Source organism: Dama dama, unplaced genomic scaffold (assembly GCF_033118175.1).
Source record: "Dama dama isolate Ldn47 unplaced genomic scaffold, ASM3311817v1 ptg000082l, whole genome shotgun sequence".
Classification (NCBI taxonomy): Eukaryota; Metazoa; Chordata; class Mammalia; order Artiodactyla; family Cervidae; genus Dama; species Dama dama.
The window spans coordinates 250718-322806 of record NW_026870900.1 but is presented as its reverse complement, the minus strand read 5'-3'; positions in this window follow the sequence as shown (position 1 = coordinate 322806).

Below are 72089 nucleotides of genomic sequence, written 5' to 3'. Positions count from 1 at the left end.
GCATGAAGCGGCGTTCAATAACATGAAGAGCCTGAAAAGCTGTGAAAAATATGAAGAGCTTCAAAAGGTGTGAAATATATGAAGAGCTTCAAAATGTGTGAAAAATATGAAGAGCTTCAAAAGATGTCAAAAATGAGATGAGCATGAAACGGTCTGAAAAATCGGAGGAGCATGAAGTGGTGTTGAAAAATATGAAGAGCCTGAAAAAGTGTGAAATATATGAAGGGCTTCAAAGGGTATGAAAAATATGAGGAGCTTCAAAATTTGTCAAAAATATGAGGAGCATGAAACGGTCTGAAAAATTTGAGGAGCATGAAGCGATGTTGAAAAACATGAAGAGCGTGAAAAGGTGTGAAATATATGAAGAGCTTCAAAAGCTGTAAAAAATATGAGGGACATGAAAGAGTCTGAAAAATAGGATGAGAATGAAACGGTTTTGAAAAAAGATGAAGATCCTGAAAATGTTTGAAATATATGAAGAGCTTCAAAAGGTGTCAAAAATATGAGCAGCATGAAATGGTCTGAAAAATAGGAGGAGCATGAAGCAGTCCTCAAAAAAATGAAGAGCCTGAAAAGGTGTGAGAAATATGAAGAGCTTCAAAAGGTGTGAAAAATATGAGGAGCATGAAATGGTCTAAAAAATAGGAGGAGCATGAAGCGGTGTTCAAGAACATAAAGAGCCTGAAAAGGTGTGAAAAATATGAAGAGCTTCAAAAGGTGTGAAATACATGAGGAGCATGAAACGGTCTGAAAAAAATGAGGAGCATGAAGCGTTGTTCAAAAACATGAAGAGCCTCAAAACTTGTCAAAAATATGAGGAGCATGAAACGGTCTGAAAAATAGGAGGAACATGAACTGGTGTTGAAAAACATGAAGAGCCTGAAAAGGTGTGAAATATATGAAGAGCTTCAAAAAATGTCAAAAATATGAGGAGCAAGAAACGGTCTGAAATATAGGAGGAGCATGAAGCTGTGTTCCAAAACATGAAGAGCCTGAAAAGTTGTGGAAAATATGAAGAGCTTCAAAAGCTGTCAAATATATGAGGAGCATGAAACGGTCTGAAACTTAGGAGGAGCATGAAACGGTCTGAAAAATAGGAGGAACATGAAACTGTGTTCAAAAACATGAAGAGCCTGACAAGGTGTGAAATATATGAAGAGCTTCAAAAGGTGTCAAAAATATGAGGCATCTGAAAGGGTCTGAAAAATAGGAGGTGCATGAAGCGGTGTTCAAAAATATGAAGAGCCTGAAAAATTGTGAAAAATATGAAGAGCTTCAAAAAGTGTCAAAAATGGGAGGAGAATGAAAAGCTCTGAAAAATAGGAAGAGCATGAAGCGGTGTTTAAAAACATGAAGATCCTGAAAAGGTGTGAAAAATATGAAGAGCTTCAAAAGGTGACAAAATATGTGGAGCATGAAACGGTCGGAAAATAGGAGGAGAATGAAACGGTTCTGAAAAAGATGAAGATCCTGAAATTGTTTGAAATATGTGAAGAGCTTCAAAAGGTGTCAAATATATGAGGAGCATGAAACAGTCTGAAAAATAGGAGGAGCATGAAGTCGTGTTGAAAATCATGAAGAACCTGAAAACTTGTGAAAAATACGAAGAGCTTCAAAAGGTGTCAAAAATATGAGGAGCATGAAACGGTCTGAAAAATAGGAGGAGCATGAAGCGGTGGTCAAATACATGAAGAGCATGAAAAGGTGTGAAAAATATGAAGAACTTCAAAAGGTGTCAAAAATATGAGAAGCATGTAATGATTGAAAAATAGGAGGAGCATGAAGCGGTGCTGAAAAACATGAAGAGCCTGAAAAGGTGTGAAAAATATGAAGAGCTTCAAAAGGTGTCAAAAATATGAGGAGCATGAAACAGTCTGAAAAATAGGAGGAGCAAGAAGCAGTGTTTAAAAACATGAAGATCCTGAAAATTTTGAAAAATATGAAGAGCTTCAAACGGTGTCAAAAATATGAGGCGCATGAAAAGGTCGGAAAAATAGGAGAGGCATGAAGCGGTGGTTAAAAGATGAAGACCTTAAAAGGTGTAAATAATATGAAGAGATTCAAAAGTTGTCAAAAATATGAGGAGCATGAAACATTCTGAAAAATAGGATGAGAATGAAGCGGTGCTGAAAAACATGAGGAGCCTGAAAAGGTGTGAAAAATATGAAGAGCTTCAAAAGGTGTCAAAACATGAGGAGCATGAAACGGTCTGAAAAGTAGGAAGAGCATGAAGCGTTCGTCAAAATCATGAAGAGAATGAAAAGGTGTGAAAAATATGAAGAGGTTCAAAAGGTGTAAAAAATATGAGGAGCACGAAACGGTTTGAAAAATAGGATGAGCATGAAGCGGTCGTCAAAATCATGAAGAGAATGAAAAGGTGTGAAAAATATGAAGAGGTTCAAAAGGTGTGAAAAATATGAGGAGCATGAAACGGTCTGAAAAATAGGAGTAGCATGAAGCTGTGTTTAAAAACAGGAAGAGCATAAAAAGGTGTGAAAAATATGAAGAGCTTCAAAAGTTGTCAAAAATATGAGAAGCATGAAACAGTCTGAAAAATAGGAGGAGCATGAAGTGGTGTTGAAAAACATGAGGAGCCTCAAAAGGTGTGAAAAATATGAAGAGCTTCAAAAGGTGTCAAAATATGAGGAGCATGAAACGGTCTGAAAAATAGGAAGAACATGAAGCGGTCGTCAAAATCATGAAGAGAATGAAAAGGTGTGAAAAATATGAAGAGGTTCAAAAGGTGTGAAAAATATGAGGAGCACGAAACGGTTTGAAAAATAGGATGAGCATGAAGCGGTCGTCAAAATCATGAAGAGAATGAAAAGGTGTGAAAAATATGAAGAGGTTCAAAAGGTGTGAAAAATATGAGGAGCATGAAACGGTCTTAAAAATAGGAGTAGCATGAAGCTGTGTTGAAAAACATGAGGAGCCTGAAAAGGTGTGAAAAATATGAAGAGCTTCAAAAGGTGTGAAAAATATGAGGAGCATGAAACGGACTGAAAAATAGGATGAGCATGAAGCGGTCGTCAAAATCATGAAGAGAATGAAAAGGTGTGAAAAATATGAAGAGGTTCAAAAGGTGTGAAAAATATGAGGAGCATGAAACGGTCTGAAAAATAGGAGTAGCATGAAGCTGTGTTTAAAAACATGAAGAGCCTGAAAAGGTGTGAAAAATATGAAGAGTTTCTAAAGATGTCAAAAATATAAGGAGCATGAAACGGTCTGAAAAATAGGAGGAGCATGAAGCGGTCGTCAAAAACATGAAGAGCCTGAAAAGGTGTGAAAAATATGAAGAGCTTCAAAAGGTGTGAAAAATATGAGGAGCATGAAACGGTCTAAAAAATAGGAGGAGCATGAAGCGGTGTTCAAAAACATGAAGAGCCTGAAAAGGTGTGAAAAATATGAAGAGCTTCAAGAGGTGTCAAAAATATGAGGAGCATGAAACGGTCTGAAAAATAGGAGGAGCATGAAGCGGCATTCAATAACATGAAGAGCCTGAAAAGCTGTGAAAAATATGAAGAGCTTCAAAATGTGTGAAAAATATGAAGAGCTTCAAAAGATGTCAAAAATGAGATGAGCATGAAACGGTCTGAAAAATCGGAGGAGCATGAAGTGGTGTTGAAAAATATGAAGAGCCTGAAAAAGTGTGAAATATATGAAGGGCTTCAAAGGGTATGAAAAATATGAGGAGCTTCAAAATTTGTCAAAAATATGAGGAGCATGAAACGGTCTGAAAAATTTGAGGAGCATGAAGCGATGTTGAAAAACATGAAGAGCGTGAAAAGGTGTGAAATATATGAAGAGCTTCAAAAGCTGTAAAAAATATGAGGGACATGAAACAGTCTGAAAAATAGGATGAGAATGAAACGGTTTTGAAAAAAGATGAAGATCCTGAAAATGTTTGAAATATATGAAGAGCTTCAAAAGGTGTTAAATATATGAGCAGCATGAAACGGTCTGAAAAATACGAGGAGCATGAAGCGGTGTTGAAAACCATGAAGAGCCTGAAAAGGTGTGAAAAATATGAAGAGCTTCAAAAGGTGTGAGAAATATGAGGGGCATGAAATGGTCTAAAAAATAGGAGGAGCATGAAGCGGTGTTCAAGAACATAAAGAGCCTGAAAAGGTGTGAAAAATATGAAGAGCTTCAAACGGTGTGAAATACATGAGGAGCATGAAACGGTCTGAAAAAAATGAGGAGCATGAAGCGTTGTTCAAAAACATGAAGAGCCTCAAAAGGTGTCAAAAATATGAGCAGCATGAAACGGTCTGAAAAATAGGAGGAACATGAAGCAGTCCTCAAAAACATGAAGAGCCTGAAAATGTGTGAGAAATATGAAGAGCTTCAAAAGGTGTGAAAAATATGAGGAGCATGAAATGGTCTAAAAAATAGGAGGAGCATGAAGCGGTGTTCAAGAACATAAAGAGCCTGAAAAGGTGTGAAAAATATGAAGAGCTTCAAAAGGTGTGAAATACATGAGGAGCATGAAACGGTCTGAAAAAAATGAGGAGCATGAAGCGTTGTTCAAAAACATGAAGAGCCTCAAAACTTGTCAAAAATATGAGGAGCATGAAACGGTCTGAAAAATAGGAGGAACATGAACTGGTGTTGAAAAACATGAAGAGCCTGAAAAGGTGTGAAATATATGAAGAGCTTCAAAAAATGTCAAAAATATGAGGAGCAAGAAACGGTCTGAAAAATAGGAGGAGCATGAAGCTGTGTTCCAAAACATGAAGAGCCTGAAAAGTTGTGGAAAATATGAAGAGCTTCAAAAGCTGTCAAATATATGAGGAGCATGAAACGGTCTGAAAATTAGGAGGAGCATGAAACGGTCTGAAAAATAGGAGGAGCATGAAGCTGTGTTCAAAAACATGAAGAGCCTGACAAGGTGTGAAATATATGAAGAGCTTCAAAAGGTGTCAAAAATATGAGGAATCTGAAAGGGTCTGAAAAATAGGAGGTGCATGAAGCGGTGTTCAAAAATAGGAAGAGCCTGAAAAATTGTGAAAAATATGAAGAGCTTCAAAAAGTGTCAAAAATGGGAGGAGAATGAAAAGCTCTGAAAAATAGGAAGAGCATGAAGCGGTGTTTAAAAACATGAAGATCCTGAAAAGGTGTGAAAAATATGAAGAGCTTCAAAAGGTGACAAAAATATATGGAGCATGAAATGGTCGGAAAATAGGAGGAGAATGAAACGGTTCTGAAAAAGATGAAGGTCCTGAAATTGTTTGAAATATGTGAAGAGCTTCAAAAGGTGTCAAATATATGAGGAGCATGAAACAGTCTGAAAAATAGGAGGAGCATGAAGTCGTGTTGAAAATCATGAAGAACCTGAAAACTTGTGAAAAATACGAAGAGCTTCAAAAGGTGTCAAAAATATGAGGAGCATGAAACGGTCTGAAAAATAGGAGGAGCATGAAGCGGTGGTCAAATACATGAAGAGCATGAAAAGGTGTGAAAAATATGAAGAACTTCAAAAGGTGTCAAAAATATGAGAAGCATGAAATGATTGAAAAATAGGAGGAGCATGAAGCGGTGCTGAAAAATATGAAGAGCCTGAAAAGGTGTGAAAAATATGAAGAGCTTCAAAAGGTGTCAAAAATATGAGGAGCATGAAACAGTCTGAAAAATAGGAGGAGCAAGAAGCAGTGTTTAAAAACATGAAGATCCTGAAAATTTTGAAAAATATGAAGAGCTTCAAACGGTGTCAAAAATATGAGGCGCATGAAAACGTCAGAAAAATAGGAGAGGCATGAAGCGGTGGTTAAAAGATGAAGACCTTAAAAGGTGTAAATAATATGAAGAGATTCAAAAGTTGTCAAAAATATGAGGAGCATGAAACATTCTGAAAAATAGGATGAGAATGAAGCGGTGTTGAAAAACATGAGGAGCCTGAAAAGGTGTGAAAAATATGAAGAGCTTCAAAAGGTGTCAAAACATGAGGAGCATGAAACGGTCTGAAAAGTAGGAAGAGCATGAAGCGTTCGTCAAAATCATGAAGAGAATGAAAAGGTGTGAAAAATATGAAGAGGTTCAAAAGGTGTGAAAAGTATGAGGAGCACGAAACGGTTTGAAAAATAGGATGAGCATGAAGCGGCCGTCAAAATCATGAAGAGAATGAAAAGGTGTGAAAAATATGAAGAGGTTCAAAAGGTGTGAAAAATATGAGGAGCATGAAACGGTCTGAAAAATAGGAGTAGCATGAAGCTGTGTTTAAAAACAGGAAGAGCATAAAAAGGTGTGAAAAATATGAAGAGCTTCAAAAGTTGTCAAAAATATGAGGAGCATGAAACAGTCTGAAAATTAGGAGGAGCATGAAGTGGTGTTGAAAAACATAAGGAGCCTGAAAAGGTGTGAAAAATAGAAGAGCTTCAAAAGGTGTCAAAATATGAGGAGCATGAAACGGTCTGAAAAATAGGAAGAACATGAAGCGGTCGTCAAAATCATGAAGAGAATGAAAAGGTGTGAAAAATATGAAGAGGTTCAAAAGGTGTGAAAAATATGAGGAGCACGAAACGGTTTGAAAAATAGGATGAGCATGAAGCGGTCGTCAAAATCATGAAGAGAATGAAAAGGTGTGAAAAATATGAAGAGGTTCAAAAGGTGTGAAAAATATGAGGAGCATGAAACGGTCTGAAAAATAGGAGTAGCATGAAGCTGTGTTGAAAAACATGAGGAGCCTGAAAAGGTGTGAAAAATATGAAGAGCTTCAAAAGGTGTGAAAAATATGAGGAGCATGAAACGGACTGAAAAATAGGATGAGCATGAAGCGGTCGTCAAAATCATGAAGAGAATGAAAAGGTGTGAAAAATATGAAGAGGTTCAAAAGGTGTGAAAAATATGAGGAGCATGAAACGGTCTGAAAAATAGGAGTAGCATGAAGCTGTGTTTAAAAACATGAAGAGCCTGAAAAGGTGTGAAAAATATGAAGAGTTTCTAAAGATGTCAAAAATATAAGGAGCATGAAACGGTCTGAAAAATAGGAGGAGCATGAAGCGGTGGTCAAATACATGAAGAGCCTGAAAAGCTGTGAAAAATATGAAGAGCTTGAAAAGGTGTCAAAAATATGAGGAGCATGAAATGGTCTGAAAAATAGGAGGAGCATGAAGCGGTCGTCAAAAACATGAAGAGCCTGAAAAGGTGTGAAAAATATGAAGAGCTTCAAAAGGTGTGAAAAATATGAGGAGCATGAAACGGTCTAAAAAATAGGAGGAGCATGAAGCGGTGTTCAAAAACATGAAGAGCCTGAAAAGGTGTGAAAAATATGAAGAGCTTCAAGAGGTGTCAAAAATATGAGGAGCATGAAATGGTCTGAAAAATAGGAGGAGCATGAAGCGGCGTTCAATAACATGAAGAGCCTGAAAAGCTGTGAAAAATATGAAGAGCTTCAAAATGTGTGAAAAATATGAAGAGCTTCAAAATGTGTGAAAAATATGAAGAGCTTCAAAAGATGTCAAAAATGAGATGAGCATGAAACGGTCTGAAAAATCGGAGGAGCATGAAGTGGTGTTGAAAAATATGAAGAGCCTGAAAAAGTGTGAAATATATGAAGGGCTTCAAAGGGTATGAAAAATATGAGGAGCTTCAAAATTTGTCAAAAATATGAGGAGCATGAAACGGTCTGAAAAATAGGAGGAGCATGAAGCAATGTTGAAAAACATGAAGAGCCTGAAAATGTGTGAAATATATGAAGAGCTTCAAAAAATGTCAAAAATATGAGGAGCAAGAAACGGTCTGAAAAATAGGAGGAGCATGAAGCTGTGTTCAAAAACATGAAGAGCCTGAAAAGGTGTGAGAAATATGAAGAGCTTCAAAAGGTGTGAAAAATATGAGGAGCATGAAATGGTCTAAAAAATAGGAGGAGCATGAAGCGGTGTTCAAGAACATAAAGAGCCTGAAAAGGTGTGAAAAATATGAAGAGCTTCAAACGGTGTGAAATACATGAGGAGCATGAAACGGTCTGAAAAAAATGAGGAGCATGAAGCGTTGTTCAAAAACATGAAGAGCCTCAAAAGGTGTCAAAAATATGAGCAGCATGAAACGGTCTGAAAAATAGGAGGAGCATGAAGCAGTCCTCAAAAACATGAAGAGCCTGAAAAGGTGTGAGAAATATGAAGAGCTTCAAAAGGTGTGAAAAATATGAGGAGCATGAAATGGTCTAAAAAATAGGAGGAGCATGAAGCGGTGTTCAAGAACATAAAGAGCCTGAAAAGGTGTGAAAAATATGAAGAGCTTCAAAAGGTGTGAAATACATGAGGAGCATGAAACGGTCTGAAAAAAATGAGGAGCATGAAGCGTTGTTCAAAAACATGAAGAGCCTCAAAACTTGTCAAAAATATGAGGAGCATGAAACGGTCTGAAAAATAGGAGGAACATGAACTGGTGTTGAAAAACATGAAGAGCCTGAAAAGGTGTGAAATATATGAAGAGCTTCAAAAAATGTCAAAAATATGAGGAGCAAGAAACGGTCTGAAAAATAGGAGGAGCATGAAGCTGTGTTCCAAAACATGAAGAGCCTGAAAAGTTGTGGAAAATATGAAGAGCTTCAAAAGCTGTCAAATATATGAGGAGCATGAAACGGTCTGAAAATTAGGAGGAGCATGAAACGGTCTGAAAAATAGGAGGAGCATGAAGCTGTGTTCAAAAACATGAAGAGCCTGACAAGGTGTGAAATATATGAAGAGCTTTAAAAGGTGTCAAAAATATGAGGAATCTGAAAGGGTCTGAAAATAGGAGGTGCATGAAGCGGTGTTCAAAAATATGAAGAGCCTGAAAAATTGTGAAAAATATGAAGAGCTTCAAAAAGTGTCAAAAATGGGAGGAGAATGAAAAGCTCTGAAAAATAGGAAGAGCATGAAGCGGTGTTTAAAAACATGAAGATCCTGAAAAGGTGTGAAAAATATGAAGAGCTTCAAAAGGTGACAAAAATATGTGGAGCATGAAACGGTCTGAAAAATCGGAGGAGCATGAAGCGATGTTGAAAAACATGAAGAGCGTGAAAAGGTGTGAAATATATGAAGAGCTTCAAAAGCTGTAAAAAATATGAGGGACATGAAACAGTCTGAAAAATAGGATGAGAATGAAACGGTTTTGAAAAAAGATGAAGATTCTGAAAATGTTTGAAATATATGAAGAGCTTCAAAAGGTGTCAAAAATATGAGCAGCATGAAACGGTCTGAAAAATACGAGGAGCATGAAGCGGTGTTGAAAACCATGAAGAGCCTGAAAAGGTGTGAAAAATATGAAGAGCTTCAAAAGGTGTGAGAAATATGAGGGGCATGAAATGGTCTAAAAAATAGGAGGAGCATGAAGCGGTGTTCAAGAACATAAAGAGCCTGAAAAGGTGTGAAAAATATGAAGAGCTTCAAAAGGTGTGAAATACATGAGGAGCATGAAACGGTCTGAAAAATATGAGGAGCATGAAGCGTTGTTCAAAAACATGAAGAGCCTCAAAACTTGTCAAAAATATGAGGAGCATGAAACGGTCTGAAAAATAGGAGGAACATGAACTGGTGTTGAAAAACATGAAGAGCCTGAAAAGGTGTGAAATATATGAAGAGCTTCAAAAAATGTCAAAAATATGAGGAGCAGGAAACGGTCTGAAAATTAGGAGGAGCATGAAAGGGTCTGAAAAATAGGAGGAGCATGAAGTGGTGTTGAAAAATATGAAGAGCCTGAAAAAGTGTGAAATATATGAAGAGCTTCAAAGGGTATGAAAAACATGAGGAGCTTCAAAAGGTGTCAAAAATATGAGGAGCATGAAACGGTCGGAAAAATAGGAGGAGCATGAAGCGATGTTGAAAAACATGAAGAGCCTGAAATGGTGTGAAAAATATGAAGAGTTTCTAAAGATGTCAAAAATATAAGGAGCATGAAACGGTCTGAAAAATAGGAGGAGCATGAAGCGGTGGTCAAATACATGAAGAACATGAAAAGCTGTGAAAAATATGAAGAGCTTGAAAAGGTGTCAAAAATATGAGGAGCATGAAGTGGTCTGAAAAATAGGAGGAGCATGAAGCGGTCGTCAAAAACACGAAGAGCCTGTAAAGGTGTGAAAAATATGAAGAGCTTCAAAAGGTGTCAAAAATATGAGGAGCATGAAACGGTCTGAAAAATAGGAGGAGCATGAAGCAGTGTTCAAAAACATGAAGATCCTGAAAAGGTGTGAATAATATGAAGAGCTTCAAAAGGTGTCAAATATATGAGGAGCATGAAACGGTCTGAAAAATAAGAGGAGCATGAAGCGGTGTTCAAAAACATGAGGAGCCTGAAAAGGTGTGAAAAATATGAAGAGCTTCAAAAGGTGTCAAAATATGAGGAGCATGAAACGGTCTGAAAAATAGGAAGAGCATGAAGCGGTCGTCAAAATCATGAAGAGAATGAAAAGGTGTGAAAAATATGAAGAGGTTCAAAAGGTGTGAAAAATATGAGGAGCACGAAACGGTTTGAAAAATAGGATCAGCATGAAGCGGTCGTCAAAATCATGAAGAGAATGAAAAGGTGTGAAAAATATGAAGAGGTTCAAAAGGTGTGAAAAATATGAGGAGCATGAAACGGTCTGAAAAATAGGAGTAGCATGAAGCTGTGTTTAAAACCATGAAGAGCCTGAAAAGGTGTGAAAAATATGAAGAGTTTCTAAAGATGTCAAAAATATAAGGAGCATGACACGGTCTGAAAAATAGGAGGAGCATGAAGCGGTGGTCAAATACATGAAGAGCCTGAAAAGCTGTGAAAAATATGAAGAGCTTGAAAAGGTGTCAAAAATATGAGGAGCATGAAATGGTCTGAAAAATAGGAGGAGCATGAAGCGGTCGTCAAAAACATGAAGAGCCTGAAAAGGTGTGAAAAATATGAAGAGCTTCAAAAGGTGTGAAAAATATGAGGAGCATGAAACGGTCTAAAAAATAGGAGGAGCATGAAGCGGTGTTCAAAAACATGAAGAGCCTGAAAAGGTGTGAAAAATATGAAGAGCTTCAAGAGGTGTCAAAAATATGAGGAGCATGAAACGGTCTGAAAAATAGGAGGAGCATGAAGCAATCCTCAAAAACAGGAAGAGCCTGAAAAGGTGTGAAAAATATGAAGAGCTTCAAAAGGTGTGAGAAATATGAGGAGCATGAAATGGTCTAAAAAATAGGAGGAGCATGAAGCGGTGTTCAAGAACATAAAGAGCCTGAAAAGGTGTGAAAAATATGAAGAGCTTCAAAAGGTGTGAAATACATGAGGAGCATGAAACGGTCTGAAAAATATGAGGAGCATGAAGCGTTGTTCAAAAACATGAAGAGCCTCAAAACTTGTCAAAAATATGAGGAGCATGAAACGGTCTGAAAAATAGGAGGAACATGAACTGGTGTTGAAAAACATGAAGAGCCTGAAAAGGTGTGAAATATATGAAGAGCTTCAAAAAATGTCAAAAATATGAGGAGCAAGAAACGGTCTGAAAAATAGGAGGAGCATGAAGCTGTGTTCAAAAACATGAAGAGCCTGAAAAGTTGTGGAAAATATGAAGAGCTTCAAAAGCTGTCAAATATATGAGGAGGATGAAACGGTCTGAAAATTAGGAGGAGCATGAAACGGTCTGAAAAATAGGAGGAGCATGAAGTGGTGTTGAAAAATATGAAGAGCCTGAAAAAGTGTGAAATATATGAAGAGCTTCAAAGGGTATGAAAAACATGAGGAGCTTCAAAAGGTGTCAAAAATATGAGGAGCATGAAACAGTCGGAAAAATAGGAGGAGCACGAAGCGATGTTGAAAAACACGAAGAGCATGAAAAGGTGTGAAAAATATGAAGAGCTTCAAGAGGTGTCAAAATTATGAGGAGCATGAAACGGTCTGAAAAATAGGAGGAGCATGAAGCGGCGTTCAATAACATGAAGAGCCTGAAAAGCTGTGAAAAATATGAAGAGCTTCGAAAGGTGTGAAATATATGAAGAGCTTCAAAATGTGTGAAAAATATGAAGAGCTTCAAAAGATGTCAAAAATGAGATGAGCATGAAACGGTCTGAAAAATCGGAGGAGGATGAAGTGGTGTTGAAAAATATGAAGAGCCTGAAAAAGTGTGAAATATATGAAGGGCTTCAAAGTGTATGAGAAATATGAGGAGCTTCAAAATTTGTCAAAAATATGAGGAGCATGAAACGGTCTGAAAAATTTGAGGAGCATGAAGCGATGTTGAAAAACATGAAGAGCCTGAAAAGGTGTGAAATATATGAAGAGCTTCAAAAGCTGTAAAAAATATGAGGGACATGAAACAGTCTGAAAAATAGGATGAGAATGAAACGGTTTTGAAAAAAGATGAAGATCCTGAAAATGTTTGAAATATATGAAGAGCTTCAAAAGGTGTAAAAAATATGAGCCTCATGAAACGGTCTGAAAAATAGGAGGAGCATGAAGCAGTCCTCAAAAACATGAAGAGCCTGAAAAGGTGTGAAAAATATGAAGAGCTTCAAAAGGTGTGAAAAATATGAGGAGCATGTAATGGTCTAAAAAATAGGAGGAGCATGAAGCGGTGTTCAAGAACATAAAGAGCCTGAAAAGGTGTGAAAAATATGAATAGCTTCAAAAGGTGTGAAATACATGAGGAGCATGAAACGGTCTGAAAAATATGAGGAGAATGAAGCGTTGTTCAAAAACATGAAGAGCCTCAAAACTTGTCAAAAATATGAGGAGCATGAAACGGTCTGAAAAATAGGAGGAACATGAACTGGTGTTGAAAAACATGAAGAGCCTGAAAAGGTGTGAAATATATGAAGAGCTTCAAAAGCTGTCAAATATATGAGGAGCATGAAACAGTCTGAAAATTAGGAGGAGCATGAAACGGTCTGAAAAATAGGAGGAGCATGAAGCTGTGTTCAAAAACATGAAGAGCCTGAAAAGATGTGGAAAATATGAAGAGCTTCAAAAGCTGTCAAATATATGAGGAGCATGAAACGGTCTGAAAATTAGGAGGAGCATGAAACGGTCTGAAAAATAGGAGGAGCATGAAACTGTGTTCAAAAACATGAAGAGCCTGACAAGGTGTGAAATATATGAAGAGCTTCAAAAGGTGTCAAAATATGAGGAATCTGAAAGGGTCTGAAAAATAGAGGTGCATGAAGCGGTGTTCAAAAATATGAAGAGCCTGAAAAATTGTGAAAAATATGAAGAGCTTCAAAAAGTATCAAAAATGGGAGGAGAATGAAAAGCTCTGAAAAATAGGAAGAGCATGAAGCGGTGTTTAAAAACATGAAGATCCTGAAAAGGTGTGAAAAATATGAAGAGCTTCAAAAGGTGACAAAAATATGTGGAGCATGAAACGGTCTGAAAAATAGGAGGAGAATGAAACGGTTCTGAAAAAGATGAAGATCCTGAAATTGTTTGAAATATGTGAAGAGCTTCAAAAGGTGTCAAATATATGAGGAGCATGAAACAGTCTGAAAAATGGAGGAGCATGAAGTCGTGTTGAAAATCATGAAGAACCTGAAAACTTGTGAAAAATACGAAGAGCTTCAAAAGGTGTCAAAAATATGAGGAGCATGAAACGGTCTGAAAAATAGGAGGAGCATGAAGCGGTGGTCAAATACATGAAGAGCATGAAAAGGTGTGAAAAATATGAAGAACTTCAAAAGGTGTCAAAAATATGAGAAGCATGAAATGATTGAAAAATAGGAGGAGCATGAAGCGGTGCTGAAAAACATGAAGAGCCTGAAAAGGTGTGAAAAATATGAAGAGCTTCAAAAGGTGTCAAAAATATGAGGAGCATGAAACAGTCTGAAAAATAGGAGGAGCAAGAAGCAGTGTTTAAAAACATGAAGATCCTGAAAATTTTGAAAAATATGAAGAGCTTCAAACGGTGTCAAAAATATGAGGCGCATGAAAAGGTCGGAAAAATAGGAGAGGCATGAAGCGGTGGTTAAAAGATGAAGACCTTAAAAGGTGTAAATAATATGAAGAGATTCAAAAGTTGTCAAAAATATGAGGAGCATGAAACATTCTGAATAATAGGATGAGAATGAAACGGTCCTGAAAAACAGGAAGAGCATAAAAAGGTGTGAAAAATATGAAGAGCTTCAAAAGTTGTCAAAAATATGAGGAGCATGAAACAGTCTGAAAAATAGGAGGAGCATGAAGCGGTGTTGAAAAACAAGAGGAGCCTGAAAAGGTGTGAAAAATATGCAGAGCTTCAAAAGGTGTCAAAATATGAGGAGCATAAAACGGTCTGAAAAATAGGAAGAGCATGAAGCGGTCTTCAAAATCAAGAAGAGAATGAAAGGTGTGAAAAATATGAAGAGGTTCAAAAGGTGTAAAAATATGAGGAGCACGAAACGGTTTGAAAAATAGGATGAGCATGAAGCGGTTGTCAAAATCATGAAGAGAATGAAAAGGTGTGAAAAATATGAAGAGGTTCAAAAGGTGTGAAAAATATGAGGAGCATGAAACGGTCTGAAAAATAGGAGTAGCATGAAGCTGTGTTTAAAAACATGAAGAGCCTGAAAATGTGTGAAAAATATGAAGAGTTTCTAAAGATGTCAAAAATATAAGGAGCATGACACGGTCTGAAATATAGGAGGAGCATGAAGCGGTGGTCAAATACATGAAGAACCTGAAAAGCTGTGAAAAATATGAAGAGCTTCAAAAGGTGTGAAAAATATGAAGAGCTTCAAAATGTGTGAAAAATATGAAGAACTTCAAAAGATGTCAAAAATGAGATGAGCATGAAACGGTCTGAAAAATCGGAGGAGCATGAAGTGGTGTTGAAAAATATGAAGAGACTGAAAAAGTGTGAAATATATGAAGGGCTTAAAAGGGTATGAAAAATATGAGGAGCTTCAAAATTTGTCAAAAATATGAGGAGCATGAAACGGTCTGAAAAATTTGAGGAGCATGAAGCGATGTTGAAAAACATGAAGAGCCTGAAAAGGTGTGAAATATATGAAGAGCTTCAAAAGCTGTAAAAAATATGAGGGACATGAAACAGTCTGAAAAACAGGATGAGAATGAAACGGTTTTGAAAAAAGAAGAACATCCTGAAAATGTTTGAAATATATGAAGAGCTTCAAAAGGTGTCAAAAATATGAGCAGCATAAAACGGTCTGAAAAATACGAGGAGCATGAAGCGGTGTTGAAAACCATGAAGAGCCTGAAAAGGTGTGAAAAACATGAAGAGCTTCAAAAGGTGTCAAAAATATGTGGAGCATGTAACGGTCTGAAAAATAGGAGGAGCATGAAGCAGTCTTCAAAAACATGAAGAGCCTGAAAAGGTGTGAAAAATATGAAGAGCTTCAAAATGTGTGAAAAATATAAGGAGCATGAAATGGTCTAAAAAATAGGAGGAGCATGAAGCGGTGTTCAAGAACATAAAGAGCCTGAAAAGGTGTGAAAAATATGAAGAGCTTCAAAAGGTGTGAAATACATGAGGAGCATGAAACGGTCTGAAAAATATGAGGAGCATGAAGCGTTGTTCAAAAACATGAAGAGCCTCAAAACTTGTCAAAAATATGAGGAGCATGAAACGGTCTGAAAAATAGGAGGAACATGAACTGGTGTTGAAAAACATGAAGAGCCTGAAAAGGTGTGAAATATATGAAGAGCTTCAAAAAATGTCAAAAATATGAGGAGCAAGAAACGGTCTGAAAAATAGGAGGAGCATGAAGCTGTGTTCAAAAACATGAAGAGCCTGAAAAGTTGTGGAAAATATGAAGAGCTTCAAAAGCTGTCAAATATATGAGGAGCATGAAACGGTCTGAAAATTAGGAGGAGCATGAAACGGTCTGAAAAATAGGAGGAGCATGAAGTGGTGTTGAAAAATATGAAGAGCCTGAAAAAGTGTGAAATATATGAAGAGCATCAAAGGGTATGAAAAACATGAGGAGCTTCAAAAGGTGTCAAAAATATGAGGAGCATGAAACGGTCGGAAAAATAGGAGGAGCATGAAGCGATGTTGAAAAACATGAAGAGCCTGAAAAGGTGTGAAAAATAGGAAGAGCTTCAAAAGGTGTCAAAAATATGAGGAGCATGAAACGGTCTGAAAAATAAGAGTAGCATGAAGCTGTGTTTAAAAACATGAAGAGCCTGAAAAGGTGTGAAAAATATGAAGAGTTTCTAAAGATGTCAAAAATATAAGGAGCATGAAACGGTCTGAAAAATAGGAGGAGCATGAAGCGGTGGTCAAATACATGAAGAGCCTGAAAAGCTGTGAAAAATATGAAGAGCTTGAAAAGGTGTCAAAAATATGAGGAGCATGAAGTGGTCTGAAAAATAAAAGGAGCATGAAGCGGTCGTCAAAAACACGAAGAGCCTGAAAAGGTGTGAAAAATATGAAGAGCTTCAAAAGGTGTCAAATATATGAGGAGCATGAAACGGTCTGAAAAATAAGAGAAGCATGAAGCTGTGTTGTAAAACATGAAGAGTGTGAAAAGGTGTGAAAAATATGAAGAGCTTCAAAAGGTGTCAAAAATATGAGGAGCATGAAACAGTCTAAAAAATAGGAGGAGCATGAAGCGATGTTCAAAAACATGAAGAGCCTGAAAAGGTGTGAAAAATATGAAGAGCTTCAAGAGGTGTCAAAATTATGAGGAGCATGAAACGGTCTGAAAAATAGGAGGAGCATGAAGCGGCGTTCAATAACATGAAGAGCCTGAAAAGCTGTGAAAAATATGAAGAGCTTCAAAAGGTGTGAAATATATGAAGAGCTTCAAAATGTGTGAAAAATATGAAGAGCTTCAAAAGATGTCAAAAATGAGATGAGCATGAAACGGTCTGAAAAATCGGAGGAGCATGAAGTGGTGTTGAAAAATATGAAGAGCCTGAAAAAGTGTGAAATATATGAAGGGCTTCAAAGGGTATGAGAAATATGAGGAGCTTCAAAATTTGTCAAATATATGAGGAGCATGAAACGGTCTGAAAAATTTGAGGAGCATGAAGCGATGTTGAAAAACATGAAGAGCCTGAAAAGGTGTGAAATATATGAAGAGCTTCAAAAGCTGTAAAAAATATGAGGGACATGAAACAGTCTGAAAAACAGGATGAGAATGAAACGGTTTTGAAAAAAGAAGAACATCCTGAAAATGTTTGAAATATATGAAGAGCTTCAAAAGGTGTCAAAAATATGAGCAGCATAAAACGGTCTGAAAAATACGAGGAGCATGAAGCGGTGTTGAAAACCATGAAGAGCCTGAAAAGGTGTGAAAAACATGAAGAGCTTCAAAAGGTGTCAAAAATATGTGGAGCATGTAACGGTCTGAAAAATAGGAGGAGCATGAAGCAGTCTTCAAAAACATGAAGAGCCTGAAAAGGTGTGAAAAATATGAAGAGCTTCAAAATGTGTGAAAAATATAAGGAGCATGAAATGGTCTAAAAAATAGGAGGAGCATGAAGCGGTGTTCAAGAACATAAAGAGCCTGAAAAGGTGTGAAAAATATGAAGAGCTTCAAAAGGTGTGAAATACATGAGGAGCATGAAACGGTCTGAAAAATATGAGGAGCATGAAGCGTTGTTCAAAAACATGAAGAGCCTCAAAACTTGTCAAAAATATGAGGAGCATGAAACGGTCTGAAAAATAGGAGGAACATGAACTGGTGTTGAAAAACATGAAGAGCCTGAAAAGGTGTGAAATATATGAAGAGCTTCAAAAAATGTCAAAAATATGAGGAGCAAGAAACGGTCTGAAAAATAGGAGGAGCATGAAGCTGTGTTCAAAAACATGAAGAGCCTGAAAAGTTGTGGAAAATATGAAGAGCTTCAAAAGCTGTCAAATATATGAGGAGCATGAAACGGTCTGAAAATTAGGAGGAGCATGAAACGGTCTGAAAAATAGGAGGAGCATGAAGTGGTGTTGAAAAATATGAAGAGCCTGAAAAAGTGTGAAATATATGAAGAGCATCAAAGGGTATGAAAAACATGAGGAGCTTCAAAAGGTGTCAAAAATATGAGGAGCATGAAACGGTCGGAAAAATAGGAGGAGAATGAAGCGATGTTGAAAAACATGAAGAGCCTGAAAAGGTGTGAAAAATAGGAAGAGCTTCAAAAGGTGTCAAAAATATGAGGAGCATGAAACGGTCTGAAAAATAAGAGTAGCATGAAGCTGTGTTTAAAAACATGAAGAGCCTGAAAAGGTGTGAAAAATATGAAGAGTTTCTAAAGATGTCAAAAATATAAGGAGCATGAAACGGTCTGAAAAATAGGAGGAGCATGAAGCGGTGGTCAAATACATGAAGAGCCTGAAAAGCTGTGAAAAATATGAAGAGCTTGAAAAGGTGTCAAAAATATGAGGAGCATGAAGTGGTCTGAAAAATAAAAGGAGCATGAAGCGGTCGTCAAAAACACGAAGAGCCTGAAAAGGTGTGAAAAATATGAAGAGCTTCAAAAGGTGTCAAATATATGAGGAGCATGAAACGGTCTGAAAAATAAGAGAAGCATGAAGCTGTGTTGTAAAACATGAAGAGTGTGAAAAGGTGTGAAAAATATGAAGAGCTTCAAAAGGTGTCAAAAATATGAGGAGCATGAAACAGTCTAAAAAATAGGAGGAGCATGAAGCGATGTTCAAAAACATGAAGAGCCTGAAAAGGTGTGAAAAATATGAAGAGCTTCAAGAGGTGTCAAAATTATGAGGAGCATGAAACGGTCTGAAAAATAGGAGGAGCATGAAGCGGCGTTCAATAACATGAAGAGCCTGAAAAGCTGTGAAAAATATGAAGAGCTTCAAAAGGTGTGAAATATATGAAGAGCTTCAAAATGTGTGAAAAATATGAAGAGCTTCAAAAGATGTCAAAAATGAGATGAGCATGAAACGGTCTGAAAAATCGGAGGAGCATGAAGTGGTGTTGAAAAATATGAAGAGCCTGAAAAAGTGTGAAATATATGAAGGGCTTCAAAGGGTATGAGAAATATGAGGAGCTTCAAAATTTGTCAAATATATGAGGAGCATGAAACGGTCTGAAAAATTTGAGGAGCATGAAGCGATGTTGAAAAACATGAAGAGCCTGAAAAGGTGTGAAATATATGAAGAGCTTCAAAAGCTGTAAAAAATATGAGGGACATGAAACAGTCTGAAAAATAGGATGAGAATGAAACGGTTTTGAAAAAAGATGAAGATCCTGAAAATGTTTGAAATATATGAAGAGCTTCAAAAGGTCTCAAAAATATGAGCAGCATGAAACGGTGTGAAAAATAGGAGGAGCATGAAGCAGTCCTCAAAAACATGAAGAGCCTGAAAAGGTGTGAAAAATATGAAGAGCTTCAAAAGGTGTGAAAAATATGAGGAGCATGAAATGGTCTAAAAAAAAGGAGGAGCATGAAGCGGTGTTCAAGAACATAAAGAGCCTGAAAAGGTGTGAAAAATATGAAGAGCTTCAAAAGGTGTGAAATACATGAGGAGCATGAAACGGTCTGAAAAATATGAGGAGCATGAAGCGTTGTTCAAAAACATGAAGAGCCTCAAAACTTGTCAAAAATATGAGGAGCATGAAACGGTCTGAAAAATAGGAGGAACATGAACTGGTGTTGAAAAACATGAAGAGCCTGAAAAGATGTGAAAAATATGAAGAGCTTCAAAGGCGTGAAAAATATGAAGACCATGAAACAGTCTGAAAAATAGGAGGAGCATGAAGCGGTGTTGAAAAATATGAAAAGCATGAAAAGCTGTGAAAAATATGAAGAGCTTCAAAAGGTGTCAAAAACATGAGAAGCAGGAAACGGTCTGAAAAATAGGAGGAGAATGAAGCGGTTTTGAAAATCATGAAGAAACTGAAAACATGTGAAAAATACGAATAGCTTCAAAAGGTGCCAAAAATATGAGGAGCATGAAACAGTCTGAAAAATAGGAGGAGCATGAAGCGGTGGTCAAATACATGAAGAGCATGAAAAGGTCTGAAAAATATGAAGAACTTCAAAAGGTGTCAAAAATATGAGAAGCATGAAATGATTGAAAAATAGGAGGAGCATGAAGCGGTGCTGTAAAACATGAAGAGCCTGAAAAGGTGTGAAAAATATGAAGAGCTTCAAAAGGTGTCAAAAATATGAGGAGCATGACGGTCTAAAAAATAGGAGGAGCATGAAGCGGTGGTTAAAAGATGAAGATCTTAAAAGGTGTAAATAATATGAAGAGCTTCAAAAGTTGTCAAAAATATGAGGAGCATGAAACATTATGAAAAATAGGATGACAATGAAACTGTTCTGAAAAACAGGAAGAGCATAAAAAGGTGTGAAAAATATAATGAGCTTCAAAAGTTGTCAAAAATATGAGGAGCATGAAACAGTCTGAAATATAGGAGGAGCATGAAGCGGTGTTGAAAAATATGAGGACCCTGAAAAGGTGTGAAAAATATGAAGAGCTTCAAAAGGTGTCAAAATATGAGGAGCATGAAAAGGTCTGAAATATAGTAAGAGCATGAAGCGGTCATCAAAATCATGAAGAGAATGAAAAGGTGTGAAAAATATGAAGAGGTTCAAAAGATGTGAAAAATATGAGGAGCACGAAACGGTTTGAAAAATAGGATGAGCATGAAGCGGTTTTCAAAAACATGAAGAGCTTGAAAAGGTGTGAAAAATATGAAGAGCTTCAAAAGGTGTTAAAAATATGAGGAGCATGAAACGGTCTAAAAAATAGGAGGAACATGAAGCGGTGTTCAAAAACATGAAGAGCCTGAAAAGGTGTGAAAAATATGAAGAGCTTAAAAAGGTGTGAAATACATGAGGAGCCTGAAATGGTCTGAAAAATAGGAGAAGCATGAAGCGGTGTTCAAAAACATGAAGAGCCTGAAAAGGTGTGAAAAATATGAAGAGCTTCAAGAGGTGTCAAAATATGAGGAGCATGAAACGGTCTGAAAAATAGGAGGAGCATGAAGCGGTGTTCAATCACATGAAGAACCTGAAAAGCTGTGAAAAATATGAAGAGCTTCAAAAGGTGTGAAAAATTTGAAGAGCTTCAAAAGGTGTGAAAAATATGAAGAGCTTCAAAAGGTGTCAAAAATGAGATGAGCATGAAACGGTCTGAAAAATTGGAGGAGCATGAAGTGGTGTTGAAAAATATGAAGAGCCTGAAAAAGTGTGAAATATATGAAGAGCTTCAAAGGGTATGAAAAATATGAGAAGCTTCAAAAGGTGTCAAAAATATGAGGAGCATGAAATGGTCGGAAAAATAGGAGGAGCATGAAGCGATGTTGAAAAACACAAAGAGCTTGAAAAGGTGTGAAAAATATGAAGAGCTTCAAAAGGTGTCAAAAATATGAGGAGCATGAAACGGTCTGAAAAATAGGAGTAGCATGAAGCTGTGTTTAAAAACATATAGAGCCTGAAAAGGTGTGAAAAATATGAAGAGTTTCTAAAAATGTCAAAAATATAAGGAGCATGAAACGGTCTGAAAAATAGAAGGAGCATGAAGCGGTGGTCATATACATGAAGAGCCTGAAAAGCTGTGAAAAATATGAAGAGCTTGAAAAGGTGTCAAAAATATGAGGAGCATGAAGTGGTCTGAAAAATAAAAGGAGCATGAAGCGGTCGTCAAAAACACGAAGAGCCTGAAAAGGTGTGAAAAATATGAAGAGCTTCAAAAGGTGTCAAATATATGAGGAGCATGAAACGGTCTGAAAAATAAGAGAAGCATGAAGCTGTGTTGTAAAACATGAAGAGTGTGAAAAGGTGTGAAAAATATGAAGAGCTTCAAAAGGTGTCAAAAATATGAGGAGCATGAAACAGTCTAAAAAATAGGAGGAGCATGAAGCGATGTTCAAAAACATGAAGAGCCTGAAAAGGTGTGAAAAATATGAAGAGCTTCAAGAGGTGTCAAAATTATGAGGAGCATGAAACGGTCTGAAAAATAGGAGGAGCATGAAGCGGCGTTCAATAACATGAAGAGCCTGAAAAGCTGTGAAAAATATGAAGAGCTTCAAAAGGTGTGAAATATATGAAGAGCTTCAAAATGTGTGAAAAATATGAAGAGCTTCAAAAGATGTCAAAAATGAGATGAGCATGAAACGGTCTGAAAAATCGGAGGAGCATGAAGTGGTGTTGAAAAATATGAAGAGCCTGAAAAAGTGTGAAATATATGAAGGGCTTCAAAGGGTATGAGAAATATGAGGAGCTTCAAAATTTGTCAAATATATGAGGAGCATGAAACGGTCTGAAAAATTTGAGGAGCATGAAGCGATGTTGAAAAACATGAAGAGCCTGAAAAGGTGTGAAATATATGAAGAGCTTCAAAAGCTGTAAAAAATATGAGGGACATGAAACAGTCTGAAAAATAGGATGAGAATGAAACGGTTTTGAAAAAAGATGAAGATCCTGAAAATGTTTGAAATATATGAAGAGCTTCAAAAGGTCTCAAAAATATGAGCAGCATGAAACGGTGTGAAAAATAGGAGGAGCATGAAGCAGTCCTCAAAAACATGAAGAGCCTGAAAAGGTGTGAAAAATATGAAGAGCTTCAAAAGGTGTGAAAAATATGAGGAGCATGAAATGGTCTAAAAAAAAGGAGGAGCATGAAGCGGTGTTCAAGAACATAAAGAGCCTGAAAAGGTGTGAAAAATATGAAGAGCTTCAAAAGGTGTGAAATACATGAGGAGCATGAAACGGTCTGAAAAATATGAGGAGCATGAAGCGTTGTTCAAAAACATGAAGAGCCTCAAAACTTGTCAAAAATATGAGGAGCATGAAACGGTCTGAAAAATAGGAGGAACATGAACTGGTGTTGAAAAACATGAAGAGCCTGAAAAGATGTGAAAAATATGAAGAGCTTCAAAGGCGTGAAAAATATGAAGACCATGAAACAGTCTGAAAAATAGGAGGAGCATGAAGCGGTGTTGAAAAATATGAAAAGCATGAAAAGCTGTGAAAAATATGAAGAGCTTCAAAAGGTGTCAAAAACATGAGAAGCAGGAAACGGTCTGAAAAATAGGAGGAGAATGAAGCGGTTTTGAAAATCATGAAGAAACTGAAAACATGTGAAAAATACGAATAGCTTCAAAAGGTGCCAAAAATATGAGGAGCATGAAACAGTCTGAAAAATAGGAGGAGCATGAAGCGGTGGTCAAATACATGAAGAGCATGAAAAGGTCTGAAAAATATGAAGAACTTCAAAAGGTGTCAAAAATATGAGAAGCATGAAATGATTGAAAAATAGGAGGAGCATGAAGCGGTGCTGTAAAACATGAAGAGCCTGAAAAGGTGTGAAAAATATGAAGAGCTTCAAAAGGTGTCAAAAATATGAGGAGCATGACGGTCTAAAAAATAGGAGGAGCATGAAGCGGTGGTTAAAAGATGAAGATCTTAAAAGGTGTAAATAATATGAAGAGCTTCAAAAGTTGTCAAAAATATGAGGAGCATGAAACATTATGAAAAATAGGATGACAATGAAACTGTTCTGAAAAACAGGAAGAGCATAAAAAGGTGTGAAAAATATAATGAGCTTCAAAAGTTGTCAAAAATATGAGGAGCATGAAACAGTCTGAAATATAGGAGGAGCATGAAGCGGTGTTGAAAAATATGAGGACCCTGAAAAGGTGTGAAAAATATGAAGAGCTTCAAAAGGTGTCAAAATATGAGGAGCATGAAAAGGTCTGAAATATAGTAAGAGCATGAAGCGGTCATCAAAATCATGAAGAGAATGAAAAGGTGTGAAAAATATGAAGAGGTTCAAAAGATGTGAAAAATATGAGGAGCACGAAACGGTTTGAAAAATAGGATGAGCATGAAGCGGTTTTCAAAAACATGAAGAGCTTGAAAAGGTGTGAAAAATATGAAGAGCTTCAAAAGGTGTTAAAAATATGAGGAGCATGAAACGGTCTAAAAAATAGGAGGAACATGAAGCGGTGTTCAAAAACATGAAGAGCCTGAAAAGGTGTGAAAAATATGAAGAGCTTAAAAAGGTGTGAAATACATGAGGAGCCTGAAATGGTCTGAAAAATAGGAGAAGCATGAAGCGGTGTTCAAAAACATGAAGAGCCTGAAAAGGTGTGAAAAATATGAAGAGCTTCAAGAGGTGTCAAAATATGAGGAGCATGAAACGGTCTGAAAAATAGGAGGAGCATGAAGCGGTGTTCAATCACATGAAGAACCTGAAAAGCTGTGAAAAATATGAAGAGCTTCAAAAGGTGTGAAAAATTTGAAGAGCTTCAAAAGGTGTGAAAAATATGAAGAGCTTCAAAAGGTGTCAAAAATGAGATGAGCATGAAACGGTCTGAAAAATTGGAGGAGCATGAAGTGGTGTTGAAAAATATGAAGAGCCTGAAAAAGTGTGAAATATATGAAGAGCTTCAAAGGGTATGAAAAATATGAGAAGCTTCAAAAGGTGTCAAAAATATGAGGAGCATGAAATGGTCGGAAAAATAGGAGGAGCATGAAACGGTCTTGAAAAACATGAAGAGCATGAAACGGTCTGAAAAATAGGAGGAGCATGAAATGGTGTTCAAAAACATGAAGATCCTGAAAACATGTGAAAAATATGAAGCGCTTCAAAAGGTGTCAAAAATATGAGAAGCATGAAACGATCTGAAAAATAGGAGGAAATTGAAACGGTGTTCAAAATCATTAAGAGCCTGAAAAGGTGTGAAAAATATGAAGAGCTTCAGAAGGTGTGAAAAATATGAGAAGCATGAAGCGGTTATCAAAAACTTGAAGATACTGAACAGGGGTGAAAAATATGAAGAGCTTCAAAAAGTGGCAAAAATATGAGGAGCATGAAACGGTATGAAAAATAGGAGGACCATGAAACGGTGTTCAAAAACATGAAGAGCCTGAAAAGTTGTGAAAAATATGAAGAGCTTCAGAAGGTGTGAAAAATATGAGGAGCATGAAAAGGTCTGAAAAATAGGAGGAAAATGAAACGGTGTTCAAAATCATTAAGAGCCTGAAAAGGTGTGAAAAATAAGAAGAGCTTCAAAAGGTGTCAAAAATATGTGGAGCATGAAACGGTCTGAAAAATAGGAGGAGCATGAAGCTGTGTTCAAAAACATGAAGAGCCTGAAAAAGTGTGAAAAATATGAAGAGCTTCAAAAGGTGTCAAAAATATGAGGAGCATGAAGCGGTTTTCAAGAATATGAAGAGCATTAAAAAGTGCGAAAAATGTGAAGAGCTTCAAAAGGTGTAAAAATATGAGGAGCATGAAACGGTCTGAAAAATAAGAGGATCACGAAACGTTCTGAAAAACAGGCGGAGCATGAGAAAGTGTTGAAAAACACGAAGAGCCTGAAAAGGATTGGAAAATATGAAGAGGTTCAAAAAGTGTCAAAAATATGAGGAGCATGAAACGGTCTGAAATATTGGAGGAACATGAAACGGTGCTCAAAACATGAAGAGCATGAAAAGGTGTGAAAAATATGAAGAGCATCAAACGGTGTCAAAAATATGAGGAGCATGAAACGGTCTGAAAAATAGGAGGAGGATTAAACAGTGTTGAAAAACATGAAGAGCCTGAAAAGGATAGGAAAATATGAAGAGGTTCAAAAGAAGTCAAAAACATAAGAAGCATGAAACGGTCTGAAATATTGGAGGAACATGAAACGGTGTTCAAAAACATGAAGAGCCTGAAAAGGTGTGAAAAATATGAAGAGCTTCAAAACGTGTCAAAAATATGAGGTGCATGAAACAGTCTGAAAAATAGGAAAAGAATGACGCGTTGTTCAAAAACATGAAGAGCCTGAAAAGGTGTGAAATATATGAAGAGCTTCAAAAGCTGTAAAAAATATGAGGTGCATGATACAATCTGAAAAATAGGAGGTGCATGAAGCTGTGTTGAAAACATGAAGAGCCTGAAAATGTGTGAAAAATAAGAAGAGCTTCAAAAGGTGTCAAAAATATGAGGAGCATGAAACAGTCTAAAAAATAGTAGGAGCATGAAAAGGTATTGAAAAACACGAAGAGCCTGAAAAGGTGTGAAAAATATGAAGAGTTTCAAAAGGTGTCAAAAATATGAGGAGCATGAAACAGTTTGAAAAATAGGAGGAACATGAAGTCGTGTTCAAAACCATGAAAAGCCTGAAAAGGTGTGAAATATATGAAGAGCTTCAAAAGGTGTCAAAAATATGAGGAGCATGAAACGGTCTGAAAAATAGGAGGAGCATGAAACGGTGTAAAAAACATGAAGAGCCTGAAAAGGCCTGAAAAATATGAAGAGTTCAAAAGGTGTCAAAAATATGAGGAGCATGAAACGGTCTGAAAAATAGGAGGAGCATGAAGCCGTGTTGAAAAACATGAAGAGACTGAAAAGGTGTGAAATAAATGAAGAGCTTCAAAAGGTGTCAAAAATTTGAGGACCATGAAACGCTCTGAAATATAGGAGGAGCATGATGCGGTGTTGAAAAGCATGAAGAGCCTGAAAAAGTGTGAAATATATGAAGCGCTTCAATAGCTGTCAAAAATATGAGGAGCCTGAAACGTTCTGAAAAATAGGAGGAGCATGAAGCGGTGTTGAAAAACATGAAGAGCCTCAACAGGTGTGAAATATATGAAGAGCTCCAAAAGTTGTCAAAAATATGAGGAGCAGGAAATGGTCTGAAAAATAGGAGGAGCATGAAACGGTGTTCAAAAACTTGAAGAGCCTGAAAAGATGTGAAATATATAAAGAGCTTCAAAAGGTGACAAACATATGAGGAGCATGAAACGGTCTGAAATAAGAGGAGCATGAAGCCGTGTTGAAAAACATGAAGAGCCTGAAAAGAGGGAAATATATGAAGATCTTCAAAAGTTGTCAAAAATATGAGGAGCATGAAACGGTCTGAAAAATAGGAGTAGCATGAAGCGGTGTTCAAAAACTTGAAGAGCCTGAAAATCTGTGAAAAATATGAAGAGCTTCACAAGGTGTGAAAAATATGAACAGCTTCAAAAGGTGTCAAAAATGAGATGAGCATGAAGCAATCTGAAAAATAGGAGGAGCATGAAGTGGTGTTGAAAAACATGAAGAGCCTGAAAAGGTGTGAAATATATGAAGAGCTTTAAAATGTGTCAAAAATATGAGGAGTATGAAACGGATTGAAAAGTAGGAGCAGCATGAAACGGTGTTTAATAACAACAAGAGCCTGAAAAGGTGTGAAAAATATGAAGAGCTTCAAAAGGTGTGAAATACATGAGGAGCTTGAAACGGTCTGAAAATAGTAGGAGCATGAAGCAGTGTTCAAAATCATGAAGAGCCTGAAAAGGTGTGAAAAATATGAAGATCTTCAGAAGGTGTGAAAAATATGAACAGCTTCAAAAGGTGTCAAAAATGAGATGAGCATGAAGCAATCTGAAAAATAGGAGGAGCAAGAAGCTGTGTTCAAAAACATGAGAGGTTGAAAAGGTGTGAAAAATATGAAGAGCTTCAAAAAGTGTGAAATACATGAGGAGCATGAAACGGTCTGAAAAATAGGAGGAGCATGAAGTGGTGTTCAAAAACATGAAGAGCCTGAAAAGGTGTGAAAAATATGAAGAGCTTCAAAAGGAGTCAAAAATATGAGGAGCATGAAACGGTCTGAAAAATAGAGGAGCATGAAGCGGTGTTCAAAACATGAAGAGCCTGAAAATGTGTGAAACATATGAAGTGCTTCAAAAGGTGTGAAATATATGAGGAGCAAAAACGGTCTGAAAAATAGTAGGACCATGAAGAGGTGTTCAAAAACATGAACAGCCTGGAAAGTTGTGAAAAATATGAAGACCTTCAAAAGGTGGGAAACACAAGAGGAGCATGACGCGGTATGAAAAATAGGAGGATCATAAAACGGTGTTGAAAAACATGAAGAGCCTGAAAAGGTGTGAAATATATGAAGAGCTTCAAAGGGTGTGAAATTCATGAGGAACATGAAACGGTCTGAAAAATAGGAGGAGCATGAAGCGGTCTTCAAAAACATGAAGAGCCTGAAAAAGTGTGAAAAATATGAAGAGCTTCAAAACGTGTCAAAAATATGAGGAACATGAAACGGTCTGAAAAATAGGAGGAGCATGAAGTGGTGTTCAAAAATATGAAGAGCCTGAAAAGGAGTGAAAAATATGAAGAGCTTCAAAAGGTATAAACATATGAGGAGCATGAAACGGTCAGAAAAATATGAGGAGCATGAAAAGGTGTTCAAAATCATGAAGAGCCTGAAAAGCTGTGAAAAATATGAAGAGCTTCAAAAGGTGTCAAAAATATGAGGATCATGAAACGGTCTAAAAAATATGAGGAACATGAAATGGCATTGAAAAACATTAAGAGACTGAAAACGTGTGAAAAATATGAAGTGCTTCAAAAGGTGTGAATAATGAGAAGAGCATGAAAAGGAATGATAAATAGGAGGAGTATGAAGTGGTGTTGAAAAACATGAAGAGCCTCACAAGGTGTGAAATATATGAAGAGATTCAAAAGGTTTCAAAAATATGAGGAGCATGAAATGGTCTGGAAAATAGGACAAGCATGAAGCGGTTTGAAAAACATGAAGAGCCTGAAAAGTTGTGAAAAATATGAAGAGCTTCAAAACGTGTGAAATTCATGAGGAGCATGAAACGGTCTGAAAAATAGGATGAGCATGAAGCGGTGTTGACAAACATGAAGAGCCTGAAAAGGTGTGAAAAATATGAAGAGCTTCAAAACGTGTCAATAATATGAGGAGCATGAAACGGTCTGAAATATAGGAGGAGCATGAAGCGGTGTTGAAAAATTTGAAGAGCCTGAAAAGATGTGAAAAATATGAAGAGCTTCAAAAGCTGTGAAAAACATGAAGAGCTTCAAAAGGTGTCAAAAATGACATGAGCATGAAACGGTCTGAAAAATAGGAGGAGCATGAAGTGGTGTTGAAAAACATGAAGAGCCTGAAAATGTGTGAAATATACGAAGAGCCTCATAAAGTGTCAAAAATATGAGGAGCATGAAACGGTCAGAAAAATAGGAGGAGCATGAAACGGTCTGAAAAATAGGAGGATCATAAAGCGGTGTTGAAAAACATGAAGAGACTGAAAAGGTGTAAAATATATGAAGAGCTTCAAAAGGTGTCAAAAATAAGATGAGCATGAAACGGTCTGAAAAATAGGAGGAGCATGAGGTGGTGTAGAAAAACATGAAGAGCCTGAAAAGGTGTGAAATATATGAAGAGTTTCAAAAGGTGTCAAAAAATGAGATGAGCATGAAACGGTCCGAAAAACAGGAGGAGTATGAAGTGTTGTTGAAAAATATGAAGAGCCTGAAAATGTGTGAAAAATATGAAGAGCTTCAAGAGGTGTCAAAATATGAGGAGCATGAAACGGTCTGAAAAATAGGAGGAGCATGAAGCGGTGTTCAATCACATGAAGAACCTGAAAAGCTGTGAAAAATATGAAGAGCTTCAAAAGGTGTGAAAAATTTGAAGAGCTTCAAAAGGTGTGAAAAATATGAAGAGCTTCAAAAGGTGTCAAAAATGAGATGAGCATGAAACGGTCTGAAAAATTGGAGGAGCATGAAGTGGTGTTGAAAAATATGAAGAGCCTGAAAAAGTGTGAAATATATGAAGAGCTTCAAAGGGTATGAAAAATATGAGAAGCTTCAAAAGGTGTCAAAAATATGAGGAGCATGAAATGGTCGGAAAAATAGGAGGAGCATGAAACGGTCTTGAAAAACATGAAGAGCATGAAACGGTCTGAAAAATAGGAGGAGCATGAAATGGTGTTCAAAAACATGAAGATCCTGAAAACATGTGAAAAATATGAAGCGCTTCAAAAGGTGTCAAAAATATGAGAAGCATGAAACGATCTGAAAAATAGGAGGAAATTGAAACGGTGTTCAAAATCATTAAGAGCCTGAAAAGGTGTGAAAAATATGAAGAGCTTCAGAAGGTGTGAAAAATATGAGAAGCATGAAGCGGTTATCAAAAACTTGAAGATACTGAACAGGGGTGAAAAATATGAAGAGCTTCAAAAAGTGGCAAAAATATGAGGAGCATGAAACGGTATGAAAAATAGGAGGACCATGAAACGGTGTTCAAAAACATGAAGAGCCTGAAAAGTTGTGAAAAATATGAAGAGCTTCAGAAGGTGTGAAAAATATGAGGAGCATGAAAAGGTCTGAAAAATAGGAGGAAAATGAAACGGTGTTCAAAATCATTAAGAGCCTGAAAAGGTGTGAAAAATAAGAAGAGCTTCAAAAGGTGTCAAAAATATGTGGAGCATGAAACGGTCTGAAAAATAGGAGGAGCATGAAGCTGTGTTCAAAAACATGAAGAGCCTGAAAAAGTGTGAAAAATATGAAGAGCTTCAAAAGGTGTCAAAAATATGAGGAGCATGAAGCGGTTTTCAAGAATATGAAGAGCATTAAAAAGTGCGAAAAATGTGAAGAGCTTCAAAAGGTGTAAAAATATGAGGAGCATGAAACGGTCTGAAAAATAAGAGGATCACGAAACGTTCTGAAAAACAGGCGGAGCATGAGAAAGTGTTGAAAAACACGAAGAGCCTGAAAAGGATTGGAAAATATGAAGAGGTTCAAAAAGTGTCAAAAATATGAGGAGCATGAAACGGTCTGAAATATTGGAGGAACATGAAACGGTGCTCAAAACATGAAGAGCATGAAAAGGTGTGAAAAATATGAAGAGCATCAAACGGTGTCAAAAATATGAGGAGCATGAAACGGTCTGAAAAATAGGAGGAGGATTAAACAGTGTTGAAAAACATGAAGAGCCTGAAAAGGATAGGAAAATATGAAGAGGTTCAAAAGAAGTCAAAAACATAAGAAGCATGAAACGGTCTGAAATATTGGAGGAACATGAAACGGTGTTCAAAAACATGAAGAGCCTGAAAAGGTGTGAAAAATATGAAGAGCTTCAAAACGTGTCAAAAATATGAGGTGCATGAAACAGTCTGAAAAATAGGAAAAGCATGACGCGTTGTTCAAAAACATGAAGAGCCTGAAAAGGTGTGAAATATATGAAGAGCTTCAAAAGCTGTAAAAAATATGAGGTGCATGATACAATCTGAAAAATAGGAGGTGCATGAAGCGGTGTTGAAAACATGAAGAGCCTGAAAATGTGTGAAAAATAAGAAGAGCTTCAAAAGGTGTCAAAAATATGAGGAGCATGAAACAGTCTAAAAAATAGTAGGAGCATGAAAAGGTATTGAAAAACACGAAGAGCCTGAAAAGGTGTGAAAAATATGAAGAGTTTCAAAAGGTGTCAAAAATATGAGGAGCATGAAACAGTTTGAAAAATAGGAGGAACATGAAGTCGTGTTCAAAACCATGAAAAGCCTGAAAAGGTGTGAAATATATGAAGAGCTTCAAAAGGTGTCAAAAATATGAGGAGCATGAAACGGTCTGAAAAATAGGAGGAGCATGAAACGGTGTAAAAAACATGAAGAGCCTGAAAAGGCCTGAAAAATATGAAGAGTTCAAAAGGTGTCAAAAATATGAGGAGCATGAAACGGTCTGAAAAATAGGAGGAGCATGAAGCCGTGTTGAAAAACATGAAGAGACTGAAAAGGTGTGAAATAAATGAAGAGCTTCAAAAGGTGTCAAAAATTTGAGGACCATGAAACGCTCTGAAATATAGGAGGAGCATGATGCGGTGTTGAAAAGCATGAAGAGCCTGAAAAAGTGTGAAATATATGAAGCGCTTCAATAGCTGTCAAAAATATGAGGAGCCTGAAACGTTCTGAAAAATAGGAGGAGCATGAAGCGGTGTTGAAAAACATGAAGAGCCTCAACAGGTGTGAAATATATGAAGAGCTCCAAAAGTTGTCAAAAATATGAGGAGCAGGAAATGGTCTGAAAAATAGGAGGAGCATGAAACGGTGTTCAAAAACTTGAAGAGCCTGAAAAGATGTGAAATATATAAAGAGCTTCAAAAGGTGACAAACATATGAGGAGCATGAAACGGTCTGAAATAAGAGGAGCATGAAGCCGTGTTGAAAAACATGAAGAGCCTGAAAAGAGGGAAATATATGAAGATCTTCAAAAGTTGTCAAAAATATGAGGAGCATGAAACGGTCTGAAAAATAGGAGTAGCATGAAGCGGTGTTCAAAAACTTGAAGAGCCTGAAAATCTGTGAAAAATATGAAGAGCTTCACAAGGTGTGAAAAATATGAACAGCTTCAAAAGGTGTCAAAAATGAGATGAGCATGAAGCAATCTGAAAAATAGGAGGAGCATGAAGTGGTGTTGAAAAACATGAAGAGCCTGAAAAGGTGTGAAATATATGAAGAGCTTTAAAATGTGTCAAAAATATGAGGAGTATGAAACGGATTGAAAAGTAGGAGCAGCATGAAACGGTGTTTAATAACAACAAGAGCCTGAAAAGGTGTGAAAAATATGAAGAGCTTCAAAAGGTGTGAAATACATGAGGAGCTTGAAACGGTCTGAAAATAGTAGGAGCATGAAGCAGTGTTCAAAATCATGAAGAGCCTGAAAAGGTGTGAAAAATATGAAGATCTTCAGAAGGTGTGAAAAATATGAACAGCTTCAAAAGGTGTCAAAAATGAGATGAGCATGAAGCAATCTGAAAAATAGGAGGAGCAAGAAGCTGTGTTCAAAAACATGAGAGGTTGAAAAGGTGTGAAAAATATGAAGAGCTTCAAAAAGTGTGAAATACATGAGGAGCATGAAACGGTCTGAAAAATAGGAGGAGCATGAAGTGGTGTTCAAAAACATGAAGAGCCTGAAAAGGTGTGAAAAATATGAAGAGCTTCAAAAGGAGTCAAAAATATGAGGAGCATGAAACGGTCTGAAAAATAGAGGAGCATGAAGCGGTGTTCAAAACATGAAGAGCCTGAAAATGTGTGAAACATATGAAGTGCTTCAAAAGGTGTGAAATATATGAGGAGCAAAAACGGTCTGAAAAATAGTAGGACCATGAAGAGGTGTTCAAAAACATGAACAGCCTGGAAAGTTGTGAAAAATATGAAGACCTTCAAAAGGTGGGAAACACAAGAGGAGCATGACGCGGTATGAAAAATAGGAGGATCATAAAACGGTGTTGAAAAACATGAAGAGCCTGAAAAGGTGTGAAATATATGAAGAGCTTCAAAGGGTGTGAAATTCATGAGGAACATGAAACGGTCTGAAAAATAGGAGGAGCATGAAGCGGTCTTCAAAAACATGAAGAGCCTGAAAAAGTGTGAAAAATATGAAGAGCTTCAAAACGTGTCAAAAATATGAGGAACATGAAACGGTCTGAAAAATAGGAGGAGCATGAAGTGGTGTTCAAAAATATGAAGAGCCTGAAAAGGAGTGAAAAATATGAAGAGCTTCAAAAGGTATAAACATATGAGGAGCATGAAACGGTCAGAAAAATATGAGGAGCATGAAAAGGTGTTCAAAATCATGAAGAGCCTGAAAAGCTGTGAAAAATATGAAGAGCTTCAAAAGGTGTCAAAAATATGAGGATCATGAAACGGTCTAAAAAATATGAGGAACATGAAATGGCATTGAAAAACATTAAGAGACTGAAAACGTGTGAAAAATATGAAGTGCTTCAAAAGGTGTGAATAATGAGAAGAGCATGAAAAGGAATGATAAATAGGAGGAGTATGAAGTGGTGTTGAAAAACATGAAGAGCCTCACAAGGTGTGAAATATATGAAGAGATTCAAAAGGTTTCAAAAATATGAGGAGCATGAAATGGTCTGGAAAATAGGACAAGCATGAAGCGGTTTGAAAAACATGAAGAGCCTGAAAAGTTGTGAAAAATATGAAGAGCTTCAAAACGTGTGAAATTCATGAGGAGCATGAAACGGTCTGAAAAATAGGATGAGCATGAAGCGGTGTTGACAAACATGAAGAGCCTGAAAAGGTGTGAAAAATATGAAGAGCTTCAAAACGTGTCAATAATATGAGGAGCATGAAACGGTCTGAAATATAGGAGGAGCATGAAGCGGTGTTGAAAAATTTGAAGAGCCTGAAAAGATGTGAAAAATATGAAGAGCTTCAAAAGCTGTGAAAAACATGAAGAGCTTCAAAAGGTGTCAAAAATGAGATGAGCATGAAACGGTCTGAAAAATAGGAGGAGCATGAAGTGGTGTTGAAAAACATGAAGAGCCTGAAAATGTGTGAAATATACGAAGAGCCTCATAAAGTGTCAAAAATATGAGGAGCATGAAACGGTCAGAAAAATAGGAGGAGCATGAAACGGTCTGAAAAATAGGAGGATCATAAAGCGGTGTTGAAAAACATGAAGAGACTGAAAAGGTGTAAAATATATGAAGAGCTTCAAAAGGTGTCAAAAATAAGATGAGCATGAAACGGTCTGAAAAATAGGAGGAGCATGAGGTGGTGTAGAAAAACATGAAGAGCCTGAAAAGGTGTGAAATATATGAAGAGTTTCAAAAGGTGTCAAAAAATGAGATGAGCATGAAACGGTCCGAAAAACAGGAGGAGTATGAAGTGTTGTTGAAAAATATGAAGAGCCTGAAAATGTGTGAAAAATATGAAGAGCTTCAAAAGGTGTCAAATATATGAGGAGCATGAAACGGTCTGAAAACTAGGAGGAGCATGAAACGGTGTTCAAAAACATGAAGATCCTGAAAACGTGTGAAAATCATGAAGAGCCTGAAAAGGTGTGAAAATTATGAAGAGCTTCAAAAGATGTTAAAAACATGAGGAGCATGAAACGGTCTGAAAACTAAAAGGAGCATGAAACGGTGTTCAAAAACATGAAGAGCCTGAAAAACTGTGAAAAATATGAAGAGCTTCAAAATGTGCCAAATAGGTGTAGCATGAAACGGTGTTCAAAAACATGAAGAGCCTGAAAAGGTGTGAAATATTTGAAGAGCTTCAAAACGTGTGAAAAATATGAGGAGCATGAAACGGTCTGAAAAATAGGAGGAGCATGAAACGGTCTTGAAAAACATGAAGAGCATGAAACGGTCTGAAAAATAGGAGGAGCATGAAATGGTGTTCAAAAACATGAAGATCCTGAAAACATGTGAAAAATATGAAGCGCTTCAAAAGGTGTCAAAAATATGAGAAGCATGAAACGATCTGAAAAATAGGAGGAAATTGAAACGGTGTTCAAAATCATTAAGAGCCTGAAAAGGTGTGAAAAATATGAAGAGCTTCAGAAGGTGTGAAAAATATGAGAAGCATGAAGCGGTTATCAAAAACTTGAAGATACTGAACAGGGGTGAAAAATATGAAGAGCTTCAAAAAGTGGCAAAAATATGAGGAGCATGAAACGGTATGAAAAATAGGAGGACCATGAAACGGTGTTCAAAAACATGAAGAGCCTGAAAAGTTGTGAAAAATATGAAGAGCTTCAGAAGGTGTGAAAAATATGAGGAGCATGAAAAGGTCTGAAAAATAGGAGGAAAATGAAACGGTGTTCAAAATCATTAAGAGCCTGAAAAGGTGTGAAAAATAAGAAGAGCTTCAAAAGGTGTCAAAAATATGTGGAGCATGAAACGGTCTGAAAAATAGGAGGAGCATGAAGCTGTGTTCAAAAACATGAAGAGCCTGAAAAAGTGTGAAAAATATGAAGAGCTTCAAAAGGTGTCAAAAATATGAGGAGCATGAAGCGGTTTTCAAGAATATGAAGAGCATTAAAAAGTGCGAAAAATGTGAAGAGCTTCAAAAGGTGTAAAAATATGAGGAGCATGAAACGGTCTGAAAAATAAGAGGATCACGAAACGTTCTGAAAAACAGGCGGAGCATGAGAAAGTGTTGAAAAACACGAAGAGCCTGAAAAGGATTGGAAAATATGAAGAGGTTCAAAAAGTGTCAAAAATATGAGGAGCATGAAACGGTCTGAAATATTGGAGGAACATGAAACGGTGCTCAAAACATGAAGAGCATGAAAAGGTGTGAAAAATATGAAGAGCATCAAACGGTGTCAAAAATATGAGGAGCATGAAACGGTCTGAAAAATAGGAGGAGGATTAAACAGTGTTGAAAAACATGAAGAGCCTGAAAAGGATAGGAAAATATGAAGAGGTTCAAAAGAAGTCAAAAACATAAGAAGCATGAAACGGTCTGAAATATTGGAGGAACATGAAACGGTGTTCAAAAACATGAAGAGCCTGAAAAGGTGTGAAAAATATGAAGAGCTTCAAAACGTGTCAAAAATATGAGGTGCATGAAACAGTCTGAAAAATAGGAAAAGCATGACGCGTTGTTCAAAAACATGAAGAGCCTGAAAAGGTGTGAAATATATGAAGAGCTTCAAAAGCTGTAAAAAATATGAGGTGCATGATACAATCTGAAAAATAGGAGGTGCATGAAGCGGTGTTGAAAACATGAAGAGCCTGAAAATGTGTGAAAAATAAGAAGAGCTTCAAAAGGTGTCAAAAATATGAGGAGCATGAAACAGTCTAAAAAATAGTAGGAGCATGAAAAGGTATTGAAAAACACGAAGAGCCTGAAAAGGTGTGAAAAATATGAAGAGTTTCAAAAGGTGTCAAAAATATGAGGAGCATGAAACAGTTTGAAAAATAGGAGGAACATGAAGTCGTGTTCAAAACCATGAAAAGCCTGAAAAGGTGTGAAATATATGAAGAGCTTCAAAAGGTGTCAAAAATATGAGGAGCATGAAACGGTCTGAAAAATAGGAGGAGCATGAAACGGTGTAAAAAACATGAAGAGCCTGAAAAGGCCTGAAAAATATGAAGAGTTCAAAAGGTGTCAAAAATATGAGGAGCATGAAACGGTCTGAAAAATAGGAGGAGCATGAAGCCGTGTTGAAAAACATGAAGAGACTGAAAAGGTGTGAAATAAATGAAGAGCTTCAAAAGGTGTCAAAAATTTGAGGACCATGAAACGCTCTGAAATATAGGAGGAGCATGATGCGGTGTTGAAAAGCATGAAGAGCCTGAAAAAGTGTGAAATATATGAAGCGCTTCAATAGCTGTCAAAAATATGAGGAGCCTGAAACGTTCTGAAAAATAGGAGGAGCATGAAGCGGTGTTGAAAAACATGAAGAGCCTCAACAGGTGTGAAATATATGAAGAGCTCCAAAAGTTGTCAAAAATATGAGGAGCAGGAAATGGTCTGAAAAATAGGAGGAGCATGAAACGGTGTTCAAAAACTTGAAGAGCCTGAAAAGATGTGAAATATATAAAGAGCTTCAAAAGGTGACAAACATATGAGGAGCATGAAACGGTCTGAAATAAGAGGAGCATGAAGCCGTGTTGAAAAACATGAAGAGCCTGAAAAGAGGGAAATATATGAAGATCTTCAAAAGTTGTCAAAAATATGAGGAGCATGAAACGGTCTGAAAAATAGGAGTAGCATGAAGCGGTGTTCAAAAACTTGAAGAGCCTGAAAATCTGTGAAAAATATGAAGAGCTTCACAAGGTGTGAAAAATATGAACAGCTTCAAAAGGTGTCAAAAATGAGATGAGCATGAAGCAATCTGAAAAATAGGAGGAGCATGAAGTGGTGTTGAAAAACATGAAGAGCCTGAAAAGGTGTGAAATATATGAAGAGCTTTAAAATGTGTCAAAAATATGAGGAGTATGAAACGGATTGAAAAGTAGGAGCAGCATGAAACGGTGTTTAATAACAACAAGAGCCTGAAAAGGTGTGAAAAATATGAAGAGCTTCAAAAGGTGTGAAATACATGAGGAGCTTGAAACGGTCTGAAAATAGTAGGAGCATGAAGCAGTGTTCAAAATCATGAAGAGCCTGAAAAGGTGTGAAAAATATGAAGATCTTCAGAAGGTGTGAAAAATATGAACAGCTTCAAAAGGTGTCAAAAATGAGATGAGCATGAAGCAATCTGAAAAATAGGAGGAGCAAGAAGCTGTGTTCAAAAACATGAGAGGTTGAAAAGGTGTGAAAAATATGAAGAGCTTCAAAAAGTGTGAAATACATGAGGAGCATGAAACGGTCTGAAAAATAGGAGGAGCATGAAGTGGTGTTCAAAAACATGAAGAGCCTGAAAAGGTGTGAAAAATATGAAGAGCTTCAAAAGGAGTCAAAAATATGAGGAGCGTGAAACGGTCTGAAAAATAGAGGAGCATGAAGCGGTGTTCAAAACATGAAGAGCCTGAAAATGTGTGAAACATATGAAGTGCTTCAAAAGGTGTGAAATATATGAGGAGCAAAAACGGTCTGAAAAATAGTAGGACCATGAAGAGGTGTTCAAAAACATGAACAGCCTGGAAAGTTGTGAAAAATATGAAGACCTTCAAAAGGTGGGAAACACAAGAGGAGCATGACGCGGTATGAAAAATAGGAGGATCATAAAACGGTGTTGAAAAACATGAAGAGCCTGAAAAGGTGTGAAATATATGAAGAGCTTCAAAGGGTGTGAAATTCATGAGGAACATGAAACGGTCTGAAAAATAGGAGGAGCATGAAGCGGTCTTCAAAAACATGAAGAGCCTGAAAAAGTGTGAAAAATATGAAGAGCTTCAAAACGTGTCAAAAATATGAGGAACATGAAACGGTCTGAAAAATAGGAGGAGCATGAAGTGGTGTTCAAAAATATGAAGAGCCTGAAAAGGAGTGAAAAATATGAAGAGCTTCAAAAGGTATAAACATATGAGGAGCATGAAACGGTCAGAAAAATATGAGGAGCATGAAAAGGTGTTCAAAATCATGAAGAGCCTGAAAAGCTGTGAAAAATATGAAGAGCTTCAAAAGGTGTCAAAAATATGAGGATCATGAAACGGTCTAAAAAATATGAGGAACATGAAATGGCATTGAAAAACATTAAGAGACTGAAAACGTGTGAAAAATATGAAGTGCTTCAAAAGGTGTGAATAATGAGATGAGCATGAAAAGGACTGATAAATAGGAGGAGTATGAAGTGGTGTTGAAAAACATGAAGAGCCTCACAAGGTGTGAAATATATGAAGAGATTCAAAAGGTTTCAAAAATATGAGGAGCATGAAATGGTCTGGAAAATAGGACAAGCATGAAGCGGTTTGAAAAACATGAAGAGCCTGAAAAGTTGTGAAAAATATGAAGAGCTTCAAAACGTGTGAAATTCATGAGGAGCATGAAACGGTCTGAAAAATAGGATGAGCATGAAGCGGTGTTGACAAACATGAAGAGCCTGAAAAGGTGTGAAAAATATGAAGAGCTTCAAAACGTGTCAATAATATGAGGAGCATGAAACGGTCTGAAATATAGGAGGAGCATGAAGCGGTGTTGAAAAATTTGAAGAGCCTGAAAAGATGTGAAAAATATGAAGAGCTTCAAAAGCTGTGAAAAACATGAAGAGCTTCAAAAGGTGTCAAAAATGAGATGAGCATGAAACGGTCTGAAAAATAGGAGGAGCATGAAGTGGTGTTGAAAAACATGAAGAGCCTGAAAATGTGTGAAATATACGAAGAGCCTCATAAAGTGTCAAAAATATGAGGAGCATGAAACGGTCAGAAAAATAGGAGGAGCATGAAACGGTCTGAAAAATAGGAGGATCATAAAGCGGTGTTGAAAAACATGAAGAGACTGAAAAGGTGTAAAATATATGAAGAGCTTCAAAAGGTGTCAAAAATAAGATGAGCATGAAACGGTCTGAAAAATAGGAGGAGCATGAGGTGGTGTAGAAAAACATGAAGAGCCTGAAAAGGTGTGAAATATATGAAGAGTTTCAAAAGGTGTCAAAAAATGAGATGAGCATGAAACGGTCCGAAAAACAGGAGGAGTATGAAGTGTTGTTGAAAAATATGAAGAGCCTGAAAATGTGTGAAAAATATGAAGAGCTTCAAAAGGTGTCAAATATATGAGGAGCATGAAACGGTCTGAAAACTAGGAGGAGCATGAAACGGTGTTCAAAAACATGAAGATCCTGAAAACGTGTGAAAATCATGAAGAGCCTGAAAAGGTGTGAAAATTATGAAGAGCTTCAAAAGATGTTAAAAACATGAGGAGCATGAAACGGTCTGAAAACTAAAAGGAGCATGAAACGGTGTTCAAAAACATGAAGAGCCTGAAAAACTGTGAAAAATATGAAGAGCTTCAAAATGTGCCAAATAGGTGTAGCATGAAACGGTGTTCAAAAACATGAAGAGCCTGAAAAGGTGTGAAATATTTGAAGAGCTTCAAAACGTGTGAAAAATATGAGGAGCATGAAACGGTCTGAAAAATAGGAGGAGCATGAAACGGTCTTGAAAAACATGAAGAGCATGAAACGGTCTGAAAAATAGGAGGAGCATGAAATGGTGTTCAAAAACATGAAGATCCTGAAAACATGTGAAAAATATGAAGCGCTTCAAAAGGTGTCAAAAATATGAGAAGCATGAAACGATCTGAAAAATAGGAGGAAATTGAAACGGTGTTCAAAATCATTAAGAGCCTGAAAAGGTGTGAAAAATATGAAGAGCTTCAGAAGGTGTGAAAAATATGAGAAGCATGAAGCGGTTATCAAAAACTTGAAGATACTGAACAGGGGTGAAAAATATGAAGAGCTTCAAAAAGTGGCAAAAATATGAGGAGCATGAAACGGTATGAAAAATAGGAGGACCATGAAACGGTGTTCAAAAACATGAAGAGCCTGAAAAGTTGTGAAAAATATGAAGAGCTTCAGAAGGTGTGAAAAATATGAGGAGCATGAAAAGGTCTGAAAAATAGGAGGAAAATGAAACGGTGTTCAAAATCATTAAGAGCCTGAAAAGGTGTGAAAAATAAGAAGAGCTTCAAAAGGTGTCAAAAATATGTGGAGCATGAAACGGTCTGAAAAATAGGAGGAGCATGAAGCTGTGTTCAAAAACATGAAGAGCCTGAAAAAGTGTGAAAAATATGAAGAGCTTCAAAAGGTGTCAAAAATATGAGGAGCATGAAGCGGTTTTCAAGAATATGAAGAGCATTAAAAAGTGCGAAAAATGTGAAGAGCTTCAAAAGGTGTAAAAATATGAGGAGCATGAAACGGTCTGAAAAATAAGAGGATCACGAAACGTTCTGAAAAACAGGCGGAGCATGAGAAAGTGTTGAAAAACACGAAGAGCCTGAAAAGGATTGGAAAATATGAAGAGGTTCAAAAAGTGTCAAAAATATGAGGAGCATGAAACGGTCTGAAATATTGGAGGAACATGAAACGGTGCTCAAAACATGAAGAGCATGAAAAGGTGTGAAAAATATGAAGAGCATCAAACGGTGTCAAAAATATGAGGAGCATGAAACGGTCTGAAAAATAGGAGGAGGATTAAACAGTGTTGAAAAACATGAAGAGCCTGAAAAGGATAGGAAAATATGAAGAGGTTCAAAAGAAGTCAAAAACATAAGAAGCATGAAACGGTCTGAAATATTGGAGGAACATGAAACGGTGTTCAAAAACATGAAGAGCCTGAAAAGGTGTGAAAAATATGAAGAGCTTCAAAACGTGTCAAAAATATGAGGTGCATGAAACAGTCTGAAAAATAGGAAAAGCATGACGCGTTGTTCAAAAACATGAAGAGCCTGAAAAGGTGTGAAATATATGAAGAGCTTCAAAAGCTGTAAAAAATATGAGGTGCATGATACAATCTGAAAAATAGGAGGTGCATGAAGCGGTGTTGAAAACATGAAGAGCCTGAAAATGTGTGAAAAATAAGAAGAGCTTCAAAAGGTGTCAAAAATATGAGGAGCATGAAACAGTCTAAAAAATAGTAGGAGCATGAAAAGGTATTGAAAAACACGAAGAGCCTGAAAAGGTGTGAAAAATATGAAGAGTTTCAAAAGGTGTCAAAAATATGAGGAGCATGAAACAGTTTGAAAAATAGGAGGAACATGAAGTCGTGTTCAAAACCATGAAAAGCCTGAAAAGGTGTGAAATATATGAAGAGCTTCAAAAGGTGTCAAAAATATGAGGAGCATGAAACGGTCTGAAAAATAGGAGGAGCATGAAACGGTGTAAAAAACATGAAGAGCCTGAAAAGGCCTGAAAAATATGAAGAGTTCAAAAGGTGTCAAAAATATGAGGAGCATGAAACGGTCTGAAAAATAGGAGGAGCATGAAGCCGTGTTGAAAAACATGAAGAGACTGAAAAGGTGTGAAATAAATGAAGAGCTTCAAAAGGTGTCAAAAATTTGAGGACCATGAAACGCTCTGAAATATAGGAGGAGCATGATGCGGTGTTGAAAAGCATGAAGAGCCTGAAAAAGTGTGAAATATATGAAGCGCTTCAATAGCTGTCAAAAATATGAGGAGCCTGAAACGTTCTGAAAAATAGGAGGAGCATGAAGCGGTGTTGAAAAACATGAAGAGCCTCAACAGGTGTGAAATATATGAAGAGCTCCAAAAGTTGTCAAAAATATGAGGAGCAGGAAATGGTCTGAAAAATAGGAGGAGCATGAAACGGTGTTCAAAAACTTGAAGAGCCTGAAAAGATGTGAAATATATAAAGAGCTTCAAAAGGTGACAAACATATGAGGAGCATGAAACGGTCTGAAATAAGAGGAGCATGAAGCCGTGTTGAAAAACATGAAGAGCCTGAAAAGAGGGAAATATATGAAGATCTTCAAAAGTTGTCAAAAATATGAGGAGCATGAAACGGTCTGAAAAATAGGAGTAGCATGAAGCGGTGTTCAAAAACTTGAAGAGCCTGAAAATCTGTGAAAAATATGAAGAGCTTCACAAGGTGTGAAAAATATGAACAGCTTCAAAAGGTGTCAAAAATGAGATGAGCATGAAGCAATCTGAAAAATAGGAGGAGCATGAAGTGGTGTTGAAAAACATGAAGAGCCTGAAAAGGTGTGAAATATATGAAGAGCTTTAAAATGTGTCAAAAATATGAGGAGTATGAAACGGATTGAAAAGTAGGAGCAGCATGAAACGGTGTTTAATAACAACAAGAGCCTGAAAAGGTGTGAAAAATATGAAGAGCTTCAAAAGGTGTGAAATACATGAGGAGCTTGAAACGGTCTGAAAATAGTAGGAGCATGAAGCAGTGTTCAAAATCATGAAGAGCCTGAAAAGGTGTGAAAAATATGAAGATCTTCAGAAGGTGTGAAAAATATGAACAGCTTCAAAAGGTGTCAAAAATGAGATGAGCATGAAGCAATCTGAAAAATAGGAGGAGCAAGAAGCTGTGTTCAAAAACATGAGAGGTTGAAAAGGTGTGAAAAATATGAAGAGCTTCAAAAAGTGTGAAATACATGAGGAGCATGAAACGGTCTGAAAAATAGGAGGAGCATGAAGTGGTGTTCAAAAACATGAAGAGCCTGAAAAGGTGTGAAAAATATGAAGAGCTTCAAAAGGAGTCAAAAATATGAGGAGCATGAAACGGTCTGAAAAATAGAGGAGCATGAAGCGGTGTTCAAAACATGAAGAGCCTGAAAATGTGTGAAACATATGAAGTGCTTCAAAAGGTGTGAAATATATGAGGAGCAAAAACGGTCTGAAAAATAGTAGGACCATGAAGAGGTGTTCAAAAACATGAACAGCCTGGAAAGTTGTGAAAAATATGAAGACCTTCAAAAGGTGGGAAACACAAGAGGAGCATGACGCGGTATGAAAAATAGGAGGATCATAAAACGGTGTTGAAAAACATGAAGAGCCTGAAAAGGTGTGAAATATATGAAGAGCTTCAAAGGGTGTGAAATTCATGAGGAACATGAAACGGTCTGAAAAATAGGAGGAGCATGAAGCGGTCTTCAAAAACATGAAGAGCCTGAAAAAGTGTGAAAAATATGAAGAGCTTCAAAACGTGTCAAAAATATGAGGAACATGAAACGGTCTGAAAAATAGGAGGAGCATGAAGTGGTGTTCAAAAATATGAAGAGCCTGAAAAGGAGTGAAAAATATGAAGAGCTTCAAAAGGTATAAACATATGAGGAGCATGAAACGGTCAGAAAAATATGAGGAGCATGAAAAGGTGTTCAAAATCATGAAGAGCCTGAAAAGCTGTGAAAAATATGAAGAGCTTCAAAAGGTGTCAAAAATATGAGGATCATGAAACGGTCTAAAAAATATGAGGAACATGAAATGGCATTGAAAAACATTAAGAGACTGAAAACGTGTGAAAAATATGAAGTGCTTCAAAAGGTGTGAATAATGAGATGAGCATGAAAAGGACTGATAAATAGGAGGAGTATGAAGTGGTGTTGAAAAACATGAAGAGCCTCACAAGGTGTGAAATATATGAAGAGATTCAAAAGGTTTCAAAAATATGAGGAGCATGAAATGGTCTGGAAAATAGGACAAGCATGAAGCGGTTTGAAAAACATGAAGAGCCTGAAAAGTTGTGAAAAATATGAAGAGCTTCAAAACGTGTGAAATTCATGAGGAGCATGAAACGGTCTGAAAAATAGGATGAGCATGAAGCGGTGTTGACAAACATGAAGAGCCTGAAAAGGTGTGAAAAATATGAAGAGCTTCAAAACGTGTCAATAATATGAGGAGCATGAAACGGTCTGAAATATAGGAGGAGCATGAAGCGGTGTTGAAAAATTTGAAGAGCCTGAAAAGATGTGAAAAATATGAAGAGCTTCAAAAGGTGTGAAATACATGAGGAGCATGAAGCGGTCTGAAAAATAGGAGGAGCATGAAGCGGTGTTGAAAAACATGAAGAGTCTGAAAAGGTGTGAAAAATATGAAGAGCTTCAAATGGTGTGAAAAATATGAGGAGCATGAAATGGTCTGAAAAATAGGAGGAGCATGAAGCGGTGTTCAAAAACATGAAAAAATATAAAAATAAATAAAAAAAATATAAAAAAAAAACATGAAGAGCCTGAAAACGTGTGAAAAATATGAAGAGCTTCAAAAGGTGTCAAAAATATGAGGAGCATGAAACGGTCTGAAAATTAGAAGGATCATGAAGCGGTGTTGAAAAACATGGACAGCCTGAAAAGGTGTGAAAAATTTGAAGAGCTTCCAAAGGTGGCAAAAAATGAGGAGCATGAAAGGCTATGAAAAATTTGAGGCGAATGAAGCGATTTTCAAAAACATGAGGAGCCTGAAAAGGAGTGAGAAATATGAAGAACTTCAAAAGTTTTCAAAATATGAGGAGCATGAAACGGTTTGAAAAATAGGAGGAGCATGAAGCTGTGTTCAAAAACATGAGAGCCTGAAAAGGTGTGAAAAATATGAAGAGCTTCAAAAGGTGTCAAAAATATGATGAGCATGAAAAGGTTTGAAAATTAAGAGGAGCATTAAACGGTGTTGAAATACATGAAGAGCCTGAAATGGTGCGAAAAATATGAAGAACTTCAAAAGGTTTGAAAAATATGAAGAGCTTCAATAGATGTCAAAAATGAGATTAGCATGAAACGGTCTGAAAGATAGGAGGAGCATGAAGTGGTGTTGATAAACATGAAGAGCATGAAAAGGTGTGAAATATACGAAGAGCTTCAAAAGGTGTCAAAAATATGAGGAGCATGAAACGGTCTGAAAAATAGGAGGAGCATGAAGCGGTGTTCAAAAACATGAAAAGCCTGAAAATGTGTGAAAAACATGAAGAGCTTCAAAAGGTGTCAAAAATGTGAGGAGCATGAAACGGTCTGAAAAATACGAGGAGCATGAAAAGGTGTCCAAAAACATGAAGAGACTGAAAAGGTGTGAAAAATAGCAAAAACTACAGAAAGTGTGAAATATATGAGGAGCATGAAACGGTCTGAAAAATATGAGGAGCAAGAAGCGGTCTGAAAAATAGGAAGAGCATGAAGCGGTGTTCAAAAACATGAAGAGCCTGAAAAGGTGTGCAAAATATGAAGAGCTTCAAAACGTGTGAAATACATGAGGAGCATGAAACGGTCTGAAAAATAGGAGGAGCATGATGCGGTGTTCAAAAAAATGAAGAGCTTGAAAAGGTGTGAAAAATATGACAAGCTTCAAAAGTTGTCAAATATGAGGAGCATGAAACGATCTGAAAAAAGGAGGATCATGATGCGGTGCTGAAAAACATGAAGAGCCTGAAATGGTGCGAAAAATATGAAGAAATTCAAAAGGTGTGGAAAATATAAAGAGCTTCAAAAAGTGTCAAAATATGAGGAGCATGAAAAGGTCTGAAAAATAGGAGGAGCATGAAACGGTGTTCAAAAACATGAAGAGCCTGAAAAGGTGTGAAAAATATGAAGAGCTTCAAAAGGTGTGAAATACATGAGGAGCATGAAACTTTTGAAAAATAGGAGGAGCATGAAGCTGTGTTCAAAAACATGAGAGCCTGAAACGGTGTGAAAAATAGGAAGAGCTTCAATAGGTGTGAAATACATGAAGAGCATGAAACGGTCTGAAAAATAGGAGGAGCATGAAACGGTGTTCAAAAAAAAGAAGAGCCTGAAAAGGTGTGAAAAATATCAAGAGCTTCAAAAGGTGTGAAATACATGAGGAGCATTAAACGGTCTGAAAATAGGAGGTGCATGAAGCTGTGTTCAAAACTTGAAGTGCCTGAAAACGTGTGAAAAATATGAAGAGCTTCAAAAGGTGTGAAATATATGAGGAGCATGAAACGGAATGAAAAATAGGGGGAGCATGAAGCGGTGTTCAAAAACATGAAAAAAAAAATAAAAATAAATTAAAAAAATATAAAAAAAACATGAAGAGCCTGAAAACGTGTGAAAAATATGAAGAGCTTCAAAAGGTGTGAAAAATATGAAGAGCTTCAAACGGTGCCAAAAATATGAGGAGCATGAAACGGTCTGAAAATAGTAGGAGCATGAAGCGGTGTTGAAAAACATGAAGAGCCTGAAAAGGTGTGAAAAATATGAAGAGCTTCAAAACGAGTCAAAATATGAGTAGGATAAAACCGTATGAAAAATAGCAGGAGCATGAAACGGTGTTGAAAAACATGAAGAGCATGAAAAGGTGTGAAATATATGAAGAACATCAAAAGTAGTCAAACATATGAGGAGCATGAAACGGTCTGAAAAATAGGATGAGCATGACATGGTTTTGAAAAACATGAAGAGCATGAAAAGGTGTGAAATATATGAAGAACTTCAAAAGGTGTCACATATATGAGGAGCATGAAACGGTCTAAAAAATAGGAGGAGCATGAAGCGGTGTTTAAAAACATGAAGAGCCTGAAAAGGTGTGAAAAACATGAAGAGCTTCAAAAGGTGTCAAAAATATGAGAAGCATGAAACAACCTGAAAAATTGGATAAGCATGAAAAGGTTTTGAAAAAGATGAATAGAATGAAAAGGTGTGAAAATTATGAAGAGCTTCAAAAGGTGTCAAAAATATGAGAAGCATTAAACGATCGAAAAATAGGAGGAGCATGAAGAGGTTTGCAAAACATGAAGAGCCTGAAAAGGTGTGAAAAATATGAAGAGCTTCAAAAGGTGTCAAAATTATGAGGAGCATGAAACGGTCTGAAAAAAAGGAGCAGCATGAAGCGGTGGTCCAAAACATGAAGAGCCTGAAACACTGTGAAAAATATGAAGAGCTTCAAAAGGTGTCAAAAATATGAGGAGGATGAAAAGTTCTGAAAAATAGGAGGAGAATGAAGCGGTGTTTAAAAACATGAAGAGCCTGAAAAGGTGTGAAAAATATGAAGAGCTTCAAAACGAGTCAAAAATATGAGTAGGATAAAACCGTATGAAAAATAGCAGGAGCATGAAACGGTGTTGAAAAACATGAAGAGCATGAAAAGGTGTGAAATATATGAAGAGCTAGAAAAGGTGTCAAAATTATGAGAAGCATGAAACGGTCTGAAAAATACGAGGAGCATGAAGCGGTGTTGAAAAACATGAAGAGCCTGAAAAGGTGTGAAAAATATGAAGAGCATCAAAAGGTGTCAAAAATATGAGGAGCATGAAACTGTTTGAAATATACGAGGAGCATGAAGCGGTGTTCAAAAACATGAAGAGCCTGAAAAGGTTTGAAATATATGAAGAGCTTAAAAAGTGTTAAAAATATGAGGAGCATGAAACGGTCTGAAATATAGGAGGAGCATGAAGCGGTGCTGAAAAAAATTAAGAGCCTGAAAAGGTGTCAAAATTATGAAGAGCTTCAAAAGGTCTCAAAAATATGAGGAGCATGAAACGGTCTGAAAAATAGGAGGCTCATTAAACGGTGTTGAAAAATATAAAAAGCCTGAAAAAGTGTGAAAAATATGAAGAGCTTCAAAAGGTGTCAATAATATGAGGTGCATGAAAGAGTCTGAAAATTAGGAGGAGCATGAAACGGTGTTGAAAAACATGAAGAGCCTGAAAAAGTGTGAAAAATATGAAGAGCTTCAAAACGTGTCAAACATATAAGGAGCATGAAATGGTCTGAAAAATAGGAGCACCATGAAGCAGTGTTGAAAAACATGAAGAGCCTGAAAAGGTGTGAGAAATATGAAGAGCTTCAAAAGATGTCAAAAGTATGCGGAGCATGAAACGGTCTGAAAAATAGTAGGAGCATGAAGCGGTGTTGAAAAACATGAAGAGCCTGAAAAGATGTGAAAAATATAAAGAGCTTCAAAAGGTGTCAAAACTATGTGGAGCATGAAACGGTCTAAAAATAGGAGGAGCATGAAGCGGTGTTCAAAAACATGAAGAGCCTGAAAAGGTGTGAAAAATATGAAGAGCTTCAAAAGGTGTGAAAAATATGAGGTGCATGAAACGGTCTGAAAAATAGGAGGAGCATGAAGCTGTGTTGAAAAACATGAAGAGCCTGAAAAGGTGTGAAAAACATGAAGAGCTTCAAAAGGTGTGAAAAATATGAGGTGAATGAAACGGTCTGAACAATAGGAGGAACATGAAACTATCTGAAAAATAGAGGAGCAAAAAGCGGTGTTAAACAACATGAAGAGCCTGAAAAGGTGTGAAATATCTGAAAAGCTTCAAAAGGTGTCAAAAATATGAGGAGCATGAATCGGTCTGACAAATAGGAGGAGCATGAAGCGGTGTTCAAAAACATGAAGAGCCTGAAAAGGTGTGAAAAATATGAAGAGCTTCATAATGTGTCAAAAATAGGAGGATCATAAAACGATGTGAAAAATAGGAGGAGCATGAAGCGGTGTTGAAAAACATGAAGAGCCTGAAAAGGTGTGAAAAATATGAAGAGCTTCAAAAGGTTTCAAAAATATGAGGAGCATGAAACATTCTGAAAAATAGCAGGGGCATGAAGCAGACGTCAAAAATATGAAGATCCTGAAAAGGTGTGAAAAATATGAAGATCTTCAAAAGGTGTCAAAAATATGACAAGCATGAAACGACTGAAAAATAGGAGGAGCATGAAGTGGTTTTGAAAAACATGAGGAGCCTTAAAAGTTGTGAAATATGTGAAGAGCTTCAAAGGTGTCAAAAATATGAGGGGAATGAAACGGTCTGAAAAATAGGAGGAGCATGAAGCCGTGTAAAAAAACAGGAAGATCCTGAAAAGGTTTGAAATATATGAAGAGCTTCAAAAGTTCTCAAAAATATGAGGAGCATGAAACGGTCAGAAAAACAGGAGCAGCATGAAGCGGTGGTGAAAAATATGAAGAGCCTGAAAAGGTTTGAAAAATATGAAGAGCTTCAAAAGGTGTCAAAAATATGAGGAGCAAGAAAGATTCTGAAAAATACGGTGAGAATTAAGTGGTGTTGAAACACATGAAGAGCCTGAAAAAGTGTGAAAAATATGAAGAGCTTAAAAAGGTGTCAAAAATATGAGGAGCATGAAACGGTCTGAAAAACAGGAGAAGCATGAAGCGGTCCTCAAATACATGAAGAGACTGAAAAGGTGTGAAAAATATGCAGAGCTTAAAAAGGAGACAAAATTATGAGGAGTATAAAACTGTCTGAAAAATACGAGGAGCATGAACCGGTGGTCAAAAACATGAAGAGCCTGAACAGGTGTGAAAAATATGAAGAGCTTCAAAAGGTGTCAAAATTATGAGAAGCATGAAGCGGTCTGAAAAATAGGAGGAGCATGAAGCGGTCTGAAAAATAGGAGGAGCATGAAGCGGTGTTCAAAAACATGAAGAGCCTGAAAAGGTGTGAAATATATGAAGAGCTTCAAAAGGTGTGCAATACATGAGGAGCATGAAACAACCTTAAAAACAGGACGAGCATCAAGCTCTGTTCAAAAACATGAGATTTTGAAAAGGTGTGAAAAATATGAAGAACTTCAAAAGGTGTCAAAAATATGAGGAGCATGAAACGGTCTGAAAATTAGGAGGAGCTAGAAGCGGTGTTGAAAAACCTGAAGAGCCTGAAAATGTGTGAAATATATGAAAAGCTTCAAAAGTTGTGAAAAATATGAAGAGCTTCAAAAGATGTCAAAAATGAGATGAGCATGAAACGGTCTGAAAAATAGGAGGAACATGAAGTGGTGTTGAAAAACATGAAGAGCCTGAAAAGGTGTGAAAAATATGAAGAACTTCAAAAGGTGTCAAAAATATGAGGAGCATGAAATGGTCTGAAATATAGGAGGAGCATGAAACGGTGTTCAAAAACATGAAGAGCCTGAAATGTTGTGAAAAATATGAAGAGCTTTAAAAGGTGTGAAAAATATGAAGAGCTTCAAGAGGTGTGAAAAATATGAGGGGCATGAAACGGTCTGATAAATAGGAGGAGCATGAAGCGGTGTTGAAAAACATGAAGAGCCTGAAAAGGTGTGAAAAATATGAAGAGCTTCAAATCGTGTCAAAAATATGAGGAGCATGAAACGGTCTGAAAAATAGGAGGAGCATGAAGCGGTGTTCAAAACCATGAAGAGCCTGAAAAGGTGGGAAAAATATGAAGAGCTTCAAATGGTGTGAAATACAGGAGGAGACTGAAACGGTCAGTAAAATAGGAGGAGCATGAAGCGGTGTTCAAAAACATGAAGAGCCTGAAAAGTTGTGGAAAATATGAAGAGCTACAAAACGTGTCAAAAACTATGAGGAGCATGAAATGGTCTGAAAAATAGGATGAGCATTGAAGCGGGGTTCAAAAATATGAAGAGCCTGAAAATGTGTGAAAAATATGAAGAGCTTCAAAAGGTGTCAAAAATATGAGGAGCATGAAACGGTCTGAAAAATAGAAGGAGCATGAAGCGGTGTTGAAAAACATGAAGAGCCTGAAAACGTGTGAAACATATGAAGAGCTTCAAAAGGTGTGGAAAATATGAAGAGCTTCAAAAGGTGTCAAAAATGAGATGAACATGAAACGTTTTTCAAAATATTAGGAGCATGAAGCGGTGTTGAAAAACATGAAGAGCCTGAAAACGTGTGAAAAATATGAAGAGCTTCAAAAGGTGTCAAAAATATGAAGAGCTTCAAACGTTGTCAAAAATGAGATGAGCATAAAACGGTCTGAAAAATTGGAGGAGCATGAAGCGGTCTGAAAAATAGGAGGAGCATGAAGCGGTCTGAAAAATAGGAGGAGCATGAACCAGTGTTGAAAAACATGATGAGCCTGAAAAGGTGTGAAGAATATGAAGAGCTTCAAAAGGTGTCAAAAATATGAGGAGCATGAAACGGTCTGAAAAATAGGAAGAGCATGAACCAGTGTTGAAAAACATCAAGAGCCTGAAAAGGTGTGAAGAATATAAAGAGCTTCAAAGGGTGTCAAAAATTTGAGGAGCATGAAACAGTCTGAAAAATAGGAAGAGCATGAAATGGTTTTGAAAAACATGAAGAGCATGATAAGGGGTAAAAAAGATGAAGAGCTTCAAATGGTGTCAAAAATATGAGAAGCATGAAACGACTGAAAAATAGGAGGAGCATGAAGCTGTGTTGAAAAACATGAAGAGCCTGAAAAGGTGTGAAATACATGAAGAGCTTCAAAAGGTGTCAAAAATTTGAGGAGCATGAAACCGCCTGAAAAATAAGAGCAGCATGAAGAGGTGGTCAAAAAGATGAAGAGCATGAAAAGGTGTGAAAAATATGAAGAGCTTCAAAAGGTGTCAAAAATATGAGGAGCATGAAACAGTCTGAAAAATAGGATGAGCATGAAACGGTTTTTTAAAAGATGAAGAGCATGAAAAGGTGTGAAAAATATGAAGAGCTTCAAAAGTAGTCAAACATATGAGGAGCATGAAACGGTCTGAAAAATAGGAGGAGCATGAAGCGGTGTTGAAAAACATGAAGAGCCTTAAAAGTTTTGAAATATATGAAGAGCTTCAAAGGTGTCAAAAATATGAGGGAATGAAACGGTCTGAAAAAGAGGAGGAGCATAAAGCCGTGTTAAAAAACATGAAGATCCTGAAAAGGTATGAAATAAATGAAGAGCTTCAAAAGGTCTCAAAAATATGAGGAGCATGAAACGGTCAGAAAAATAGGAGCAGCATGAAGCGGTGGTGAAAAATATGAAGAGCCTGAAAAGGTTTGAAAAATATGAAGAGCTTCAAAAGGTGTCAAAAATATGAGGAGCAAGAAAGATTCTGAAAAATACGATGAGAATTAAGCGGTGTTGAAACACAAAAGAGCCTGAAAAAGTGTGAACAATATGAAGAGCTTAAAAAGGTGTCAAAAATATGAGGAGCATGAAACGGTCTGAAAAACAGGAGGAGCAATAAGCGGTCGTCAAATACATGAAGAGCCTGAAAAGGTGTGTAAAATATGCAGAGCTTCAAAAGGAGACAAAATTATGAGGAGCATAAAACTGTCTGAAAAATACGAGGAGCATGAACCGTTTTTTAAAAGATGAAGAGCATGAAAAGGTGTGAAAAATATGAAGAGCTTCAAAAGGTGTCAAAAATATGAGAAGCATGAAATGGTATGAAAAATAAGAGGAGCATGAAGCGGTGTTGTAAAACATGAAGAGCCTGAAAAGGTGTGAAGAATCTGAAGAGCTTCAAAACGTGTCAAAAATATGAGGAGCATTAAACAGTCTGAAAAATAGTAGGAGTATGAAACTGTGTTCAAAAACATGAAGAGCCTGAAAAGGAGTGCAAAATATGAAGAGCTTCAAAAGGTGTAAAATATATCAGGAGCATGAAACGGTCTGAAAAATAGGAGGGGCATGAAGCGGTGGTCGAAAATATGAAGAGCCTGAAAAGCTGTGAAAAATATGAAGAGCTTCAAAAGGTGTCAAACATATGAGGAGCATGAAACAGTCTGAAAAATAGGATGAGCATGAAACGGTTTTTTAAAAGAAGTAGGTCATGAAAAGGTGTGAAAAATATGAAGAGCTTCTAAAGGTGTCAAAAATATGACGAGCATGAAAGGGTCTGAAAAAGAGGAGGAGCATGAAGCGGTGTTGAAAAACATGAAGAGCCTGAAAAGGTGTGAAAAATATGAAGAGCTTCAAAAGTTGTCAAAATATGAGGAGCATGAAACGGCCTGAAAAATAGGAGGAGCATGAAACGGTCTGAAAAATAGGAGGAGCATGAGTCGGTGATGAAAACATTAAGAGCATGAAAAGGTGTGAAATATATGAAGAGCTTCAAAAGGTGTGATAAATATCATGAGCTTCAAAGGCTGTCAAAAAAGAGATGAGCATGAAACGGTCTGAAAAACAGGAGGAGCAAGAAGCGGTGTTGAAAAACATGAAGAGCCTGAAAAGGAGTGAAAAATATGAAGAGCTTCAAAAGGTGTCAAAAATATGAGGAGCGTGAAACGGTCTGAAAAAGAAGAGGAGCATGAAGCAGTGTTCAAAAATATGAAGAGCTTCAAAAGGTGTGAAAAATATGAGGAGCATGAAACGGTCTGAAAAATAGGAGAAGCATATAGTGGTGTTGAAAAACATGAGGAGCCTGAAAAGGTGTGAAAAATATGAAGAGCTTAAAAATGTGTGAAATACATGAGGAGCATGAAACGATCTGAAAAATAGGAAGAGCATGAAGCAGTGTTCAAAAACTTGGAGAGCCTGAAAAAGTGTGAAAAATATCAAGAGCTTCAAAAGGTGTCAAAAATATGAGGGGCATGAAATGGTCTGAATAAAAGGAGGAGCATGAGGCGATGTTGAAAAAAATGAAGAGCGTCAAAAGGTGTGAAAAATATGAAGAGCTTCAAAAGTGGGAAATACATGAGGAGCATGAAACGGACTGAAAAATAGGAGGAGCATGAAGCGGTGTTCAAAAACATGAGGAGGCTGAAAAGGTGTGAAAAATATGAAGAATTCAAAATGTGTCAAAAATGTGAGGAGCAGGAAACGGTCTTCAAAAACATGAAGAGACTGAAAAGTTGTGAAAAATATGAAGAGCTTCAAAAGGTGTGAAATACATGAGGAGCATGAAACGGCCTGAAAAATAGGAGGAGCAGGAAGCTGTGTTCAAAAACATGAGAGCCTGAAAAAGTGTGAAAAATATGAAGAGGTTCAAAAGTTGTGAAATACATGAGGAGCATGAAACGGTCTGAAAAATAGGAGGAGCATGAAACGGTGTTCAAAAACTTGAAGAGTCTGAAAAGTTGTAAAAATATGAAGAGCTTCAAAAGGTGTGAAAAATATGAGGAGCTTCAAATGGTGTCAAAAATATGAGGGGCATGAAACTGTCTGAAAAATAGGAGGAACATGAAGCAGTTTTCAAAAACATGTAGAGCCTGAAAAGGTGTGAAAAATATGAAGAGCTTCAAAAGGTGTCAAAAATATGAGGAGCATGAAACGGTCTGAAAAATAGGAGGAGCATGAAACGGTGTTCAAATACATAAAGTGCCTGAAATGGTGTGAAAAATATGAAGAGCTTTAAAACGTGTCAAAAATATGAGGAGCATGAAACAGTCTGAAAAATAGGAGGAGCATCAGGGGGTGTTGAAAAACATGAAGAGCCTGAAAACGTGTGAAAAATATGAAGATCTTCAAAAGGTGTGAAAAATATGAACAGTTTCAAAAGGTGTAAAAAATGATATGAGCATGAAGCGATCTGAAAAATAGGAGGAGCCTGAAGTGGTGTTGAAAAATATAAAGAGCCTGAAAAGGTGTGAAAAATATGAAGAGCTTCAAAAGGTGTCAAAAATATGAGGAGCATGAAACGGTCTGAAAATTAGGAGGATCATGAAGCGGTGTTGAAAAACATGGACAGCCTGAAAAGGTGTGAAAAATTTGAGGAGCTTCCAAAGGTGTCAAAAATAAGAGGAGCATGAAAGGCTATGAAAAATCGGAGGCGAATGAAGCGATTTTCAAAAACATGTGGAGCCTGAAAAGGTGTGAAAAATATGAAGAGCTTCAAAAGGTGTCAAAAATATGAGGAGCATGAAACGGTCTGAAAAATAGGAGGAACATGAAGCGGTGTTCAAAAACATGAAAATCCTGAAAATGTGTGAAAAACATGAAGAGATTCAAAAGGCATCAAAAATGTGAGGAGCATGAAACGGTCTGAAAAATACGAGGAGCATGAAAAGGTGTTCAAAAACATGAAGAGACTGAAAAGGTGTGAAAAATAGCAAGACTTCACAAAGTGTGAAATATATGAGGAGCATGAAACCGTCTGAAAAATATGAGGAGCAAGAAGCGGTCTGAAAAATAGGAGGAGCATGAAGCGGTGTTCAAAAACATGAAGAGCCTGAAAAGGTGTGCAAAATATGAAGAGCTTCAAAACGTGTGAAATACATGAGGAGCATGAAACGGTCTGAAAAATAGGAGGAGCATAATGCGGTGTTCAAAAAAATGAAGAGCTTGAAAAGGTGTGAAAAATATGACAAGCTTCAAAAGTTGTCAAATATGAGGAGCATTAAACGGTCTGAAAAAGGGAGGATCATGATGCGGTGCTGAAAAACATGAAGAGCCTGAAAAACTGTGACAAATATGAAGAGCTTCAAAAGGTGTCAAAAATATGAAGAGCATGAAACGATCTGAAAAATAGGAGGAGAATGAAGCGGTTTTCAAAAACATGAGGAGCCAGAAAAGGTGTGGAAAATATAAAGAGCTTCAAAAGGTGTCAAAATATGAGGAGCAAGAAACGGTCTGAAAAATAGGAGGAGCATGAAACGGTGTTCGAAAACAGGAAGAGCTTGAAAAGGTGTGAAAAATATGAAGAGCTTCAAAAGGTGTGAAATACATAAGGAGGATGAAACTGTCTGAAAAATAGGAGGAGCATGAAGCTGTGTTCAAAAACATGAGAGCCTGAAAAGGTGTGAAAAATAGGAAGAGCTTCAATAGGTGTGAAATACATGAAGAGCATGAAACGGTCTGAAAAATAGGAGGAGCATGAAACGGTGTTCAAAAACAAGAAGAGCCTGAAAAGGTGTGAAAAATATCAAGAGCTTCAAAAGGTGTGAAATACATGAGGAGCATTAAATGGTCTGAAAAATAGGAGGTGCATGAAGCTGTGTTCAAAACTTGAAGTGCCTGAAAACGTGTGAAAAGTATGAAGAGCTTCAAAAGGTGTGAAATACATGAGGAGAATGAAACGGTCTGAAAAATAGGAGGAGCATGAAGCGGTGGTCAAAAATCTGAACAGCATGAAAAGGTGTGAATAATATGAAGAGCTTCAAAAGATGTCAAACATATGAGAGGCATGAAACAGTCTGAAAAATTGGATGAGCATGAAATCGTTTTTTTAAAAGAAGTAGGGCATGAAAAGGTGTGAAAAATATGAAGAGGTTCAAAATTGTAAAAAATTTGAGGAGCATGAAACGGTCTGAAAAAAACGAGGAGCATGAGGCGGTGTTTAAAAACATGAAGAGACTGAAAAGGTGTGAAAAATATGAAGAGCTTCAAAAGGTGTCAAAAATATGAGAAGCATGAAACAGCCTGAAAAATTGGATAAGCATGAAACGGTTTTGAATAAGATGAATAGAATGAAAAGGTGTGAAAATTATGAAGAGCTTCAAAAAGTGTCAAAAATATGAGAAGCATGAAACGACCGAAAAATAGGAGGAGCATGAAGTGGTGTTGATAAACATGAAAAGCCTGAAAAGGTATGAAATATATGAAGAGCTTCAAAGGTGTCAAACAGATGAGGAGAATGAAACGGTCTGAAAAATAGGAGGAGAATGAAGTGGTGTTCAAAAACATGAAGAGCATGAAAAGGTGTGAAAATATAAAGAGCTTCAAAAAGGTGTGAAAAATATGAGGAGCATGAAACGCTCTGAAACATAGGAGGAGCATGAAGTGGTGTTCAAAACATGAAGAGTCTGAAAAGGTGTGAAAAATATGAAGAGCTTCGAAATGTGTCAAATATGAGTAGCAAGAAACGGTCTGAAAAATAGGAGGAGCATGAAACGATGTTCCAAAACATGAAAGCTTGAAAAGGTGTGGAAAATATGAGGAGCTTCAAAACGTGTCAAAAATATTAGAAGCAAGAAATGGTCTCAAAAATAGGAGGAGCATGAAGCGGTGTTGAAAAACATGAAGAGCCTGAAAACTTGTGAAAAATATGAAGAGCTTCAAAACGTGTCAAATATATGAGGAGCATGAAACTGTCTGAAAAATAGGAGCAGCATGAAGCGGTGTTGAAAAACATTAAGAGACTGAAAAGGTGTGAAATATATGAAGAGCTTCAAAAGGTGTCAAAAATATGAGCTGCATGAAACGGTCTGAAAAATAGGAGGACCATGAAGCGGTGTTGAAAAATATGAAGAGCCTGAAAAGGTGTGAAAAATATGAAGAGCTTCAAAGGTGTTAAAAATATGAGGAGTTTCAAAAGGTGGCAAAAATGAGATGAGCATGAAACGGTCTGAAAAATAGGAGGAGCGTGAAGCGGTGTTCAAAAACTTAAGAGCCTGAAAAGGTGTGAAAAATATGAAGAGCTTCAAAAGGTGTGAAATACATAAGGAACATGAAACGGTCTGAAAAATAGTAGGTGCCTGTAGTTGTGTTCAAAAACTTGAAGATCCTGAAAACGTGTGAAAAATATGAAGAGCTTCAAAAGGTGTGAAATACATGAGGAGCATGAAACGGTGTGAAAAATAGGAGGAGCACGAAGTGGTGTTAAAATCATGAAGAGCCTGAAAAGGTGTGAAAAATATGAAGAGCTTCAAAAGGTGTCAAAAATATGAGGAGCATGAAACGGTCTGAAAAATAGGACGAACATGAAACGGTGTTGAAATATATGAAGAGCCTGAAAAGCTGTGAAAAATATGAATAGCCTCAAAACTTGTCAAAAATATGAGGAGCATTAACGTTTGGTCTGAAAAATATTAGGAGCAGGAAGCGGTGTTGAAAAACATGAAGAGCCGGAAAAGGTGTGAAAAATATGAAGAGCTTCAAAAGGTGTCAAAAATATGAAGAGCATGAAATGGTATGAAAAATAGGAGGAGTATGAAACGGTCTTCAAAAACAGGAAGAGCTTGAAAAGGTGTGAAATACATGAGGAGCATGAAACGGTCTGAAAAATAGGAGGAGCATGAAGCTGTGTTCAAAAACATGAGAGCCTGAAAAGGTGTGAAAAATAGGAAGAACTTCAAAAGGTGTGAAATACATGAAGAGCATGAAACGGTCTGAAAAATAGGAGGAGCATGAAACGGTGTTCAAAAACAAGAAGAGCCTGAAAAGGTGTGAAAAATATCAAGAGCTTCAAAAGGTGTGAAATACATGAGGAGCATGAAACGGTCTGAAAAAGAGGAGGTGCATGAAGCTGTGTTCAAAACTTGAAGAGCCTGAAAACGTGTGAAAAATATGAAGAGCTTCAAAATGTGTGAAATACATGAGGAGCATGAAACGGTCTGAAAAATAGGAGGAGCATGAAGCGGTGTTCAAAAACATGAAAAAAAAAATAAAAATAAATTAAAAAAATATAAAAAAAAAACATGAAGAGCCTGAAAACGTGTGAAAAATATGAAGAGCTTCAAAAGGTGTGAAAAATATGAACAGCTTCAAAAGGTGTCAAAAAAGAGATGAGCATGAAGTGATCAGAAAAATAGGAGGAGCATGAAGCGGTGTTCAAAAACATGAAGAGCCTGAAAACGTGTGAAAAATATGAAGAGCTTCAAAAAGTCAGAAATACATGAAGAGCATGAAACGGACTCAAAAATACGAGGTGCATTAAGTGGTGTTGAAAAAGATGAAGAGCCTGAAAACTTGTGAAAAATATGAAGAGCTTCAAACGGTGCCAAAAATATGAGGAGCATGAAACGGTCTGAAAATAGGAGGAGCATGAAACGGTGTCCAAAAACATGAAGAGCCTGAAAAGGTGTGAAAAATATGAAGAGCTTCAAAAGGTGTCAAAAAGATGAGGAGCATGAAACGGTCTGAAAAATACGAGTAGCATGAAACTGTGTTCAAAAACATGAAGAGACTGAAAAGGTGTGAAAAATAGCAAGAGCATCAAAAGTGTGAAATATAAGAGGAGCATGAAACGGTCTGAAAAATAGGAGGAGCGTGAAGCGGTGTTCAAAAACTTGAAGTGCCTGAAAATGTGTGAAATATATGAGGACTTTCAAAAGGTTTCTACAATAAGAAGAGCATGAAACGGTCTGAAAATTAGAAGAGCATGAAGCGTTGTTCAAAACATGAAGAGCCTGAAAATGTGTGAAACTTATGAAGTGCTTCAAAAGGTGTGAAATATATGAGGAGTAAAAAGGTCTGAAAAATAGTAGTAGTATGAATCGGTGTTCAAAAACATGAACAGTCTGAAAAGTCGTGAAAAATATGAGGACCTTCAAAAGGTGGGAAATACAAGAGGAGCATGACGCGGTATGAAAAATAGGAGGATCATAAAACGGTGTTGAAAAACATGAAGAGCCTGAAAAGGTGTGAAATATATGAAGAGCTTCAGAGGGTGTGAAATACATGAGGAGCATGAAACGGTCTGAAAAATAGGAGAAGCATGAAGCGGTCTTCAAAAACATGAAGAGCCTGAAAAAGTGTGAAAAATATGAAGAGCTTCAAAAGATGTCAAAAATATGAGGAGCATGAAACAGTGAGAAAAATAGGAGGAGCATGAAAAGGTGTTCAAAATCATGAAGAGTCTGAAAAGCTGTGAAAAATATGAAGAGCTTCAAAAGGTGTCAAAAATATGAGGAGCATGAAAAGGTCTGAAAAATACGAGGAGCATATAACTGTGTTCAATAATATGAAGAGCCTGAAAAGGTGTGAAAAATATGAAGAGCTTCAAAAGGTGTCAAAAATATGAGGAGCATGAAACGGTCTGAAAAATAGGAGAAGCATGAAGTGGTGTTGAAAAACATGAAGAGCCTGAAAACGTGTGAAAAATATGAAGAGCTTCAAAAGGTGTGAAAAATATGAAGAGCTTCAAAAGGTGTCAAAAATGAGATGAGCATGAAACGGTCTGAAAAATAGGAGGAGCATGAAGTGATGTTCAAAAAAATGAAGAGCCTGAAAAGGTGTGAAATATATGAAGAGCTTCAAAAGGTTTCAAAAATATGAGGAGCATGAAACGGTCTGAAAAATGGGAGGAGCATGAAGCGGGGTTGAAAAACATGAAGAGCCTGAATACGTGTGAGAAATATGAAGAGCTTCAAAAGTCGTCAAAATATGAAGAGCTTCAAAAGGTGTCAAATATATGAGGAGCATGAAGCGGTCTGAAAAAAAGTAGGAGCATGAAGCGGTCTGAAAAATAGGAGGAGCATGAAGCGGTCTGAAAAATAGGAGGAGCATGAAGCGGTCTGAAAAATAGGAGGAGCATGGGGCGGTCTGAAAAAAAGTAGGAGCATGAAGCGGTCTGTAAAATAGGAGGAGCATGAAGCGGTGTTCAAAAACATGAAGAGCCTGAAAAGTTGTGAAAAATATGAAGAGCTACAAAACGTGTTAAAAACTATGAGGAGCATGAAATGGTCCGAAAAATAGGATGAGCATTGAAGCGGTGTTCAAAAACATGAAGAGCCTGAAAATGTGTGAAAAATATGAAGAGCTTCAAAAGGTGGCAAAAATATGAGGAGCATGAAACGGTCTGAAAAATAGGAGGAGCATGAACCAGTGTTGAAAAACATGAAGAGCCTGAAAAGGTGTGAAGAATATGAAGAGCTTCAAAAGGTGTCAAAAGTATCAGGAGCATGAAACGGTCTGAAAAATAGGAGGAGCATGAAACACTGTTGAAAAACATCAAGAGCCTGAAAAGGTGTGAAGAATATAAAGAGCTTCAAAGGGTGTCAAAAATTTGAGGAGCATGAAAAAGTCTGAAAAATAGGAAGAGCATGAAATGGTTTTGAAAAACATAAAGAGCATGATAGGGGTAAAAAATATGAAGAGTTTCAAATGGTGTCAAAAATTTGAGGAGCATGAAACGGTATGAAAAATAGGAGGAGCATGAAGCGGTGTTGAAAAACATGAAGAGCCTGAAAAGATGTGAAAAATATGAAGAGCTTCAAAAGGTGTCAAAAATATGAGGAGCATGAAATGGTCTGAAATATAGGAGGAGCATGAAATGGTGTTCAAAAACATGAAGAGCCTGAAATGTTGTGAAAAATATGAAGAGCTTCAAAAGGTGTGAAAAATATGAAGAGCTTCAAAAGGTGTCAAAAATATAGGAGCATGAAACTGTCTGAAAAAAGGGGAAGCATGAAACGGTGTTGAAAAACATGAAGAGCCTGAAAAGGTGTGAAAAATATGAAGGGCTTCAAAAGTAGTCAAACATATGAGGAGCATGAAACGGTCTGAAAAATAGGATGATCATGAAATGGTTTTGAAAAACATGAAGAGCATGAAAAGGTGTGAAATATATGAAGAACTTCAAAAGGTGTCACATATATGAGGAGCATGAAACGGTCTGAAAAATAGGAGGAGCATGAAGCGGTGTTTAAAAACATGAAGAGCCTGAAAAGGTGTGAAAAACATGAAGAGCTTCAAAAGGTGTCAAAAATATGAGAAGCATGAAACAACCTGAAAAATTGGATAAGCATGAAACGGTTTTGAAAAAGATGAATAGAATGAAAAGGTGTGAAAATTATGAAGAGCTTCAAAAGGTGTCAAAAATATGAGAAGCATGAAATGATCGAAAAATAGGAGGAGCATGAAGAGGTTTGAAAAATATGAAGAGCCTGAAAAGGTGTGAAAAATATGAAGAGCTTCAAAATGTGTCAAAATTATGAGAAGCATGAAATGGTCTGAAAAAAAGGAGCAGCATGAAGCGGTGGTCCAAAACATGAAGAGCCTGAAACGCTGTGAACAATATGAAGAGCTTCAAAAGGTGTCAAAAATATGAGGAAGGTGAAACGGTCTGAAAAATAGGAGGAGAATGAAGCGTTGTTTAAAAACATGAAGAGCCTGAAAAGGTGGGAAAAATATGAAGAGCTTCAAAACGAGTCAAAAATATGAGTAGCATAAAACCGTATGAAAAATCGCAGGAGCATGAAACGGTGTTGAAAAACATGAAGAGCCTGAAAAGGTGTGAAAAATATGAAGAGCCTTCAAAAGGTGTGAAATACATGAGAGGAACGAAACTGTCTGAAAAATAGGAGGAGCATGAAGCGGTTGTGAAAAACATGAAGAGCGTGAAAAGTTGTGAAAAATATAAAGAGCTTCTAAAGGTGTCAAAAATATGAGGACAATGAAACGCTCTGGAAATAGGAGGAGCATGAAGTGGTATTGAAAAAGATGAAGAGCCTGAAAAGGTGTGAAAAATTTGAAGAGCTTCAAAAGGTGTCAAAATTATGAGGAGCATGAAACGGTCTAAAAAATAGGAGGAGCATAAAGTGGTGTTGAAAAACATGAAGAGCCTGAAAAGGTGTGAAAAATATGAAGAGCTTCAAAAGGTGTTAAATACATGAATAGCATGAAACGGTCTGAAAAATAGGAGGAGCTTGAAGCGGTGTTCAAAAACATGAAGAGCCTGAAAAGGTGTGAAAAATATGAAGAGCTTCAAAATGTCTCAAAAATATGAGGAGCATGAAATGGTCTGAAAAATAGGAGGAGCATGAAACGGTGTTCAAAAACATGAAGAACCCGAAAAGGTGTGAAAAATATGAAGAGTTTCTAAAGGTGTCAAAAATATGAGGAGTATGAAACGGTCTGAAAAATAGGAAGACCATGAAACGGTGTTCAAAAACATGAAGATCCTGAAAGGTGGGAAAATTATGAAGAGATTCAAAAGGTGTGAAATACATGAGGAGCATGAAACGGTCTGAAAAGTAGGAGGAGCATGAAGAAGTGTTCAGTAACATGAAGAGCCTGAAAAGGTATGAAAAATATGGAGAGCTTCAAAAGGTGTCAAAAATATGAGGAGTATGAAACGGTTTGAAAAATAGGAGGAGCTTGAAACGGTGTTCAAAAACATGAAGAGCATGAAAAGGTGTGAAAAATATGAAGAGATTCAAAAGCTGTGAAATACATGTGGAGCATAAAACGGTCTCAAAAATAGGAGGAGCATGAAGCGGTGTTCGAAAACATGAAGTGCCTGAAAAGGTGTGAAAAATATGAAGAGCTTCAAAACGTGTCAAAAATAGGAAGAGCATTAAACGTTCTGAAAAAATAGGAGGAGCATGAAGCGGTGTTGAAAAACATGAAGAGCCTGAAAAGGTGTGAAAAATATGAAGAGGTTCAAAAGGTGTGAAATACATGTGGAGCATAAAACGGTCTCAAAAATAGGAGGAGCATGAAGCGGTGTTCGAAAACATGAAGTGCCTGAAAAGGTGTGAAAAATATGAAGAGCTTCAAAACGTGTCAAAAATAGGAAGAGCATTAAACGTTCTGAAAAAATAGGAGGAGCATGAAGCGGTGTTGAAAAACATGAAGAGCCTGAAAAGGTGTGAAAAATATGAAGAGGTTCAAAAGGTGTGAAATTAATGAGATGTATGAAACGGTCTAAAAAATAGGAGGAGCATGATGGGGTGTTCAAAAACATGAAGAGCCTGAAAAGGTGTGAAAAATATGAAGAGTTTCAAAAGGTGTCAAGTATAAGAGGAGCATGAAACGGTAGGAAAAATAGGAGGAACATGAAGCGGTGTTCAAAAACATGAAGAGCCAGAACATGTTTGAAATATAAGAAGAGCTTCAAAGGGTGTCAAAATTATGAGGAGAATGAAACGGTCTGAAAAATAGGAGGAGCATGAAGCGTTGTTGAAAAATATGAAGAGCCTGAAAAGGTGTGAAAAATATGAAGAGCTTCAAAAGGTATGAAAAATATGAAGATTTCAAAAGGTGTCAAAAATATGAGGAGCATGAAACGGTCTGAAATATATATTAGGAGCATGAACCGGTGTTCAAAAACATGAAGGCCTGAAAAGGTGTGAAAAATATGAGGAGCTTCAAAAGGTGTGAAAAATATGAAGAGCTTCAAAATGTGTCAAAAATGAGATGAGCATGAAACAGTCTGAAAAATATGAGGAGATTGAAGTTGTGTTGAAAAACATGAAGAGCCTGAAAAGGTGTGAAAAATATGAAGAGCTTCAAAAGGTGTCAAAAATATGAGGAGCGTGAAACGGTCTGAAAAACAAGAGGAACATGAAGTGGTGTTCAAAAACATGAAGAGCCTGAAAATGTATGAAAAATATGAAGAGCTTCAAAAGTTGTGAAAAATATGAGGAGCATGAAACGGTCTGAAAAAGAGGAGGAGCAATAAGCGGTGTTGAAAAACATGAATAGCATGACAAGGTGTGAAATATATGAAACGCTTCAAAAGGTGTCAAAATTAGGAGAAGCCTGAAACGGTCTGAAAAATATGAGGTGCATGAAGCGGGGTTCAAAAACATGAAGAGCCTGAAAAGGTGTGAAAAATATGAAGAGCTTCAAAATGTGTCAAATATATGAGAAGCATCAAATGACTGAAAAATAGGAGGAGCATGAAGCGGTGCTGAAAAACATGAATGGCCTGAAAAGGTGTGAAAAATATGAAGAGCTTCAAAAGGTGTCAAAAATATGAGAAGCATGAAATGACTGAAAAATAGGAGGAGCACAAAGCAGTGTTGAAAAACATGAAGAGCCTGAAAAGGTGTGAAAAATATGAAGAGCTTCAAAAGTTGTGAAAAATATGAGGAGCATGAAACAGTCTGAAAATTAGGATGAGAATGAAACTGTTTTGAAAAAGATGAAGAGTAAGAAAAAGTGTGAAAATTATGAAGAGGTTCAAAAGTTATCAAAAATATGAGAAGCATGAAACGGTATGAAAATAGAAGCAGCATGAAGCGGTGTTGAAAAACATGAAATCCTGAAAAGGTGTGAAATATATGAAGAGCTTCAAAAGGAGTCAAAAATATGAGGAGCATGAAACGGTCTGAAAAATAGGAGGAGCATGAATCGGTCTTCAAAAACATGCAGATCCTGAAAAGGTTTGAAAAATATGAAGAGCGTCAAAATGTGTCAAAAATATGAGGAGCACGAAACAGCCTGAAAAATAGGATGAGCATGAAACGGTTTTAAAAAAGATGAAGAGCATGAAAAGGTGTGAAAATATGAAGAGCTTCAAAAGGTGTCCAAAATATGAGAAGCATGAAACGACTGAAAAATAGGTGGAGAATGAAGCGGTGTTGAAAAACATGAAGAGCCTGAAAAGGTTTGAAATATATGAACAGCTACAAAGGTGTCAAAAATATGAGGAGCATGAAACGGTCTGAAAAATCTGAGGAGCATGAAGCTGGGCTCAAAAACATGAAGAGCCTGAAAAGGTGTGAAAACATGAAGAGCTTCAAAAGTTCTCAAAAATATGAGGAGCATGAAACGGTCTGAAAAATAGGAGGAGCCTGAGGCTTTGATGAGAAACATGAAGAGCCTGAAACGGTGTGAAAAATATGAAGAGCCTCAAAAATTGTCAAATATATGAGGAGCATGAAACAGTCTGAAAAATAGGATGAGCATGAAATGGTTTTGAAGAAGATGAAGAGAATGAAAATCTGTGAAAAATATGAAGAACTTCAAAAGGTGTCAAAAATATGAGAAGCATGAAATGAGTGAAAAATAGGAGGAGCACAAAGCGGTCTTGAAAAACATGAAGAGCCTGAAAAGGTGTGAAAAATATGAAGAGCTTCAAAAGGTGTCAAATATATGAGAAGCATGAAATGACTGAAAAATAGGAAGAGCACAAAGCGGTGTAGAAAAACATGAAGAGCCTGACAAGGTGTGAAAAATATGAAGAGCTTCAAAAGCTGTCAAAAATATGAGGAGCAAGAAACAGTCTGAAAATTAGGATGAGAGTGAAACTGTTTTGAAAAAGATGAAGAGCATGAAAAGGTGTGAAAATTATGAAGAGCTTCAAAAGGTGTCAAAAATATGAGGAGCATGAAATGGTCTGAAAAATAGGAGGAGCATGAAGCGGTGTTGAAAAACATGAAGAGCCTGACAAGGTGTGAAATATATGAAGAGCTTCAAAAGGTGTCAAAAATATGAGGAATCTGAAAGGGTCTGAAAAATAGGAGGTGCATGAAGTGGTGTTCAAAAATATGAAGAGCCTGAAAAATTGTGAAAAATATGAAGAGCTTCAAAATGTGTCAAAAATGGGAGGAGAATGAAAAGCTCTGAAAAATAGGAAGAGCATGAAGCGGTGTTTAAAAACATGAAGATCCTGAAAAGGTGTGAAAAATATGAAGAGCTTCAAAAGGTGACAAAAATATGTGGAGCATGAAACGGTCTGAAAAATAGGAGGAGAATGAAACGGTTCTGAAAAAGATGAAGATTCTGAAATTGTTTGAAATATGTGAAGAGCTTCAAAAGGTGTCAAATATATGAGGAGCATGAAACAGTCTGAAAAATAGGAGGAGCATGAAGTCGTGTTGAAAATCATGAAGAACCTGAAAACTTGTGAAAAATACGAAGAGCTTCAAAAGGTGTCAAAAATATGAGGAGCATGAAACGGCCTGAAAAATAGGAGGAGCATGAAGCGGTGGTCAAATACATGAAGAGCATGAAAAGGTGTGAAAAATATGAAGAGCTTCAAAACGTGTGAAAAATATGAAGAGCTCCAGAAGGTGTGAAATACATGAGGAGCATGAAACGGTTTGAAAAATAGGAGGATCATGAAACGGTGTTCAAAAACATGAAGAGCCTGAAAAGCTGTGAAAAATATGAGGAGCCTCAAACGTGTCAAAAATACGAGGAGCATGAAACGGTTTGAAAAATAGGAGGAGCATGAAGCAGTTGTGAAAAACATGAAGAGCCTGAAAACGTGTAAAAATATGAAGAGCTTCAAAACGTGTGAAAAATATGAAGAGCTTCAGAAGGTGTGAAATACATGAGGAGCATGAAACGGTCTGAAAAATAGGAGGAGCATGAAACCGTGTTCAAAAACATGAAGAGCCTGAAAAGGTGCGAAAAATATGAAGAGCTTCAAAAGGTGGCAAAAATAGGAGGAGCATGAAACGTTCTGAAAATTAGGAGGAGCATGAAGTGGTGTTGAAAAACATGATGAGCGTGAAAGGTCTGAAAAATATGAAGAGCTTCAGAAGTAGTCAAAAATATAAGGAGCATGAAACGTTCTGAAAATTGGAGGAGCATGAAGCGGTGTTGAAAAACATGAAGAGCCTGAAAAGTTGTGAAATACATGAAGAGCTTCAAAAGGTGTCAAAAATATGAGGAGCATGAAACGGTCTGAAAAATAGGAGGAGCATGAAATGTTCTGAAAAATAGTAGGAGCATGAAGCGGTGTTGAATAACATGAAGAGCATGAAAAGGTGTCAAAAATATGAAGAGCTTCGAATGGTATCAAAACTATGAGGAGCATGAAATGGTCTGAAAAATAGGAAGAGAATGAAGCGGTGTTGAAAAACATGAAGAGCCTGAAAATGTGTGAAAAATATGAAGAGCTTCAAAAGGTGTGAAATACAAGAGGAGCATGAAACGGTCTGAAAAATAGGAGGAGCATGAAGCGGTGTTGAAAAACATGAAGAGCCTTAAAAGGTGTGAAAAATATGAAGAGCTTCAAAATGTGTCAAAAATATAAGGAGCATGAGATGGTCTGAAAAATAGCAGGAGCATGAATGGTGTTCAAAAAATGAAGAGCCTGAAAACGTTTGAAAAATATGATGAGCTTCAAAAGGTGTGAAATACATGAGAAGCATGAAACGGTTTGAAAAATAGAAGGAGCATGAAGCTGTGTCGAAAAATATGAAGAGCCTGAAAAGGTTTGAAATATATGAACAGCTTCAAAGGTGTCAAAAATATGAGGAGCATGAAACGGTCTGAAAAATCTGAGGAGCATGAAGCTGGGCTCAAAAACATGAAGAGCCTGAAAAGGTGTGAAAACATGAAGAGCTTCAAAAGTTCTCAAAAATATGAGGAGCATGAAACGGTCTGAAAAATAGGAGGAGCCTGAAGCTTTGATGAGAAACATGAAGAGCCTGAAACGGTGTGAAAAATATGAAGAGCCTCAAAAATTGTCAAATATATGAGGAGCATGAAACAGTCTGAAAAATAGGATGAGCATGAAATGGTTTTGAAGAAGATGAAGAGAATGAAAATCTGTGAAAAATATGAAGAACTTCAAAAGGTGTCAAAAATATGAGAAGCATGAAATGAGTGAAAAATAGGAGGAGCACAAAGCGGTGTTGAAAAACATGAAGAGCCTGAAAAGGTGTGAAAAATATGAAGAGCTTCAAAAGGTGTCAAATATATGAGAAGCATGAAATGACTGAAAAATAGGAGGAGCACAAAGCGGTGTTGAAAAACATGAAGAGCCTGACAAGGTGTGAAAAATATGAAGAGCTTCAGAAACTGTCAAAAATATGAGGAGCAAGAAACAGTCTGAAAATTAGGATGAGAGTGAAACTGTTTTGAAAAAGATGAAGAGCATGAAAAGGTGTGAAAATTATGAAGAGCTTCAAAAGGTGTCAAAAATATGAGGTGCATGAAATGGTCTGAAAAATAGGAGGAGCATGAAGCGGTGTTGAAAAACATGAAGAGCCTGACAAGGTGTGAAATATATGAAGAGCTTCAAAAGGTGTCAAAAATATGAGGAATCTGAAAGGGTCTGAAAAATAGGAGGTGCATGAAGCGGTGTTCAAAAATATGAAGAGCCTGAAAAATTGTGAAAAATATGAAGAGCTTCAAAATGTGTCAAAAATGGGAGGAGAATGAAAAGCTCTGAAAAATAGGAAGAGCATGAAGCGGTGTTTAAAAACATGAAGATCCTGAAAAGGTGTGAAAAATATGAAGAGCTTCAAAAGGTGACAAAAATATGTGGAGCATGAAACGGTCTGAAAAATAGGAGGAGAATGAAACGGTTCTGAAAAAGATGAAGATTCTGAAATTGTTTGAAATATGTGAAGAGCTTCAAAAGGTGTCAAATATATGAGGAGCATGAAACAGTCTGAAAAATAGGAGGAGCATGAAGTCGTGTTGAAAATCATGAAGAACCTGAAAACTTGTGAAAAATACGAAGAGCTTCAAAAGGTGTCAAAAATATGAGGAGCATGAAACGGTCTGAAAAATAGGAGGAGCATGAAGCGGTGGTCAAATACATGAAGAGCATGAAAAGGTGTGAAAAATATGAAGAGCTTCAAAACGTGTGAAAAATATGAAGAGCTCCAGAAGGTGTGAAATACATGAGGAGCATGAAACGGTTTGAAAAATAGGAGGATCATGAAACGGTGTTCAAAAACATGAAGAGCCTGAAAAGCTGTGAAAAATATGAGGAGCCTCAAACGTGTCAAAAATACGAGGAGCATGAAACGGTTTGAAAAATAGGAGGAGCATGGAGCGGTTGTGAAAAACATGAAGAGCCTGAAAACGTGTAAAAATATGAAGAGCTTCAAAACGTGTGAAAAATATGAAGAGCTTCAGAAGGTGTGAAATACATGAGGAGCATGAAACGGTCTGAAAAATAGGAGGAGCATGAAACCGTGTTCAAAAACATGAAGAGCCTGAAAAGGTGCGAAAAATATGAAGAGCTTCAAAAGGTGGCAAAAATAGGAGGAGCATGAAACGTTCTGAAAATTAGGAGGAGCATGAAGTGGTGTTGAAAAACATGATGAGCGTGAAAGGTCTGAAAAATATGAAGAGCTTCAGAAGTTGTCAAAAATATAAGGAGCATGAAACGGTCTGAAAATTGGAGGAGCATGAAGCGGTGTTGAAAAACATGAAGAGCCTGAAAAGTTGTGAAATACATGAAGAGCTTCAAAAGGTGTCAAAAATATGAGGAGCATGAAACGGTCTGAAAAATAGGAGGAGCATGAAATGTTCTGAAAAATAGTAGGAGCATGAAGCGGTGTTGAATAACATGAAGAGCATGAAAAGGTGTCAAAAATATGAAGAGCTTCGAATGGTATCAAAACTATGAGGAGCATGAAATGGTCTGAAAAATAGGAAGAGAATGAAGCGGTGTTGAAAAACATGAAGAGCCTGAAAATGTGTGAAAAATATGAAGAGCTTCAAAAGGTGTGAAATACAAGAGGAGCATGAAACGGTCTGAAAAATAGGAGGAGCATGAAGCGGTTTGGAAAACATGAAGAGCTTGAAAAAGCGTGAAATATATGAAGAGCTTCTAAAGGTGTGAAAAATATGAGGAGCTTCAAAAGGTGTCAAAAATATGACGAGCATGAAATGGTCAGAAAAATAGGAGGAGCATGAAACGGTGTTCAAAACATGAAGGGCCTGAAAAGCTGTGAAAAATATGAAGAGCTTCAAAAGGTGTGAAAAATATGAGGAGCATGAAACGGTCTGAAAAAGAAGAGGAGCATGAAGAGGTGTTCAAAAACATGAAGATCCTGAAAAGGTGTGAAAAATATGAAGAGCTTCAAAAGGTGTGAAAAAGATAAAGAGCTTCAAAGGTGACAAAAATGAGATGAGCATGAAACGGTCTGAAAAATAGGAATAACATGAAACGGTGTTGAAAATCATGAAGAGCCTGAAAAACTGTGAAAAATATAAAGAGCTTCAAAAGGTGTCAAAAATATGAGGAGCATGAACCCGTCTGAAAATTAGGAGGAGCATGAAGCGGTGTTGAAAGACATGAAGAGCCTGACAAGGTGTGAAAAATATGAAAAGCTTCAAAAGGTGTCAAAAATGAGATGAGCATTAAACGGTCTGAAAAATAGGAATAACATGAAACGGTGTTGAAAATCATGAAGAGCCTGAAAAGATGTGAAAAATATGAAGAGCTTCAAAAGGTGTCAAAAATATGAGGAGCATGAAACGGTCTGATAAGTAGGAGGAGCATGAAGCTGTGTTCCAAAACATGAAGATCCTGAAAAGGTGTGAAAAATATGAAGAGCTTCAAAAGGTGTGAAAAATATGAGGAGCATGAAACGGTCTGAAAAATAGAAGCAGCATGAAACGGTGTTGAAAAATATGAAGAGCCTGAAAACGTGTGAAAAATATGAAGAGCTTCAAAAGGTGTGAAAAAGATAAAGAGCTTCAAAGGTGACAAAAATGAGATGAGCATGAAACGGTCTGAAAAATAGGAATAACATGAAACGGTGTTGAAAATCATGAAGAGCCTGAAAAACTGTGAAAAATATAAAGAGCTTCAAAAGGTGTCAAAAATATGAGGAGCATGAAACGGTCTGATAAATAGGATGAGCATGAAGCTGTGTTCCAAAACATGAAGATCCTGAAAAGGTGTGAAAAATATGAAGAGCTTCAAAAGGTGTGAAAAATATGAGGAGCATGAAACGGTCTGAAAAATAGAAGCAGCATGAAACGGTGTTGAAAAATATGAAGAGCCTGAAAACGTGTGAAAAATATGAAGAGCTTCAAAAGGTGTGAAAAATATAAAGAGCTTCAAAGGTGACAAAAATGAGATGAGCATGAAACGGTCTGAAAAATAGGAATAACATGAAACGGTGTTGAAAATCATGAAGAGCCTGAAAAACTGTGAAAAATATAAAGAGCTTCAAAAGGTGTCAAAAATATGAGGAGCATGAAACGGTCTGATAAATAGGATGAGCATGAAGCTGTGTTCCAAAACATGAAGATCCTGAAAAGGTGTGAAAAATATGAAGAGCTTCAAAAGGTGTGAAAAATATAAAGAGCTTCAAAGGTGACAAAAATGAGATGAGCATGATACGGTCTGAAAAATAGGAGGAGCATGAAGTGGTGGTGAAAAACATGAAGAGCCTGAAAAGGTGCGAAAAATATGAAGAGCTTCAAAATGTTTCACAAATATGAAGAGCATGAAACGGTCTGAAAAGCAGGAGGATCATGAAGCGGTGTTCAGAAACATGAAGAGCCTGAAAAGGTGTGAAAAATATGAAGAGTTTCAAAAGGTGTCAAAAATATGAGGAGCATGAAATGGTCTGAAATATAGGAGGAGCATGAAGCGGTGTTGAAAAATATGAAGAGCCTGAAAACGTGTGAAAAATGTGAAGAGCTTCAAAAGATGTGCAAAATATAAAGAGCTTCAAAAGGTGTCAAAAATGAGATGAGAATGAAACGGTATGAAAAATAGGAGGAGCATGAAGTGGTGTTGAAAAACATGAAGAGCCTGAAATGGTGTGAAATATATGAGGAGCTTCAAAAGGTGTCAAAAATATGACGAGCATGAAATGGTCTGAAATATAGGAGGAGCATGAAGTGATGTTGAAAAACATGAAGAGCCTGAAAAGGTGTGAAAAATATGAAGAGCTTCAAAAGGTGTCAAATATAGGAGGAGCATGAAACGGTCTGAAATATAGGACGAGCAAGAAGTGGAGTTGAAAACCATGAAGAGCATGAACAAGTGTGAAATATATGAGGAGCTTCAAAATGTGTCAAAAATATGAGGAGCATGAACGTTCTGAATAATAGGAGGTGCATGAATTGGTGTCGAAAAACATGAAGAGCATG